This window comes from Trichomycterus rosablanca, chromosome 2 (genome assembly GCF_030014385.1).
Source record: "Trichomycterus rosablanca isolate fTriRos1 chromosome 2, fTriRos1.hap1, whole genome shotgun sequence".
In the NCBI taxonomy this organism is placed as follows: Eukaryota; Metazoa; Chordata; class Actinopteri; order Siluriformes; family Trichomycteridae; genus Trichomycterus; species Trichomycterus rosablanca.
The window spans coordinates 63795966-63868054 of NC_085989.1; the positions used below are offsets into that span (position 1 = coordinate 63795966).

A 72089-nucleotide genomic window follows, 5' to 3' on the forward strand; every position below is an offset into this window, starting at 1 on the left:
ATTCTTACTGGGTGAAAATACTTCAGGTCAGTCACTAAACCAATGTTATAAGTGACCTGGAGTCTGAGAGATTTAAAGTCGTCCCCTTATCAAACTTGGTTTTATTAGTTAAAGGGAGAGCTGAGGGTAATTATACAATACTTAATTATTAAATAAACAATTGACATCGTATATATTGAACCTGTTTTACTGATTGTCATTTTGTGGGGCCGAGCAGCTTATAGTATCAAAACTGTTGTGTTCATTTGTTGATGCATGCTCAATAATCAGGTTTGACTCCCATCATCTATTGGAGCACAAACTAGGAGTCATCAGGACGCTGCATCACCGGGCGAACAGCATCCCCACAGACACTACGGCCAAGGATAGAGAGAAATCTCATGTCAGGAAGGCCCTGGCTGAATGTGGTTATCCCAACTAGGCATTCGTAAAAATGGGAAAAATGCCCAAACACGGCTCCAGTGGATCGAAGGGAGGAGAAGAACAACCGCGGGCTAAGCGCAAACCAGTGGTGATTCCGTATGTGGCGGGAGTATCGGAACAATTAAGACGAATATTCTCCAAACACCGTGTTTCAGTTGCTTTTAAACCCCAGAACACGCTACGCCAGAAATGAGTTCACCCTAAGGACCGGGTTCCTCGACACAAACAGAGTAACGTAGTGTATGCTGTTAGGTGCTGTTAGGTGCCGGGAGGATTGTCGGGAACTGTACATCGGGGAAACTAAACAGCCTCTGGCGAAACGGATGGCCCAACATAGAAGATAAACCTCTTCTGGCCAGGACTCTGCGGTTTATACTCACATGCAAGCCAGCGGCCACTCATTTAATGATGAAGATGTGCAGATCCTTGACAAGGAGGAACGCTGGTTTGAACGTGGAGTCAAAGAGACCATTTACGTGAAGAGGGAACGACCATCTCTGAACCGGGGAGGGGGCCTGAGAGTACATCTCTCACCATCATACAACACCGTAATAGGAGCTTTACCCCAATCATGTGTGAAAGACACACATGGCCATTGTAATTAATGCTCATTGTGAATTTCATATGGACCTGATCACCAGTTCCATTGTTATGCAGTGGGTGGTGATCGGTCGTTATGCAAATCAACTGCATATAAGGTTGTGGGTATTCAACACCAGCTCAGACTGAAGAAGTCATTCGGATTGAGTGACGAAACATATCTCTACTACAAACTTGTGTCCAGATGAACTGATTCAACTTTGTGGTGTTGTGTTCATTATTCATGTCATTGCTTCATTGTACCGATAGATGGCACTGTTGTAGTGGAGTAACTGTGATGTGTAGGAAAAAGAGAAAGCGAATGAGAGATGATGGCTGCTGCATAGTGTGTGGTGTGATGTTGTAGATGAGACTGTGTTTATTGATATATGTTTGCCTTCTCACTAAACTGTTCTTTGAGACTTTGATGTACTCTTTTTTTATTCATAAGTCAACACCACATTTTGGCGACGAGTGGACTTACGTATTTTTTTACTGAGTCAGCATGTCGGCAAACGTGCCTCTGCCTCTCCTGTTTTTGCCTTGCCCGGGAGACCCACAGATGCCTTTCGATACATGGATGCGAATTTTCAACAACTATTTGGTGGCGATTAATGCAACCGGAAATGCGTGGCCTGATGCTCGCAAGAAAGCAACACTACTTCATTGCCTCGGGGCCGAAGGACAATGAATTTTCTACACATTGCCAGATACAGGTGATACCTTTTCCTCTGCTGTTGCTGCATTAATTTTGGGTGTAAACTGTTTATTTAATGTTGTTGTGGAAAGGCCCACCTTCAGAAAACGAAGTCAAGCATCTCATGAGACTATTGCACAGTATATGGCTGCACTGCGTAACCTTGCTTCAAACTGTGGATTTGACGATAAAACAGATGAAATGATTCGTGACCAGCTAGTTGAGCACTTGGCTAACCCAAGCATTAGAGAGAGACTTTTGCTTGAACCAGATCTGACACTGGACAAAGCAGTTACAATTGCAATACAAGTAGAATCTGCTGTTCAACAAGCCAAAGCAATTTCAACAGATGGTAGAATCTCAGTACAGGATGTTCAGCCCCGTCCACCGGACTCTAAAAAGAAGTACAAATGGTACACCCGTGGGGATAAATCCTCCAAAGCTTCTGCTTCCTCCTCTCGTACCTGTTTCAGGTGTGGCTCTGACAAACATCTGGCCAACTTCCCTCTGTGTCCTGCTGCCAAGGTAACCTGTAAGACTTGTCATAAAGTTGGACATTTTGCTCGTGTTTGTCGCTCATCTAAGACCACTGATGTGGGTGAGATACAGCTACCTGAACTGACTGTGCTATACCTTAAAAGACCCTTACCATGCACCAGAGACATTTAAGTGTAAAATACATATTATTGCACCTGCTTCCCTTCCCACTGAACATGACTTAGTAGTGGATACTGGCTCTGCAGTGTCTATTTTGCCACATCACATACAGTGTATCACAAAAGTGAGTACACCCCTCACATTTCTGCAGATATGTAAGTTTATCTTTTCATGGGACAACACTGACAAAATGACACTTTGACACAATGAAAAGTCGTCTGTGTGCAGCTTATATAACAGTGTAAATTTATTCTTCCCTCAAAATAACTCAATATACAGCCATTAATGTCTAAACCACCGGCAACAAAAGTGAGTACACCCCTTAGTGAAAGTTCCTGAAGTGTCAATATTTTGTGTGGCCACCATTATTTCCCAGAACTGCCTTAACTCTCCTGGGCATGGAGTTTACCAGAGCTTCACAGGTTGCCACTGGAATGCTTTTCCACTCCTCCATGACGACATCACGGAGCTGGCGGATATTCGAGACTTTGCGCTCCTCCACCTTCCGCTTGAGGATGCCCCAAAGATGTTCTATTGGGTTTAGGTCTGGAGACATGCTTGGCCAGTCCATCACCTTTACCCTCAGCCTCTTCAATAAAGCAGTGGTTGTCTTAGAGGTGTGTTTGGGGTCATTATCATGCTGGAACACTGCCCTGCGACCCAGTTTCCGGAGGGAGGGGATCATGCTCTGCTTCAGTATTTCACAGTACATATTGGAGTTCATGTGTCCCTCAATGAAATCTAACTCCCCAACACCTGCTGCACTCATGCAGCCCCAGACCATGGCATTCCCACCACCATGCTTGACTGTAGGCATGACACACTTATCTTTGTACTTCTCACCTGATTGCCGCCATGCTTGAGACCATCTGAACCAAACAAATTAATCTTGGTCTCATCAGACCATAGGACATGGTTCCAGTAATCCATGTCCTTTGTTGACATGTCTTCAGCAAACTGTTTGTGAGCTTTCTTGTGTAGAGACTTCAGGAGATGCTTCCTTCTGGGGTGACGGCCATGCAGACCAATTTGATGTAGTGTGCGGCGTATGGTCTGAGCACTGACAGGCTGACCCCTCACCTTTTCAATCTCTGCAGCAATGCTGACAGCACTCCTGCGCCTGTCTTTCAAAGACAGCAGTTGGATGTGACGCTGAGCACGTGCACTCAGCTTCTTTGGACGACCAACGCTAGGTCTGTTCTGAGTGGACCCTGCTCTTTTAAAACGCTGGATGATCTTGGCCACTGTGCTGCAGCTAAGTTTCAGGGTGTTGACAATCTTCTTGTAGCCTTGGCCATCTTCATGTAGCGCAACAATTCGTCTTTTAAGATCCTCATAGAGTTCTTTGCCATGAGGTGCCATGTTGGAACTTTCAGTGACCAGTATGAGAGAGTGTGAGAGCTGTACTACTAAATTGAACACGCCTGCTCCCTATGCACACCTGAGACCTAGTAACACTAACGAGTCACATGACATTTTGGAGGGAAAATGACAAGCAGTGCTCAATTTGGACATTTAGGGGTGTAGTCTCTTAGGGGTGTACTCACTTTTGTTGCCGGTGGTTTAGACATTAATGGCTGTATAGTGAGTTATTTTGAGGGAAGAATACATTTACACTGTTATATAAGCTGCACACAGACGACTTTTCATTGTGTCAAAGTGTCATTTTGTCAGTGTTGTCCCATGAAAAGATATACTTAAATATCTGCAGAAATGTGAGGGCTGTACTCACTTTTGTGATACACTGTATATGCTAGTAGAGGTGTTTCAACTGCCACAGTTACATTTTTCGTAGTAAAGAAGGGCACCCCTCTCCTAGGAAGAGACCTACTGGAATCATTAAATATTTGCATCAAAGGCAATACAGTCCTTCCTCCACCTGCTTCTCCTTCCACTGCTCCACCTGCTCCTGTGTTGATTACCGACGCTACTCCTGCTTCCTGCATTCCCGCTGCTCCTGACATTGGTTGTGCACGCAACTTTGTACATAAGGTAAAAGTTGACCCTGTTGTGAAACCAGTACGTCAGAAACTACGATGCTTACCATTTGCCGTGAGGGCTTCCATCTCAGCAGAATTGGACCGCTTGCCGAAAGCTGGTGTCATTGAAAAGATTGATGCTTCACCCTGGGTTTCGCCTATCGTAGTCACAGGACGGAAAACTGGAGGAATACGTATGTGTGCAGAACTTCATGAAACAAACAAATCTGTAGTCGCAGATTCCTACCACTTGCCTCATATTGATGAATTATTCGCAAGTCTACAGGGTGCTAAGATGTTTTCTACAGTCGACCTGGCTAATGCATACTACCAGCTGCCCCTCCATGAAGACAGCAAAGACCTTACAGCATTTATTACACATGATGGTCTTTTTAGATTCTGTAGAGTTCCCTATGGCCTTGCTTCTGCCCCCTCAGCCTTTCAAAAAATGATGGCTGACATTCTAACAGGACTCCCTGGTGTCCAAAATTATTTGGATGACCTAATTATATATGGTAGCACTCCTGTTGAACATGACAAGAATCTCAGAAGTGTCCTCCAAAAGCTGAAAGAAGCGGGACTGGTGCTCAATGACAATAAATGTCACTTCAGAAAACCCTCCTTACGCTTTTTAGGTCATACCATCACTACAGATGGCATCCTGCCTGAACAAGAGCATATTGATGCTGTCCTAAAAGCTCCTTCTCCTTCTGACATTGTTGCTCTACGATCCTTCCTGGGCCTTGTCTCTTGGTACTCAAAGTTTCTGCCTAACTTTGCAACAGTTGTGGCTCCTATGCATGCATGTGCCAGTGACAAGAATACCTTCACATGGACTCCCGCAGCACAGACCAGCTTGGAGGAAATTAAACAACACCCTGTGGCCAGCCCTGCACTTGCCTTATTCAATCTTTCTCTACGCTCCGTCATATCTACAGATGCTAGTGATTATGGATTTGGTGCTGTCTTTGCACAAGTACAGTCTGATTACACTAGCACATGAGAGTCACCAAGGAATTGTCCGCACAAAACAACGCCTACGAGATCTCTACTGGTGGCCAAACATTGACACACAAGTACAGTCCTGTATAGCTTCATGTATGATCTGCCAGTCTAATGATAAAACAGCATGCACTCGCCCTGCTCCTTTGCAAGCTGTCCCATTGCCTGATGGGCCACGGAAGAAACTCGGTCTCGACATTGTTGGACCATTCGAAACAGCTGTTCCTGTCTGCAGATATGCAATCACATTGACAGATTATTACTCCAAGTGGCCTGAACTTGCCTTTTCACGTACTGCCACCACTGGGGGATGTTATAGACTTCGTCATGGCAACCCAGAGAACGTTGTTACAGATAATGGACCACAATTCACATCGGCAGTTTTTTCTTCATTCCTGCATGACCAAGGCATATGGCATAGCAAAACGTCCGTCTACTACCCAGCTGCTAATGGTGCTGTTGAGAGGTTCCATCGTGCCCACGTGGTGTTCGCATTCCTTCTTTTAGGGTAAGGATAAAGAAGCCTCACCACATCCCTAAAGCACACCCGAGATTCACTTCCCCAGCAACTGTAAGAAAGACAGTTGGCCCAAACTCTTTAGCTGCGTCCGGAATCGCATACTTAGATTGTACGTACTAGATTGGAGGAAGTATGCACTACTCTGCCGGTAAAAAAGTACATACTTCCAGTACAGAAGTATGCAGTATGCACACAACACCGCTACACACTACATCCGCCATCTTTACAACGACAAGTGATGACGTGCGACGTGATGACGTATATCACCATGGTTACAGACTCGTTACAAACCCCACTCGCCGAACTTTTGGATATTTATCGTGTTTTTGTTATTTATTCGTCTTTAAAATGTTTTATTTTATTTATCTTACTTACACTTATGAACAGAGGACTCCGTTTCCTGCTATCTTTCTTGTTTCTTATTACGCTTCGAAAGCCTACGCAGCTCCAGTTGCATTATGGGATACATTAACGGACCGCAAGTGTGCATCGCTTGCATACTCAAACATGGCTGCCCAGTAAGTAGGTCATCCGGGTACTTCTCGCGTACCTCTTTGTGTATACTGTGTATTCGGACATACTAACCGCTCTCGCGTACACATTTCGCGTACTATTGAGTATGGAAGTATGCGATTCCGGACGCAGCTATAGTGTGTGGTGTGATGTTGTAGATGAGACTGTGTTTATTGATATTTGTTTGCCTTCTCAGTAAACTGTTCTTTGAGACTTTTATGTAGTAAATTATAACTGTTTATATTCTATGTACTTACAACAGTGGAATCAGCCACAGACAAACAGTCCGAGTCGCATAGAAATAAACAAACCGTGATACAATTATTAGATCATACCACCCAGCCCTAATACTGTATAGAGTCATCGAAAATACAACGACCCAGACACCTTCAGCAAGTCCAGGCTTTTTATATGTATAATAACATATTTGGACACCTGACCATGAGCTTGTTGGGCATCCCATTTCAAAAATAGGGTACTAAAAAGGGTACTAAAATCGAGTGACCTCTATGTGATCTGTTTAGCTATAACAACAGACTTTGAATTGTGTCTAGGGCTGCCACTAATGACTATTTTATCGATTAGTCAATTAATTTTCGATTAATTTTCATCCAAACAATGTCATTCAGAATCTCATTAGATCTTCTTTTACTTTAACACTAAACTGTAGGTGATAATAATCTAACCCAGAACTAAATGTAAACAGGGTTTATGTTCATATGATCACATCCTCAGGTGCAGCTCGTGTTTATGCTGTTCTGTACACACAGCAACGTGCTTCACCTTATAGCAGAGATAAAATAGTTAGATGTAGCCGCGTCTCATTAAGTCCAGCGTACAGTAACGACAGGATGATCCCAGATTCTAACCTCCACATTCACTCAACACTTACTGCACATTCTAAACCATGTAAACACAGTGGTGAGAGTTACGCTGTTACCGGCGCATTCACATGAGAAGCTTTTTGTGCTTCGAGCCCAACGCAGTAAAGTGCGTGGGGGTCTAACTGAACTCGCTAAGAAATACGCTATTCCAAGATCTCCAGGATTAAGAAGCTTAATGAAACAATATAGACGTGCAGCACGGCACCGGTGCTGCTGTGGTACCATCAAAGCTTTACACAGTGACCAAACCAGCTTTTAGTTCTGTACCAGGTTTAAGTATCACCAAACTTTGGATGATTTGGGTCGTGGAGAACTTTGATCTTTTATTTGAAAGCTCTACAATCGTCCTCTTACGGCTGCAGACGGTGTTTTTTAAGACGGAGCTTAACCCTCTATTGCATGATTTTTTTTTTGTTGCAAAAAAAAAATATTTCTCACAGTAAACACAATGTTTTTGCAGTCTGGAAGTAGGGTTTGCTATGATTTTTTTCCTGTCTGATGTGGAACAGGTGAAAAAAAAGTGTTGCATATATGCAACATCATGCAGTTTATGGAGAAGGATACTATGTTGCATATATGCAACATTATGCAGTTACGGTCAAGATACCATGTTGCACATATGTAACAATTCACAGTAATTCGTCCTTTAAATTCTTCAAATGTAGTTTTATTTTACCACAGAAGTAAAACACAAGTAACAGCTTCAGAAACACAAGTAACAACTTCAAAAATGCACCATCCTCTTTTCTTTCTCTATTCTGGCTAGTGGCTTACACCATCAGTAATTACAGTGGGGTCAAAAAGTATTTAGTCAGCCACTGATTGTGCAGGTTCTCCTACTTAGAAAGATGAGAGAGGTCTGTAATTTTCATCATAGCTACACTTCAACTATGAGAGACAAAATGAGAAAAAAAAAATCCAGGAAATCACATTGTAGGATTTTTAAAGAATTTATTAGTAAATTATGGTGGAAAATAAGTATTTGGTCACCCACAAACAAGCAAGATTTCTGGCTCTCACAGACCTGTAACTTCTTCTTTAAGAAGCTCTTCTGTCCTCCACTCGTTACCTGTATTAATGGCACCTGTTTGACCTCGTTATCTGTATAAAAGACACCTGTCCACAGCCTCAGTCAGTCAGACTCCAAACTCAACCATGGCCAAGACCAAAGAGCTGTCGAAGGACACCAGGAAGAAAATTGTAGACCTGCACCAGGCTGGGAAGAGTGAATCTACAATAGGCAAGCAGGTTGGTGTGAATAAATCAACTGTGGGAGCAATTGTAAGTAAATGGAAGACATACAAGACCATTGATAATCTCCCTTGGGGTCAAGATCTCATCCCGTGGGGTCAAAATGATCATGAGAACGGTGAGCAAAAATCCCAGAACTACACGGAGGGACCTGATGAATGACCTGCAGAGAGCTGGGACCAAAGTAACAAAGGCTACCATCAGTAACACACTACGCCGAGAGGGACTCAAATCCTGCAGTGCCAGGCGTGTCCCCCTGCTTAAGCCAGTACATGTCCAGGCCCGTCTGAAGTTTGCCAGAGAGCATATGGATGATCCAGAAGAGGATTGGGAGAATATCATGTGGTCAGATGAAACCAAAATGGAACTTTTTCGTAAAAACTCAACACGTCGTGTTTTGAGGAAGAAGAAGAACCCAAGAACACCATACCTACTGTGAAGCATGGGGGTGGAAACATCATGCTTTGGGGCTGTTTTTCTGCAGAGGGGACAGGACGACTGATCCGTGTTAAGGGAAGAATGAACGGGGCCATGTATCGTGAGATTTTATGCCAAAACCTCCTTCCATCAGTGAGAGCATTGAAGATGGAACGTGGCTGGGTCTTCCAGCATGACGATGATCCCAAACACACCGCTCGGGCAACGAAGGAGTGGCTCCGTAAAAAGCATTTCAAGGTCCTGGAGTGGCCTAGCCAGTCTCCAGACCTCAACCCCATAGAAAATTAGTGGAGTCCGTGTTGCCCAGCGACAGCCCCAAAACATCACTGCTCTAGAGGAGATCTGCATGGAGGAATGGGCCAAAATACCAGCTACAGTGTGTGCAGACCTGGTGAAGACTTACAGGAAACGTTTCACCTCTGTCATTGCCAATAAAGGTTATGTTACAAAGTATTGAGTTGAACTTTTGTTACTGACCAAATACTTATTTTCCACCATCATTTACAAATAAATTCTTTAAAAATCCTACAATGTGATTTCCTGGATTTTTTTTTCTCATTTTGTCTCTCATAGTTGAAGTGTAGCTATGATGAAAATTACAGACCTCTCTCATCTTACTAAGTAGGAGAACCTGCACAATCAGTGGCTGACTAAATACTTTTTGACCCCACTGTATATCATCAGGTAAAGCTGGGGCAGCTGTGCTTCTTAACTTTTTTGAAGGAGGTAATTGCTGGTCGTCATTTAAAGGCCTTCCTCTTTTGGCAATTTGTTTCTGTTGTTTGTTTATTAGGATTTTAACGTCATGTTTTACACTTTGGTTACATTCATGACAGGAACGGTAGTTACTCATTACACAAGATTCATCAGTTCACAAGGTTATATCCAACACAGTCATGGACAATTTAGTATCTCCAATTCACCTCACTTGCACGTCTTTGGACTGTGGGAGGAAACCGGAGCACCCGGAGGAAACCCACGTGGACACGGGGAGAACATGCAAACTCCACACAGAAAGGACCCGGACCGCCCTACCTGGGTATCGAACCCAGGACCTTCTTGCTGTGAGGCGCCAGTGCTACCCACTGAGCCACCGTGCCGCCCGTCACTTGTTGTAGCAGAGAGACTGGGCAACTTCCAGCGTGAATCCTATACAGACCAAGAATTGAACCAAGCAGATCCAGTCCACCCATATGCTTGTTATATACAACAACAATCTTAGGGCATTTCACGTGTTCCTCTTGTTTCTTCTTCCTGCACCACCTTCTTACTCTCCCTACAGGTTCTGATCCAACCATTGTTGACAAGAGTGTGACGGCCCTATTGTCGAACCATTTCAAGCGTATGAATGGCCGATCTTGACCCTTTCTTGAACCTGAGCAGTTTCTTGAGCTTTAGAAAGAGACAGGGCTACAAGTCTGTTAGCTCTACTGTTCTTGTCCATAACTTATTAGGACATATATATTTTATAACAGGGTCATAAAATAATCTGCCTCCCACTATTGTGTCTGTAAGTTGCGGGACAGAATGCAATCAGTCAAAATATTGCCTAAATTTTGAAAATTAATGTATATGGTTGCTTTGACGAAGCATGCATAATGTAGCATATATGCAACAAACGCGTTCGACATTGAATTACTGGAACATGCATGATGTTGCAGATATGATACACAAATATTCTTGACTAACACGGACACAAAACTCATCCAATAATCGTGTAACATGAGTACAGATGTTCTCAACCATTGTCAAATATGGTGTTATTTTTTGTTTTGCGCCACATATTCACGGACACCTAAAAGAATTCACTGAAGTGGCCAGAAGCACACACTTAACTGAAACATCACGTCCGCAACTTTAGATGCCTGTGAAAAGTTTACGTATGGTCCATCAGACCCCACACACACAGATAGGGGTGGTGATCATGCTGATACACACTGTCACTTGTTTCAGGTTCTCCTGCCAATAGCAGTCGCGGGAAAAAAATCAGAAGTCACTGTTGCATATTTGCAACAATATGCAATAAAGAGTTAATGCTGCCAACCAGTGACCGGAGCAGATACGACTGAGGGTCCAGCACACGGCGAGTAGTGCTGAGGGAATCATATGAACGCTTATATGAACGGAGACGATGTAGAAATTAAAAAGGAGCTTTTATAAACTTAGTTTTAAAAGCCATGCAGGCCTAATTATAAACTTAGTTTTAAAAGCCATGCAGGCCTAATTGTGTCTGTAGAAATGTATGCCTATTTAATAAAACGAGTGTTTGTATGGCTGAGCACCGATGTTAGTCAAGAAAGCCTCAGTTGATGTTCCATTTCATCCCAGAGCTGTTGAGTGGGGCTGAGGACACTAGAGCTACTTTAAAACGAGATTTTCTTCATGTCTTTATAGACTTTGTATTGTGCACAGGGGGACAGTGATGCCATAACAGGAATAAATCTTCCCTAAACTGTTGCTGCTCAGTTGGAATCACATCATTTCCCTTATATAATTGATGTTTTATACCTGTTAGTAATTGTTTTGGCTGGAACACGTGAATTAGAAAATAAAAGCGGTGTCCCAATACTTTTGTCCATCTAGAACCACTCGTAATGTAGTACTGCTGAAGTACTGCTGCCCCCTACTGGTTCTGGAAGAGAACTGCTTACACCCTACCCAGACAGCACAATACGTAGGTGAAGCATCGGTAAAACACCGCTGTGAAGGAAATTCATCGCGTTCTATTTTTAGACGTAGGATATTGGGAGGCAAAACGTGGAAGTGTCGCTTTTTGCTTTCCTATGCAACGTGCATCGGCTGAAGATCGGAACATCGCGTTTTCAGCTCCACTGTCGCATCAGGGTCACATGGAGCCGTGGTCAGAGAAGCCCGCTTGGGACTGAAAGATCACCGGTTCTATTCATCAGACTGTATCAACGATTTTAAAGGAGCAGAGATGTACATGCAGGAAAAGTAAAGCCAAATATTACCCATAAGAAAAAGATTTTTCACTGATACTATCGTCAACAATAAATATAAACTCAAGACACACGAAATTCACTGTTGGTTTTGGACAGAAAATGAAATGGCTATATTAGATTTATATGCACTGCCCCCTGCATGGTTCCATGAACTATAGCTACTGTATAGAAATCTGAATCTGTAACTGGTCATATTGTGTACACTGCCAACCCTGGTTACTATAACAACCACTGTATCAGAGAATGTAATGTGGCCTTTCATTAAAAAAATAAATCAATGTCAGGTGTAAAATGATAACCAGACAGTAGCAACATTTACAGTCACAAACAAATCAGGTTGCTTTACTGCAATGGTAGTTTGAATGCAGTGGCATTAATAAAAATATTGTTTCAACAAGAACACAAAAAGCTCAATAAGAGCATTTTCCACACCTTTAACTGTATACACAGGTGTAAAATATGTAATTTTTAAGATATAAAATATTCTTTGCCAGCCCATTACAGCTTCACATAGTGCCCAGCTTACTCTCTTTAAAGGAAATGGTATCCTACACCTAACACCAAAGATTGCTGTGGCCATTTATGATCTGATAAGCAAAACATAATTTATCATGTAATGTTGAGCATTTAGCAGTTTGCAATAAAATAAATCCTTCAGCTAATAATTAAGGTTGCTGTGGCTGTTTATGATCCCATCAGCAACACTTGCTTCATTTGTACATTAGGCTTATTAATGCTGGCAAATTTTCTCTTCTGATTTACAAAAAATGAATTTGTAGAAATGCTTCAGCTGATGCCAAGTAGCCTTTATTACATGGAAACTTGCAGAAAATATAAAAATATTATAAGGTCAACATCATACAACAGATAAAAATTGAGTTTAATGTGCATATAACAATATAGAACGTGATGTAACCTTAAAAATAGTGAGCCTGCATGAGATTACAGCCACCTGTAATATAGTTTCAGTTCAGAGTTGACTGAATAAAATATTTATCGATTTAAACACATTTACGAATGATGGTAGAACCAATCATGTTAAAATACAACATAAATTGAACTTGAGTTGCATTAGATACAGCTGGGAAGATGTGATACATTACATAAATTAAAATGAAAATGACAGCACTTTTCACAATCAGACTCGAAGTAGTTTACAAAAAACCCTGGTCCAAACCTTAATGAACAAGCTAAGCAAAACATTGGCAAGGAAAACTACTCCCTCAGAGCAAGAGGAAGAAACCTTAAGAGACTCATCCTACACTGGTCAAAACTAGAAAAATTAATAAGAATAACGAATAATTAGCCTTGGCCTAATAATTAGAGGACTGGGCTTGGTACCAGAAGGTTGCCGGTTCAATTCCCAGGATCCATGGCTGAAGTGCCATGGGCACCGGGGATGGCTGCCCGACACACTGGGTGTGTGTTGACTGGTGCACTGGTGTGTGCGTGTTCACTGCCACAGATGGGTTAAATGCGGAAGACATTATTTTATAGTCAATGCGAAATCTGACCGGGAGCCAGTGCAGTGTGCATAAGACAGGGGTGATGTGTTCATATTTTCTGGTTCTAGTAAGGATTCTGGCTGCTGCATTCTGGACTAACTGCAGTTTGTTTATACACCTACTGGAACAACCAGACAAAAGGGATTACAATAATCCAACCTAGAGGTAACAAAAGCATGGACAAGTATTTCTGCGTCATGTAGTGACATCATAGCTTAGCAAGGTTTCTAAGATGATAGAAGGCTATCCTGGTGGTGATAGCTACATGAGCTTCAAAAGAAAAACTGGAATTAATAATCACACCAAGGTCTATAACAGCTGTACATGGTGTAACTGAAATACCATCCAGAGTTACTATGTAATCAGAAAGTTTACTTCTAGCTGCCTGTGGTCCTAATATTTTTTATTATATAATTTAGTAAAAGAAAATTGTTCAACATCCAGAGTCTAAACTGGTGTCTCTCATCTGGATGTGCTGAGACATAGAACTGTGTATCATCAGCATAACAGTGAAAGCTGATACCATGTTTAAGAATAATATTAACCAGAGGTAGCATATCTATACATACATAAAACAGAACCTTGTGGAACACCAAACTTAACCTTACTGTGCATAGAATATTCACCATTTACATCTACAAACTGATAACGGTCACTCAAATAGGCTGTTCCCTAAACTCCAACAATATTTTCTAGCCTATAAAGGAGATCAATGGTGTCAAAAGCTGCACTTAAGTCAAGCAGTACAAGCAGGGAGACACAACCCTGATCAGAGGCCAGTTACAGGTCATTCACAACTTTAACCAGCGCTGTCTCTGTGCTATGATGAGGCCTAAATCCTGACTGACAAATGTTATTTCTATGCAGGTATGAACATAGCTGCTGTGCTACAACCTTTTCTAGGATTTTGGAGATGAAGGGGAGGGTTGATATCGGTCTGTAATTAGACAACTGGCAGGGGTCTAGGTTAGGTTTTTTGCCAGAGGTTTGATAACTGCTTTAAATGATTTAGGGACATAGCCAGTACTAAGAGATAAATGTATCTTTTTTAAAAGAGTTGTATCTGTTTTAGGAAAGTTGTGGGTACGGGATCTAGTATACATGTTGTCGATTTTGATCAAGAAATTAGTGAAATTAACTTGGTCTCACGGAGAGGGTTAAAAGACTCTAAACGCTGATCTGATGTAACTATACTGACATCTAGTTGGTTTGTCATCAGATTGCTCAGGTTTAGATTAATAGTATTAATTTTGTGCCATATGTTTTCAACTTCATCACTGAAAAAATTCATAAAGTTGTCGCTGCTAAATACTGATGGTGTGGATGCTTCTGTAGTGGTGGTCTTCCTAGTTAGTTTTGCTACAGTATTAAATGTAGGATTAGTTTTGTTTTCTTCTAGCGAGGAGAAATATTTTGCTCTAGCAGCACTAAGAGCTTTTCTATAATTTAGGAGACTCTCCTTCCATGCAGTTTGGAACACAACCTGGTTAGTTTGACTCTGTTCTAAGACAGTCATTCTGCTGTTCACTCAAGGGGAGGCTGCTACAGGAAGCCAGGGAAGGGTACACAGGAGGGAAGTGATGTGTTTGAACTTTTGAAGGTTGAAGACAACTTAAGCTGCTGCTCCATAAGATGATGTCCGTTGTACATGCTGAGATTCGAGCCAAAACCTGTGTCAAAAGGAAGAAAAGAAAGAATAAGTTGAGTGTTGTTAAGCAAAACAATGGTAGACAAAGCCAAGTGAAGAAAACATCACCAAATTAGGTTATGACGAACACTGCCATATTGTTATTGCTGTACTGTCCTGCTGCAGTGGCATCAGATCTGGTTTTTTGTTTTACACAATATATACACAACAAATGAGTGTTTCAGCTAAAATAGCTCAATAGATCAAGTTACAGAAGACAGTATATTTGCTGTACACATTACATAATAACCAAACATTAAGTGGTTTAGTTCCTTAAACATCACATGTACTGCATGCAGCACCTCAGATTGATCTTTCAGGCAGTCCTTTACGCCAAACTTGTTTTTAGTAGGGTTGAACTAATAGAAAAACTAAAATTAGGGCAATAATCTTTGAAAAGCAATACAGCAGTGTATTCTGATAGTCAGTCAGACATTTTCTCATCTGCTTAGTCCGTCAGAGTGGTGGTTTGTCCGGAGCCCACCCGGAATCACTCAGCACAAAGCAGGAATACATATACCACATACCACACACACACACACACCGAGGGGCAATTACGTGTATCCAATAAGCCTACCCTTTGTGTTTTTCAGGAGCAGGGAGGGAACCAGAGCACCTGGCGAAAACCCACACAGACACAGGGAGAAGCTCCAAACTCCTCACAGACAGATGCTGAAGCGAGACTCGCCTGTATAGTTTTTCAATTCTAGCAATATCTTTAAGTCATATATTTGACACATAAAACATTAAGTCTGGTAATACCTATAAACTGTGATTGCCTGTCATTATTTTCACATTTGTTTAATTCTGTTTTGTGAAAATAATAAATATTAAAATATAAAATATCACTCCAACGGGTCACATTTTTTACCCCAGTGTGTAAAAAATAGGGCTCTCCAGTGGTGGAGCATGGAGTGATGCACATTCAAAGGGTAAAATATTTAAAGCATAAGACTGAATATCTGTGCATTAACACATCTTAGTGAATTATCCCATACTAAATTAGTCAATTTAGGGAACATTAACAAATAAGGCTAGTATACTGAATAAAGTATGCAACACATTAACCACAAACAGCCTATTTATTATGCTGTAGGCATTGTGATTCTCTTGACTATCACCTTATGTTGCAACTCATCTGATTTTAAATTAATAACAAAGGAAAAAGAAAAAGTTAGTGAGACTGAAAATACAAGGCGAGTTAAACGTCTTAAACAATTTATCATAACAGGCTTTATGGGAAGCTCATGCTCAGTACAAAAATATTACTATATTAAATGTAAGTTATACTTAAGCAATCTTGATGGTGTATATTAATAACCTACTGTAGGAGCACTGGGTGCTGCATGGTGAAGGAGCAGTGATGCCACAGTGATGCTACAGACTGCCAAGTGGACCATGGCTAGATTAAAATTCAACATTTGCTGTGGCTGCAATTCCATTTCAAGTTATGTCAATCCATTTACCTTCAGTTTTAGAAAACCAAAAACCTCTGTGAACACACCAGGCCCAGTTCTAACACCCTGCAGCCATCTTTGCAGGGCTCTTATTCTTGGTAGAGGAACCCTGCACTACCTGCAGGGTCTTGTAACCTGTTGGACCAGCAGCAAAGTGATTGATCTATTTCGTCCCTTTTGTGTTTAGTCTGACTAATGCCTCAATTTGGTCCTTTTGAAAAAGTGGTCTTTAAATGATTTGTCCCCAATTCACTTTGTTTGAGAGCAGCATTATTGTTCTTTATTATTTTAGTGCTGCTTTTGCTTTTTTTCTTGTCTATATTTTTTTTAACAGATCCCAATGACCTTTCCCTATTCCTTACTTTAAATAAATCAAACTTTAAGCTTCCCAGTGCTGTGGTTTTTGTTTGTAAAAAGTGCAAATGCAGTGTTTGAATAGGATTACCTCATTTTTGTTGGTGTAATCTCTGGTAATGTTAAGATGTGTGTCAGTCACTCTGAGCGACAGGAGCATCTCCAGGCAGCACAACAAACCATGGTGGAGACTATATGCAGGACAACGCAGAGGAAAGAGCACAGACAAACTGTTTAAGTTCATGAGACATTCATTTAATGAATTTATGATGAATGGTAAATAAGTGCATAGTAAAAACAAGGACAAGGCACATGTGTGTGTGTGCACAGATATATAAATGTGTTTTAATGTGTCATGTCCTGTCTAGACATGAGGCGTTTGAATGTTTCCCTTTTAATAGCAGATTTCTGCACCTGCAAGTCAATTTTGGCACCTGCAAGTCAATTCTGTTGTATTTAAAAGTCAAAGTTTACACTAGTCAGTAAGTTAAGATTACACAGACCCTCAGTTATATATATCAATAAAAATTAGGATATGACTTCTTTTGACAACCATACCAAGTTTAAGAACATAAAGGTGCACTCACACTAGGCGCTGTTGCCTTGTACAATACCAGAGAATGATTGTACTCCCTTTTCCCCTGTGCACACTGCTATGTTCTGGGCCCGAGCACACTTGTGTCTTCACTATGCAACTGTTTTGTTGGAGAAAGGTATGTTTGCTACGACAGCATATTAGGGCCACTGCTAAATACAAAATACTAAATACTGCTGATTAAACAGCAAAGTGCCTTCAGTGGAAGGTTCCGCCAACTTCGCTGCAACAAAGAGCGCTATAGGAAGTCATTTCTGCCCACAGCGGTGGCAACCTATAATAACTCTCACTGGTGCAAGAGAAGGACTCAGAACCTATAACACCCACAAAAGACAATTAAACTACAATTTGCACAGGGTACTGTTTTTAGTTTTTAGTTTTTATTTAAAAATTTCAAATTGCACAACGTCTGTAACTGCACCTTCAGCCCCCCCCCCCCCTTTTTAGTTTCTTTTGTTCTTGTCCTGTTAGATGTTTTTATATTATATTATTATTTTTTATGTTATTATATTTTATTTTATTTTATTATTTTTATTTTTTATTTTATTTTATTTTATTTTCTTCATATATGTATATTTTTAGATTTTATATCTATATTTTTAGATTTTATATCTTACTTGTATTTACATTTGTACTAATTTTTTGATTCTTTATTTACCTCATTGTAATGTCACTGTGTGATGTTTTTTGTCATAATTGTTATTGCTGCTGCGACACCACAATTTCCCTTCGGGGATTAATAAAGTACTCAATCAATCAATCAATCAATCAATCAAATACATGAATAAATACATACATTCATACATGGATAAATGCTCTTTAACCAAGGTAACTCTTTTCTTTAAAAAAATGCATACTGATGTAACTATGTAAACATGTTGATGTGCTATATAAATATTGTTAATCAATGTATTTATTAACTATTGATTACCAAAACTCACTGTTTTGTCTGTGTATAGAGTCCACATGAATCTATTGACCACCAAGCGTACTGAACTGCCTTTAATGCGTCTCACTCAACACATCTATGCTTGCAGGCTTGTCACGTGTCACTTTGTGTGTCACTTTGTTCCCTAATTTTGGTTCAACTGCAAATACATATGACCAGTATAAAAGCAAACCAGGACCCAATGTATTTGTTTCGTGTTAAATATAGCCTCATCCCCTGTAGCAAGTAAAAGTTTCTCCTCCTGATCAAATGCAATGAAGCATACCTTGGTCTAGCTGCTCTAAATCCTACATATACACCAAATAGGGACAAAAGTATTTGGACACCTACATATTACACCTACAGGAGAATTCATGACATCCCACTGTGAAGGCTTTCTACAAGATTTGAGTGTGTCTGTGGGAATTATTGTCCATTCATCCATAAGAGCATTTGTGAGGTCAGGAAGTGATTGACAAGAAGACATGGCTCACAATCTCCATTCTCCATTTCCCCCCAAAGGTGTTCGATGGGGTTGTGGTCAGAGCTCTGTGTGGACCAATCACGTTCTTCCAGACCAAACTCACCCAACCATGCCTTTATGAACCTTTCTTTGTACACTGGGACACAGTCATGTACAAACAGAAAAGAGCCTTCTCCAAACAGTTCCCACAAAGTTGAAACCAAATAACTGTCCAAAATGACTTGGTGTAATGAAGCATTAAGAATTCTCATTCCCAGGCCTAGACCAAGCCCTGAAAAACCCCATAACATTATCCCTCCTCCACCAAACTGGGTTGACACTGTGCACTCATTCTCCTGGCATTCACTAGGTGTTTGATTTTATATACCTGTGGCAATGGGACTGAACAAACCCCCTAAATTTAGTGATTAAGAAGTGTGTCCCAATACTTTTGTCCATATAGTGTATAAAATCAAGCACTTAGTGAATGCCCATACAGAGCTCTGACCTCAACCCCCTCAAACACTGCTGGGATAAACTAGAATTAAGATTGTGAGCCAGGTCCTCTCATCCAACATCACTGTCTGATCTCACAGATGCTATATGATCTGATACATTTCCCACAGACACACTCTTGTAGAAAGCCTTCCCAGAAGAATGGGAGCTGTTATAGCTGCAGAGGGGAACAGACTATATATAAATGTCTATGGATTTAGAATGGGGTGTTATAAAAGAATACTTTTGTCCATACAGTGTAGCTGATTATATTTACTAGACTGAACACCCTGAGGAGGGCGGCGGGAAAGTGTGAAAGTGACTGCACGCGCTAGCAGTCTCGCGCAGTTTGAGGGTTTAAAAAGCCGTTTTTAACCGTCAGTTCGTTATTTCTGGCTTTAAGGAGTTTACCAGAGCAGAGTTTAGAGGTAAGAAATAAATAAAATAAAACACAAGATATGAAAAATTAATATGTTATAATGGGTGACAAAACAATATAATATACCGGTATATTAATCAGAATAAAATAAATCTTTTTAGATTAACCAGGTTAACTTGAGTTAGCTTTGAGGCTAACACAGATGGATTGTTGTGGTAAATAAAATACCAAACAATATTTTTCATTTTCAGTTTGAGAGGAACAACATTATTAAACGTTTAATATTTTATTAATTCTCGAAATATATAATTCAGAGGAGTCGATTCCTCTACACCGATCGCCAGAGGAGTCGATTCCTCTACGCCGATTACTGTTGCTATTGTAAAGTGTAACGGAATCGTGGATCCCGCTTTGGTCCGCGATGCGTGGTGCCGTGGTTAACACTGAGTCGACTCAGAGTCGTGATTTATTAGTTGACCATGGAGCACCAACAAAACGGAACACTGTAAATGCTCTTAAGCTCTAAGATGTTCAGTAGTAAAACATTAGGCACAGTTTAAACACACGCTTTAAACTAAATGTCCAACGTGTCTGACTCCAACAGGCTAAACAGCTGGGCTGCTCACGTTCAGCACAATATCACTGACATACACTGGACAATTACCATTTAAACAAGAACTTAACACATTACCGACATTTCTTAAAGCTTAATTACGTGCCACTACTTTATAAAGTTCAACAACATGAAAGACTCACCTCATCTGATAACAGAGGAGGAAAAATCCACGACCATCCCCCGTTCTGCTCCCACACGTGGACGAACTGTTTACAGCTCACTGCAGACAAGAAGCGCCTACTTTCAGAGAAAGATCTGACTGACATCCAGAACCACCAATCACCAAACTACGCCCATCGGACCAGCGAGCTGAGGGCGGGACTAAATTGATGTCCCATATGCAAATTAAATATGTAAATAATATAAAATGTTCGAATATTTTTTACATTTTAATAGATAGAATTTTGTGATTTAATTAAAAGGGTAAAAAAAAATTGAGATGCAATATTGTTATGTGCAGTGCGCTCTGGCCAGGGATTCGCTTACAACTCTGGGTCAGAAGAAGTGATTGACACTTCTGCAAACCAATAGCAGGGACTTGGAGGAAGACAAAGAGAGGCGATTAGCCAAGATCACTCACACTTAGTGAGCTTTGGTGAGGGAGAGCGGGTCAATCAGTAACAGATGCGCTGGAGCTTAGAAAATATGCGCGCCTATATCTGAAGAAGCGCTGTGGAATCCCATCTGGGCAAAACCTCTTACAATAAATCTACGTTTACTTGTTCATCACAGATAAAACAAATAAAATCTTTATGTTTTGTTAGAGACTATTTAAAATGTTTTGGGAACACATTGCCTACATTCAGAAAATGCTCCAGAATAATTTAATGGATTGGCCCAAGTGAATAAAATAATTATGACTAGTATGTTATCCACAACAGTTAAATACACATTGTCCACCCTAAATATAACAGACAAGTCTTTCTTTTTCTCACTTTTTTAGGGGGGCTACAGGTCTAACCACACCCACGTCTGCCATCAATCCCATTACAACAAACAAAACTTACAAACTGAAGAAGTTTATTGAAATAGTGTTTTAGGGTCAGTTAGGGTCAAAATAAAAGATATCAAGAAAGAAAATAATATTTTGTGATTAAGCTCTACTTCAAGATTATCAAAATATTTAATACTAAAGTCCAAAAAATTTAAAGTTTAAAATCGTAATGAGATCAAAGTCATAATTATTTTGAGATTAAAGCTGTAATAGTTTGAGAATAAATGTGTAATATTTAGAGCATCATTGGACTACCAGAATCCAAATTCTAACCGTAAAAACACATGACCATCTTTAGGGCTGCATTGGGGTTTTCTGATAATATTACTAACACTTTCCTCGGTCAGGTTTGTGATTAAACATCAGTAAATGATGTGTAATTTATTTTAGAATCCAGTTCTTTTGCGGATTCAATACCTGAGCCTTTTAGTAGAATGTTTCCGTGTGCCTCACACACTACCATAAAATGCTGTTGGGTAGTCCACAGTGATTTCACATTCTCGAAATTTTAAGTTTAATCTTAAAATAATTATTTTAATCTTGAAATATTATGACTCTGTTCTTGAAATACTTGAGTTATAACTTAAATAGTGAAGTTCTACAATTATGTTCTACAGTAACGGAGCATGACATAAGTAATACTATAGTTTTTGTTATAATTAATATATTTCTCTTAAAACAGATTTCCAATTCTGTGATTATCCTGTGAAGTTTTTCATCTGCATCCAGTAAGTAACCATTGTCAAGATGGAACAGAAGACTGTTTAAAACATTTATTTTATGTTTCATGTTTGGTCTTTTTAAATTCTCAGTATGGCTTTCACAACACCCTTATATTGGACAATAAGAAGAAAATCCAAAGCCAGAGTTAATGAACAATTAATTTCTGTCTATGTAAATGAACTGGGCTGTGGGAGTCCATATCAAAGGCAGGAACAAAATACTGAGGAAATTGAAGACTGTTTGTCCAATGAGGACAACAAGGAATTTTTTGATGCCTTTGAACTCACAGAAACAGAATCAGACACAGACTCAGATTCAGAAGTCCAAGCCTCTCTGCATAGTAGACTGGCATTATGGGCTGTTGAGCAAAATGTTACACATTCTGCTTTAAACAGTCTCCTAAAGATCCTGGCAGATTACCACCCAAAACTCCCTCATGATGCAAGAACATTGCTTGGAACTGTTCGTTCTACAAAAATGACCTGCAAAGATATTGCTGGGGGACAGTATTACCATTTTGGTGTGCTTGAAGCTATTACACATCTCTTAGAAGAACACAAGCATGTCATAAAGAAACACACCTTCTGAACCTCCAGGTCAATATTGATGGTTTACCTTTATTCAAGAGTTCCACCACACAGTTTTGGCCAATTCTAGGAATTATTGAAAATCTTCCAAAACATGACCCAGTCATAATAGGTTTGTTTTGTGGCAACCAAAAACCAGGATCCCTGGATGCCTTCCTAGAAGATTTTGTGTCAGACATTTCTAATCTGGAAAAAGGATTTAATTACAGTAGTTTGTGATGCTCCGGCATGCGCCTTTGTGAAAAACATAAAAGGTCACTCTGGCTATAGTGGCTGTGGGAAATGTACCCAAGAGGGGAAGTATATTGAGAATCGAGTTGTTTTTCCTGAAATTGATGCTTTACTGAGAACAGATGAGTCATTCAGGGCTCAAATAGATGAAGAACATCATCATGGTCCCACACCACTGCAAAGAACATCACTGAAAATGGTAACAGGCTTTCCATTAGACTATATGCACCTTGTGTGCCTTGGTGTTATGCGCAGGCTCCTTTTGTTGTGGCTACGGGGTCCTTTGTCCTGCAGACTGCCTGCCTCTACTGTTGACAACCTTTCAAGCAGACTTCAGCAAATCCGTAAAAATGTTCCCTTGGAATTCTCGCGACAACCAAGGTCTGTAAGAGAGTTAGACAGGTGGAAAGCTACTGAGTTCCGGCAGTTTTTGTTGTACAGTGGGCCTGTTCTTTTAAATAGCACACTCATTACAACAGCATACCAAAACTTTCTTCTACTTTTTGTGGGAGTGTTCATTTTATCCAGCAAACAGCTACTCCGAGACCATCTTGAGTATGCTAATGACATTTTGGTTTTATTTGTGAAACACTTTCAAGAGCTCTATGGGGAAAAGTTCATGTCTTACAATGTACACAACCTTGTTCACTTGGCACAAGATGTAAAAATACATGGTGCACTCGATAATTTTAGTGCATTTAAATTTGAATCTTTCCTTCACCAGATTAAAAAGCTAATTAGAAAACCTGGCTTCCCACTCAGTCAGGTCATTAGAAGACTGTCAGAGAGGCCCAAAAAACTGAATCGAAATAGGAAAAGAATGGGATTATACAAAGTTCATGCATGTGGTCCACTTCCCAGGTCCATCCAAACAGCCAGTCAGTATCGCGAACTGAGGACACAGAGTTTCTCAGTGAGATTAGATGAAGCCAACAGCTTTATTTACATCAACAACAAAGTTGCCAGAGTGAAAAATATTTTCTCCCATGGAAATGAGGTCTACATTGCATACTGCTGTTTTCTCGAACAGGAATCATTCTTCGAATACCCTCTTTCCTCAGCCACACTTGGCATCTACTTAATAGACAAGGTCTCAGGGGCCACTGAATATTGCACATTTTCAGAAGTTCAACAGAAGGCATTTGTTTTGCCATATAAGATGAAATTTGTATCTTGTCCCCTTCTGCATACCAGTTCATGAGAAATTTGCTACCAGAACCTCCCTTTTCATCCCCACTGAGTTTTTTTAAATTTTCTTATAATCAAGTTTTTTTTTTTTTTTATAGTTTTCATGACATATGAGTAGCATGATAGATCCCTGTATGATAGGAATGTACCTACTGGTTGAATTTGTGGATGAGGGAACAACAAGCCCGGTGGCAGCAGAGTGGTACCATGAGGGCATATCATGGTGGCCTCCATACACAGACAAAGCCAAACTTCTAAAAAGTATCCGAGGCAGTGAGGTCCCAAATGTGAGCAGAGGATGGACACAGCACCAAGCTTGTATCCTTTGCAGCTCAGGTAATCTAAAATGTATAAGAATATTGATTAGATAAACATTATCTGTATTATGTACATTATACAGTACAGACCAAAAGTTTGGACACACCCTTCTCATTCAAAGAGTTCATGACTTATTTTCATGACTATGAAAATTGTAGATTCACACTGAAGGCATCAAAACTATGAATTAACACATGTGGAATTATATACTTAACAAAAAAGTGTGAAACAACTGAAAATATGTTTTATATTCTCGGTTCTTCAAAGTAGCCACCTGTTGCTTTGATTACTGCTTCGCACACTCTTGGCATTCTCTTGATGAGCTTTAAGAGGTAGTCACCTGAAATGGTTTTCACTTCTCAGGTGTCCCCTGTCAGGTTTAATAAGCGGGATTTCTTGCCTTATAAATGGGGTTGGGACCATCAGTTGTGTTGTGCAGAAGTCAGGTGGATACACAGCTGATAGTCCTACTGAATAGACTGTTAGAATTTGTATTATGGCAAGAAAAAAAGCAGCTAAGTAAAGAAAAATGAGTGGCCATCATTACTTTAAGAACTGAAGATCAGTCAGTCCGAAAAATTGGGAACATTTTGAAAGTGTCCCCAAGTGCAGTCGCAAAAACCATCAAGCGCTACAAAGAAACTGGCTTACATGAGGACCGCCCCAGGAAAGGAAGACCAAGAGTCACCTCTGCTGCGGAGGATAAGCTCATACGAGTCACCAGCCTCAGAAATCGCAGGTTAACAGCAGCTCAGATTAGAGACCAGGTAAATGCCACACAGAGTTGTAGCAGCAGACACATCTCTAGAACAACGGTTAAGAGGAGACTGTGTGCATCAGGCCTTCATGGTAAAATAGCTGTTAGGAAACCTCTGCTAAGGAGAGGCAACAAGCAGAAGAGACTTGTTTGGGCTAAAGAACACAAGGAATGGACATTAGACCAGTGAAAATCTGTGCTTTGGTCTGATCAGTCCAAATTTGAGATCTTTGGTTCCAACCACCGTGTCTTTGTGCGGCGCAGAAAAGGTGAACGGATGTACTCTACTGCAAAGCAGTAATCAAAGCAAAAGGTGGCTACTATAATATAAAACATGTTTTCAGTTGTTTCACACTTTTTTGTTAAGTATATAATTCCACATGTGTTCATTCATAGTTTTGATGCCTTCAGTGTGAATCTACCATTTTCATAGTCATGAAAAAAAAGAACAATCTTTGAATGAGAAGGTGTGTCCAAACTTTTGGTCTGTACTGTATGTGAATTCTATGGTTTTGTGTATTCAGACATAATAAAAACCATCTATTTCTTATCAGGTCTTAAAATATAAATACAGTCTCAGATAAACAATAATGCATAATAAATTACACTCATTCATTCATTTGTATAAAAACACTAGACCAAAATAGAAAAAGCAGTATGTGAAAAAATAAGTACACCCCATGAATGAATGGCATGTAGAATCTCATTTATTAGTAATAAGTTGTAGTAATGGTTTTCTGTATGACTTTATCAGTCTCTAACATCGTTCTGGAGGAATTTTACTCCACTCTTCTTTACAACATTACTTCAGTTCACTGAGGTTTGTGTCCATTCATTTGTAAATGATCTCAAATTTAACTCTAGAATACTTTGGTTTCAAGAGGAGTTCATGGTCGACTCAACGGCTGTAATCTGTCCAGATCCTGTGACTGTAACACAAACCCCTAATCGTCACCCCTTCACCACCATGATTGACAGTTTGTATGGGGTGTTTGTGCTGATATGCTGTGTTTGTTTTTTGTCAGATGTGCCGTTGTGAATTTTGGCCAAATATCTCAATTTTGGTTTCGTCTGTCCACAGGACATTGTTCCAGAAATCTTGTGGTTTATTTCAGATGCAACTTTGCAAACTTAATCTGTTTTGTCATGTTCATTTTAAAGAGAGAACATTTTCTTTCAGAAACCCTTCCAGCAGGCCAAACTTGTTCAGTCTTTTTGTTTTAGTTGAACAGTCATTAAATTGAACATTTAACATGCTAACCGAAGCCTGCAGAGTCTTAGATGAAGCTCTTGGATGTTTTGCAATTTCTCAGAGCATTGCACAGTCTGATCTCGTGGTCAACTTGCAGGGACGTCTACTACTGGGAAGCTGCCTTGAATGTTTTCCACTTGTAAATGATCTTTCTTACTGTAGAACGATGAACTTCAGATTTGGAAATGGCTTTATAACCCTTCCCAGAATAATCAGCAGGAACAATTCTTTGTCTAAGATCATTGTTGATGTCTTTCCTACTTGGTATTGTGTTTATACACACCTGAATGGTCCAGACCACAATAAGTGCCAAAACTTCTGATTTTATAGACGTGATCACACTTACTAATCATCAGTTAATCAAGATCATTTGATTAGCAGAACCTGACTGATAAATACCCTCTTAATTCCTTTAGAAACAGTAAGGGTGTACTTATTTTTTCACACACTGCTTTTTTGTATTTTGATCTAGTTTTTTATATAAATAATGAGATGGTGTAATTTGTTATGTGTTATTGTCTATCTGAGGTTGTATTTATATAATGGTAAGACCTGATGAAGAACAGATGATTTATATTATGTCCTGATACATAAAAACATAAAATTCAAAGAGGGTGTACTTACTTTTTCCCATGACTGTATATTATGCATTTAATTGTCTGCATGCAAAATATATTACAGATTGTTTGGACAAGGTCGTCCAGAAATGGAGAATATCCTGCGAGACCTCGGATTTAAATTCAGACAATGATTCCCCACGAAAACGAAAGTAATTTTATAACATGTCACACAACATTGTGTAGTACTTCATAAAGATTTCTATTTGATTTTTCTTTTACTTTTTAGACCTAAAAAGCCATTTGAATTTATTGAAAAAAAAACAGCCAAGATGTAACACTCTTTGCAACTTGAGCTGGACTAGATGGGTCTAAATGGCTGAAGGCTGAACAGATACATACATGCGCCTGGCATTTTTGTGACATCACCAAAAAACAACAAAAAAAAAAAAACAGCAACAAAAAAAAAAAAAGACCCTCAGCCTTATTTTGATAAAATAATAATAAAAATAAATTTTGAATCTTGTTTATATACTTATACCACCTTATAGGGCCCCTTAAATTTTAGGAAACACAATAGCTCAGAAGACTTAAATCTTTTCATTCCATTGCCTGAATAAAATATAGTTTGAAAGACTGGGAAAAGCCTGGCAAATCTTTAAAACACAACACTGGCTTTAAAGCTTATGATATTTCACATTTCCACAAGTATTACTGGGCGTTTATTAGAAATCTCATGCTGAAGATTGTTAATATTCACTATAATTAGTTAGATACTGTTAAGAATGTGTTTGTTAAACTGTTTGAGGACTAAGCAGTGCAAAGCTAGTCTATAATAATATAACCAATGCCCAGAGAAAAATAAAATCATTTTTTTTCAGTTCCATCATATTTATAGAAGCTTAGTATTTCAAACATCACGCATAAACGCATATTGAAAAAAGCAGGTTTTTAAAATGGACAGTGTACTTACCAAATTATGATTTTTTAGTGATGTCACAGGATGGGCGGCACGGTGGCTTAGTGGGTAGCACTGTCGCCTCACAACACGAAGGTCCTGGGTTCGATCCCCAGGTGGGGCGGTCCGGGTCCTTTCTGTGCGGAGTTTGCATGTTCTCCCCGTGTCCGCGTGGGTTTCCCCCGGGTACTCCGGTTTCCTCCCACAGTCCAAAAACATGCCACCAGGTTAATTGGAAACACTGAATTGTCCTATAGATACCTAGCCGCTAGATGCACTAGTGCATTGTAGTGCCGGTCCCAAGCCCGGATAAATTAGGGAGGGTTGTGTCAGGAAGGGCATCCGGCGTAAAAACTGTGCCAAATCAATGAGCGATCATGAGGATGACTCGCTGTGGCGACCCCTGAAAAAGGGAAAAAAGCCGAAAGAAGAAGAAGAAGAAGAGTGATGTCACAGGATGAGTGCTTCCAGACAAATGTTCAGGGATACTCGGATGAAACCTCCTTCCCAGAATCTAGACAAGGTAAAGTTCATTGAAAATGAAGAAATTAAATATATAAAAACTAGGGCTGTCAAACGATTAAAATTTTTAATCGCGATTAATCTCAGAATTTCATGTAGTTAATCGCGATTAATCGCATTTTAAAAAATCTGTGTAAATGTTATAGAAAAGAAGGATTTTTAAGTGAAATGTTAAAATTAAAATGGTGAACACATTTTATGCTAAATGTGCTTATGTTAAAAACTGCTGGGACAAGAGAAAACTGTAAGGGAGTTTTTGTAACAGACTTTTCTGTGGTTGTATCGTGACAATGGTTAGATAGATAGATGGATAGATGGATGGATGGATGGATGGATGGATGGATAGATAGATACTTTATTGATCCTGAAGGAAATTAAAGCCCCAGTAGCATAATACAACAAATAATTAACAGTACAAAAACAAAACAAAAGCAAACAGAAAAAAAATAGAACCGAGTCTTTCTTATTATTTACATAAAATGAATAACTGTAATGATGCATGAGGTATATTGCTAGTGTGAAAATTGAATAGTAATTAAACTATCAGATTATTAAATAGTAAAGTGACGTGACAATATTGCACAATTAGGCCAATATAGCCACATATATACAGTACATGCACATATATACCCATATACATACATATTCACACATGTAAATACCCATATACATACATATTCACATATGCAAATACATACACACATACTCAAGTACACATATGCAAATACATACATATAGATACTGTAGTATGGACGTTTCTACACGAAGTGAGTGTGTTTTGACCCTTTGGGGCTTCCATAGTTCATGGACGAGCGTGCTTGACTCAGCTGTGCGCTAACCGGTACAATAACAGAAGTAATAAAGTGTTTTCCTCCCGACAACTTGTGAATATAGCGTGTATTTATTTCTTTATTATGCAAGTGCATCACTACAACGCTTGGTTATATTATTTTAACAAACCGCAAATAAACAACGGTGGCAAGTCCGACATTAAAACGTTGGTTCTACCAGTCAAGTCTCAACATGAACTAGAATTTGCGTTAACGGCACTAATTTTTGTAATCGCGTTAAATTGAGATCGCGTTAATGCGTTATTATCGCGTTAACTTCGACAGCCCTAATAAAAACATTACAACACTTTCCAAAAAAGTTGGGATGCTGGGCAACATATAAATAATAACAGAATACAATGATGTGCAAATTATTTACATTGTATTTTTAATTGAAAATAGTACCAAGAAAACATATCAAATGTTGAAACTGAGATATTCTCCTACTAATTAATAAAACAAGTTTAACATATTTAAATAAATTCAATTAAGCAATGGAACAAAAATGTTTCATGCTGTGGAAATGACTAGATTTAAGAGAGCTTACAGTATTTTTTTCCTTTTATCCTGTCCAACTAATAAAAGTTCTGAAGTGCAGTTTTAATTTCAGTCCACAATAAAACAAACTTAGAATAACAAATTTAAATTATGAATATAGTACATACCTATTTCTTTTTTTCAGTGATGTCAAAGGCCCAGTCCTATCAGGGAAGAATTCAGGATGCTTGGTTCACTGAACCAACACAGCAGAGTAAAATCACATTTGTCATATATGCTATTCATAGAAACCCCCTGCTTGATAAGTATTTATCAAAACAAATAGAGAAATATACATAACCTTACAAATTCATAAAAAGTTTAATCACCCATGCATAATTATTTGCTTTCAGTGATGTCACAAATCCAATTGCTCAGTCAAGATGGACAGTCCACCATCACAGAACAAAGTAAGGTTAATCTACAGTCATTAACATTACAATTAACTAAAATGTTTCTTAATAATTTAATAGAAAATTTCACTATAGATCTTCAGCATGTTTAAGAAGACAAACTTAAATCTTACCAAGTGCTTACCTTTCTCCTTAAGTGACAGAAGACAATCAAAGTGTTGGTTTGGAAAGCCACTGTGACATTCTGTCAGCAGGACCAGGTAAGATAACAGCACTGCACAAATTACAGTGACTTTATATTTGTGGTTAACCTCACTTATTATTGCTATACTTAAATACTTATGAGTAGACCAATATACTGTCCTTGGTGTTTAATATCTAACGCACCTAGAGTCCGTCTGCCTACAGGCCGACTAGTGCCGGGTCAATGCACACGTAAGTTTAAGTAAATTCTATTTTATAAAATTCTTAATTGTCTTATTTATTGATCTAATAAAGATGTGTGAATAACCATGATATTATTATGTGACTTCCCAGCAGCAGAGAGGGCCATCTTAGAGATGCTGGGGGAACTGCAGCTCCAGGTCCAGCATCTCACTTCTGTTATTACCCAAAGAGGCCCCTTTTTGGGTAACAGCAGCCTGAAGATGCCACCTGCACCAGCAGATAAAGAGGAAGAAGATGGACTTCCACTGGAAAGCATTCAGGCCTTGAATGACTTCAAAGTCTATCTTCAAAACAAGATCTTCAAGCAAAAATTGGTAATTTACTGTACCTTACACACACACACACACACACTATATATATATATATATATATATATATATATACAGGGGTTGGACAAAATAACTGAAACACCTGGTTTTAGACCACAATAATTTATTAGTATGGTGTAGGGCCTCCTTTTGCGGCCAATACAGCGTCAATTCGTCTTGGAAATGACATATACAAGTCCTGCACAGTGGTCAGAGGGATTTTAAGCCATTCTTCTTGCAGGATAGTGGCCAGGTCACTACGTGATGCTGGTAGAGGAAAACGTTTCCTGACTCGCTTCTCCAAAACACCCCAAAGTGGCTCAATAATATTTAGATCTGGTGACTGTGCAGGCCATGGGAGATGTTCAACTTCACTTTCATGTTCATCAAACCAATCTTTCACCAGTCTTGCTGTGTGTATTGGTGCATTGTCATCCTGATACACGGCACCGCCATTGGATGCACATGGTCCTCCAGAATGGTTCGGTAGTCCTTGGCAGTGACTGGCCCAACTAGCACAAGTATTGGGCCAAGGGAATGCCATGATATGGCAGCCCAAACCATCACTGATCCACCCCCATGCTTCACTCTGGGCATGCAACAGTCTGGGTGGTACGCTTCTTTGGGGCTTCTCCACACCGTAACTCTCCCGGATGTGGGGAAAACAGTAAAGGTGGACTCATCAGAGAACAATACATGTTTCACATTGTCCACAGCCCAAGATTTGCGCTCCTTGCACCATTGAAACCGACGTTTGGCATCGGCACGAGTGACCAAAGGTTTGGCTATAGCAGCCCGGCCGTGTATATTGACCCTGTGGAGCTCCCGACGGACAGTTCTGGTGGAAACAGGAGAGTTGAGGTGCACATTTAATTCTGCCGTGATTTGGGCAGCCGTGGTTTTATGTTTTTTGGATACAATCCGGGTTAGCACCCGAACATCCCTTTCAGACAGCTTCCTCTTGCGTCCACAGTTAATCCTGTTGGATGTGGTTTGTCCTTCTTGGTGGTATGCTGACATTACCCTGGATACCGTGGCTCTTGATACATCACAAAGACTTGCTGTCTTGGTCACAGATGCACCAGCAAGACGTGCACCAACAATTTGTCCTCTTTTGAACTCTGGTATGTCACCCATAATGTTGTGTGCATTGCAATATTTTGAGCAAAACTGTGCTCTTACCCTGCTAATTGAACCTTCACACTCTGCTCTTACTGGTGCAATGTGCAATTAATGAAGATTGGCCACCAGACTGGTCTAGTATATACACTATGAGGTCATCTAGGTACACGAGGACTTCTAGAAAATTCATATCTCCTACCGTACACTCAATAACCCTCTGGAATTTTCTTTGTCCGCCTCACTCATGGGTATTTGGTAGTACCCACTTCTCAAGTCCAATACCGAAAACCACTGGCTTCCGGATAGGCTGTGAAGTGCGTCCTCAATCCGCGGGACCGTATATTGATCGGGTACAGTTCTCTGATTTAGGGTTCTATAGTCCACACACATCCTCACTTTACCTGTCTTCTTACGTACGACCACTATCAGGGAGGCATAAGGGCTCTTGGAATCTGAAATGATTCCATTTTCCTTAAGCTCATACAAATGGTTACGCACATCCTCTATGTCAGCTGGAGCGAGGCGACGGGAGCGCTCCCTGAAGGGTCTCGAATCAGATAATCGTATCTCATGCTGAGTGCTTTGGGAACAACCTACATCCCACTCATGACATGAGAACACCTTGGGTCTTTGCAACATAGCCTTAATGAGACGGTCCTTAGCCTCCCTGGGCATGGGGGACTCCCCAAAATCAAAGGAAGCCTCGGACAGCATACCAGTCGGTCGCGGGGTGGTTGTAAGCAGTGGCGGTTAATGGGTTGCCTTTATTCAACACCACAGGCCTACTAGTCACATTACGCACCACCACTGACATACGTTTCTTAGATAATGTGGACATAGGGTGTACCTCTGGCCTAACGTGTACTTTTGCAACCCTATCCATCTCATCACGCTGCTCTACCAGCAACCAGGGTTGAGTCACTTTAACTATTAACTTGGGCATGCCGACAACCCGTACAGCTTCACCCAGCGGTACAGTGATAGGGTTCTTCTGAACGAACCACAGAGTCCCCCTTTGTTCAGGAACCTCCCCATCAGTGTCCGTCATAGTCAAAGTCTCATACACCTCTCGTAGCTTAGGATGTATGTGCATAGTACTCAGGAACCGTTCCCCACTCTGGGTTCGGCATGCCTCAAAAAGTTTCCTGACTATCTGTGTATTTGTCCCCACTAAAAGGGCTACTGAAGACCCCAAACCAGGGTCTGGACACACTAGCGCGAGGGTGTCAAGACCTTCCTGCACCCCTGCAATCTCCCCAGAAAAATCCAGTCTGATGGATAGGTAACCATCGTATGGGTATTTCTGAGAGCTGAGTCCCCAAATTTCCAGGTCATTCAAAGGCGCTAATGGTAAATGTTGCAAATGAGCATCGTAGAAGCTCTTATACAAAATGGTCACTTGGGATCCACTATCCAACAGTGCTCAGCAGGGAATCCCTTCAACCTTAACAGGTATTTCAGATGTGGGTCCCACCAAACCAGTAGGGATTTTCGGTGTGGCTATCTTAGTGGTCGCGCAGGTGTTGGAACGTGCTTCCAAAGGGGCTCTGAGACGTTCCTTCACAGGGCCCTGGGGGAGTTTCCCTGCTGCCGGGCAATCAGTTTCTTGGTTACCTAGCGCAGATCTTCCTCCCCTCGACAATCTCGCCTCAGGTGCCCATCCTCACCACACCTATAGCAAAAAATGTCCATTGGTGTAGTTGAGGATCTAGCCCTGTCTACCGGCACGTCATTTGACCCGGGCTGCCGCCGAGTCTCTGTCCGTCCAAGGGACTCACCAGACGTTGACTTAATGGCCGCCACCTTCAACAGCCCCGACACCTGACCCGACAACACTTTTACCTCATTTCTCAACTGGTCTAACTCCACATCTTTCTCCAACGCATGGGCAGACGCGGTGAAGACACGAGCTTTCACCTTCTCCCGGGCCTGGCCCCATACCTCCTCTTCCCGAATCTCTCTCAGCAATTCAGAAAAGGAGGGCGGCTCCCTTAGACTTCGAGTAACTCGGAGTCTGAGGGCAACCATGTCATCAATCAGAGCCCCCTTACACACTATTATACACATAATTATACACATAATTATACACATAATTATACACATGTCAAGTCAAGTCAAGTCAACTTTATTTATATAGCGCTTTTTACAACAGACATTGTCTCAAAGCAACTTCACAAAATCCAGGACCAATAGATACAAAAACCCCTGTTGAGCAAGCCGAGGGCGACTGTGGCAAGGAAAAACTCCCTGAAAATTACAGGAAGAAACCTTGAGAGGAACCAGACTCAGCAGGGCCCATCCTTCTTGGGTGGTCTGGAGGATACTTTAAATAAATACACGATTTACACAGAGCATACAAACACAGAATTAAATGATCTAAAAGTTATAACTGGTAATAAATAGATAAAAAGATAAATAATAATAGAGTTGTTCTTCGCTCTAGTTTTCAATAAAGTCTGTAGTGATTTCTTGTCATTCTTGGTGAAGTTACTCCAGACCCGTCACATCCGGCAGGAGCAGCATAGTTGTCACGGCAGTCTCGACTTTAATCCTTAACCTCGGCAGGTAAACAGGTTTCCATCAGAATGCCTTTGGAGTAAAACAACAAAGAATGTAGTTAATAATGTACAATGCTAGTTGAGTAAAACAGTTTTACAGAGAGTTTTAGACTCCGGCAGCCCTAATTATTACAGCATAACTAAAAGGGAGAGCGAGCAGGTAACAGGGTCATGAAGGCTTTCATAGGACATCAGCGCCCATCTCCCCACCGTCATCAAACCTGAGTGATCGGATAAGAGAGGCAGAACGACAGCAACCCAACATCCCTGATCACCACAAGTTTCTATGACCAAGAACCCCCAAGCTCTGCGCCTTTGTCTATACTAATCAAAAGCCTGAGAAAATAAATATGTTTTCAGTCTAGACTTAAACATTGAGACTGTGTCCGAATCCCGAACAGAGGCAGGAAGATTATTCCAGAGTTGTGGAGCTTTGTAAGAAAATGCTCTTCCACCAGCTGTGGTCTTTTTAATTTTAGGAACTATAAGTAACCCTGCATCTTGTGAACGAAGTGGACGTGCTGGGTTGTAGTGATTAATAAGTTCACTCAGATACTGTGGAGCCAGACCATGTAGCGCTTTATAGGTTAGTAAAAGTATTTTGTAATCAATGCAGAATTTAACTGGCAGCCAGTGTAGAGATGATAGAACAGGAGTAATATGATCAAATTTTTTAGTTCTAGTTAGCACTCGAGCTGCTGCATTTTGAACTAACTGGAGTTTGTTTATGGATCTACCAGAGCATCCAGTTAGAAGAGCATTACAATAATCTAACCGAGAAGTTATAAATGCATGGATCAGTTTTTCGGCGTCATTAACAGATAGTATATTTCTTATTTTAGAGATATTACGCAAATGATAGAAAGCAACTCTAGTAATATTATTAATGTGTGTATCAAAGGAAAGATCTGAATCTATTGTGACACCCAAGTTTTTTACATCTGGGCTGGGAGTAACAGAGAAAGTGTTTAGGTTTAGCACCAGGTTAGAGAACTTGTCTCTTGCAGCTTTAGAGCCAACAAGTAAAACCTCAGTTTTATCTGAATTAAGTAAAAGAAAATTACACGACATCCAGTTTTTTATGTCGTAATAATACACATAATAATACACATAATAATACACATAATTATACACATAATGATTTACATAATTATACACATAATAATACACATAATGATTCACATAATTATACGCATAATAATACACATAATTATACATATAATTATACACACAATACACATAATTATACACATAATTATACACATAATAATACACATAATTATACACATAATAATACACATAATAAAACACATAATTATACATATAATTATACACACAATACACATAATTATACACATAATTATACACATAATAATACACATAATTATACACATAATAATACACATAATTATACACATAATAATACACATAATAATACACATAATTATACACATAATTATACACATAATAATACACATAATAATACACATAATTATACATATAATTATACACACAATACACATAATTATAAACATAATGATTTACATAATTATACACATAATAATACACATAATGATTCACATAATTATACACATAATAATACACATAATAATACACATAATAATACACATAATAATACACATAATAATACACATAATTATACATATAATTATACACACAATACACATAATTATACACATAATGATTTACATAATTATACACATAATAATACACATAATGATTCACATAATTATACGCATAATAATACACATAATTATACACATAATTATACACATAATTATACACATAATTATACACATAATTATACACATAATTATACATATAATTATACACACAATACACATAATTATACACATAATGATTCACATAATTATACGCATAATAATACACATAATTATACACATAATTATACACATAATTATACACATAATTATACACATAATTATACATATAATTATACACACAATACACATAATTATACACATAATGATTTACATAATTATACACATAATAATACACATAATGATTCACATAATTATACGCATAATAATACACATAATTATACATATAATTATACACATAATAATACACATAATAATACACATAATTATACATATAATTATACACACAATACACATAATTATACACATAATGATTTACATAATTATACACATAATAATACACATAATGATTCACATAATTATACGCATAATAATACACATAATTATACACATAATTATACACATAATTATACACATAATTATACACATAATTATACATATAATTATACACACAATACACATAATTATACACATAATGATTTACATAATTATACACATAATAATACACATAATGATTCACATAATTATACGCATAATAATACACATAATTATACACATAATTATACACATAATTATACACATAATTATACACATAATTATACATATAATTATACACACAATACACATAATTATACACATAATGATTTACATAATTATACACATAATAATACACATAATGATACACATAATGATACACATAATAATACACACAATACACATAATTATACACATAATTATATACATGTGTACAGTCCTAATGAATCAATCGATTCAGTTTTTTCGATTCGTTTAAACGAATGATTTAAAAGAACCGATTCAGTAAAACGAACTGAGCTAAACTAAGCTCAAAATGTTAAAATGATTAAAATTTGCTTCTCATAATGAGATTTAACTCGAATTATGTTACTCAATCGCTGTAATCACACAGTCCCAATAGGTCAGTTAAGTTACCTTGAGAACACTGAAAACACAGAGGGTTGCTATGGTAACCTTATCCACAGTCATTCTGTTGTGGCGCCATTTTGAGCAAACTAAAAGTCCAATTAACGGTTAGCCAGTTGGCTAACGATAAATAATACCAATAAAAAGAAAGACTAGTCAGGTTTAACAGAACATTTATTGCTCAATAGGAACAGAAAAGCAAACTTAGGTTTATATTAATGTAATTCAGTGCCTCCTTTTTTACTTAACTAAGTCAATTGTCAATTAAAGTCGATTGTTAAAACAGGTCACAGGGTTAAAACTTACTTTTTCTAGCTTTGCTTAACTTCATAAAACACACAACAAAACACAGATAAACATGAACTAAATGAACATTAATAAAACATACTCAATACGAGTTCCTTTTGCAACTTACCAATAAGGGTATAAGGACGGATCCTGCTCCTTTCCTTGCATGGTCCAGAAAGAGGAAATCAACCATGAAACACTGAGATATACTTGATAGAAGAAATGTGATTGGTTAACGCATATCTTTATTTATTAATTTATTTTAAATCTTACATGTGAAATAATCTATGTTTTTAGTCATAAATGTCATTATTTTATCCAACAGATTTAAGTAAAATTGAATAAATATATATTTTTAAACAATAAATTTTCTCACAGTTCTACACATAAATGTGTAGACTAACTATTGGAGTTACTTTACACGTGTCTGTGTAAAAAGGGGCCAGAAATGACACAAAGCGTGTTACAGACTGCAGGACACTGTAGCTGTGTAGAAAAAATGACACATTACTTCTTAGAGTGTAGTACCATTAAGCAGGTTACACAGATTCCCAAAATCCCTTGCTGTGCACTGACTGTATGTTTTGGGTTATGTATGCAGTTTGTAAAGATTACTTTGAAACCCAGCGAGGAACCCATTCAAAATTATTTAGAGATTGCTGGGAAGTCTGTTCCGTTCTTAGTAGACTCGGGTGCAACTGTTTCTATACTCAGAGAAGGTTCAGTACCTTTATCTCTCAGTACAACTGTACTGATATATGACTGTAGATGTTTCAGGTTTACCCCTCACAGAGTTTTTCTGAAACCCTGTGAAGGTGAAATTGGGAAATAGATTTATAATGTCCTCACATTGCCCCGTAAACTTACTAGGACAAGATTTACTAGGAGCTTTCAATTTGAACATATAATGCACAGACTCAGGATTCTATGCTACTAGTCCTAGTATAGGGTTATTTCCACTCAAAATAGGTTCAGTAGAATATTCTTGGGATTTGACAGAGCAGAGAACCTTTGATGCATTGTATAAAGCTCTTCCAAAAACCGAATGGGAAGTTCCTCCATTTTTACACTGTGCTTCATTTTTCTCCCCACATGGTGTTGATAATATGTATGAACAATCATGGTTAGAAAATCCACCATCTGAAACAATATCAATTTCTGATATTTACTATAACAGTCAGTTTGCAGCTGCACATGTGATTTTGAATGAAGAACAAAGGAAGTTGTTTAAAGAGCCAGGAGAGCCACATGTTTGTTTAGGCAAGCAAGGGGGTCAGTGGAAGGACATAGGCATGTGGTTAAAAACGTTGATTAATGTGAAAGATTGGAAAAGTAGGGATAACAGGTGTTTTTCACCCAGCACGAGTCTTTATTGTCACTATACACAAGTACAATGAAATTTCGAGTGGCATCTCTCCAACAGAGTAGCAGCAGTAGAAGAAAGAAAGACAGTAGTAGTCATCACAAGTAATTAGGGCTGTCAAACGATTAAAATTTTTAATCGCGATTAATCTCAGAATTGCATGTAGTTAATCGCGATTAATCACATTTAAAAAAATCTGTGTAAATGTTATAGAAAAGAAGGATTTTTAAGAGAAATGTTACAATTAAAATGGTGAACACATTTTATGCTAAATGTACTTATGTTAAAAACTGCTGGGACAAGAGCAGCTTTTTTCTTGTTTTGGGACAAGAAAACTGTAAGGGAGTTTTTGTAACAGACTTATCTGTGGTTGTATTGTGACAATGGTTAGATAGATGGATGGATGGATGGATGGATGGATGGATGGATGGATGGATGGATGGATGGATGGATGGATGGATGGATGGATGGATGGATGGATGGATGGATGGATACTTTATTGATCCTGAAGGAAATTAAAGCCCCAGTAGCATAATACAACAAATAATTAACAGTAAAAAAACAAAACAAAAGCAAACAGAAAAAAAAAATAGAACCGAGTCTTTCTTGTTATTTACATAAAATGAATAACTGTAATGATGCATAAGGTATATTGCTAGTGTAAAAATTGAATAGTAATTAAACTATCAGATTATTAAATAGTAAAGTGACGTGACAATATTGCACAATTAGGCCAATATAGCCACATATATACAGTACATGCACATATATACCCATATACATACATATTCACACATGTAAATACCCATATACATACATATTCACATATGCAAATACATACACACATAATCAAATGTACACATATGCAAATACATACATATAGATACTGTAGTATGGACGTTTCTACACAAAGTGAGTGTGTTTTGACCCTTTAGGGCTTCCATAGTTCATGGACTAGCGTGCTTGACTCAGCTGTCCGGTATTCGGTACCATAACAGAAGTAATAAAGTGTTTTGCTCCCGACAACTTGTGAATATAGCGTGTATTTATTTCTTTATTATGCAAGTGCATCACTACAACGCTTGGTTATATTATTTTAACAAACCGCAAATAAACAATGGTGCCAAGTCCGACATTAAAACGTTGGTTCTACCAGTCAAGTCTCAACATGAACTAGAATTTGCGTTAACGGCACTAATTTTTTAAATCGCGTTAAATTGAGATCGCGTTAATGCGTTATTATCGCGTTAACTTCGACAGCCCTACAAGTAATTAACATTATTTACACAGAAAAATTATTTACACTCTAAAAGATAAAAATAAAATCTTTGCACTCTTGTAAGTTGAATTTACATTTTTGCTTTAAATATTAAATATTAACTGTGTGTGTGCAGATGCTGCATAGTCCGTGTGTGACCCGTAGTCCTGTGTTTGTGTGTGTTCAGTCTTTTCCAGCTCTGTGGTGTGTGATGGAGGCCACAGCTCTAGGAAAAAAGCTGTTCCTTAGTCTATTTGTGCGTGCTTTTATTGTCCTGAATCGTTTGCCTGATGGTAGTAGCTGGAACAGTGTGTGTCCGGGGTGTGTGGTGTCTTTGATGATGCTGCTAGCCTTCTTCCTGAGTCAGCAAGTATACAACACGTCCAGGTGTGAAAGTTCTGTGCCAATAATCCACTGAGCTGTTTTCACTACGCGGTGCAGATCCTTACGCTCAGCGGCAGTGCAGCTTGAATACCACACTGTGAAATTGTTGGTCAGAATACTTTCAATTGTGCTCTTGTAAAAGTTTACAAGTAGTTTCTTCCGTAGTTTGGCCTTTTTCAGCTTCCTGAGAAAGAAGAGTTTTTGTTGAGCTTTCTTAATCAGGTGTGAGGTGTTAACAGTCCATGTCAGCTGGTCAGACATGTAGACTCCGAGGAATTTCAGGCTTTTCACCATCTCCACCTTGTCTCCATTGATGTGCAGGGGGAGGTGGTCTATCTCCTTTGTCCTTCGAAAGTCAATGACGATCTCCTTTGTCTTTGAGGTGTTAAGAGCCAGGTGGTTTAATCTGCACCAATCAGACAAGTGAGCTACCTCCTGCCTGTAGGCCATCTCCTGATTGTTGGAGATCAGTCCGACTATTGTTGTGTCGTCTGCAAATTTAATTATTCTGTTGGAATTGTGAATGGGGGTACAGTCCTGTGTAAAAAGTGTGAAAAGCATAGGGCTTAACACACAACCCTGCTGAGTTCCTGTGTTTACGATGAGGGTGGAGGAGGTGTGGTTGTCAATTTTCACCTTTTGTGGACGTCCAGTGAGAAAGTCCATAATCCAGGTACACATTGAGGAAGTCAGGCCCAGGTTCACCAGTTTGCTGACCAGTTTCTTGGGGATGATCGTGTTAAATGCGGAGCTAAAGTCCACAAATAAAATCCTTACATAGCTGTCAGGTTCCTCCAAATGTGTCAGCGCGGTGTGGAGTGCTGTTGTGATGGCGTCCTCTGTGGAGCATGTCCAGGCCAGGTGGGATGACTGTTCTGATGTGTGAAAGCACCAGTTTCTCAAAGCATTTCATGACTATGGGTGTTAAAGCCACTGGACGATAGTCATTCAGGCATGATGAAGCTGATTTCTTGGGTACAGGAACGATGGTGGAGGATTTGAGACATGTTGGGACAGCAGCTTGTTGGAGTGAGAGGTTAAATATGTTGGTAAACACCTCTGTAAGCTGGTCGGCACATGCTTTCAGCACCCGGCCGGGAACTCCATCTGGACCTGCTGCTTTGCTTGCATTGACTTTCCTCAGTGTGGTTCTCACCTGATGGTGGTTTAGAACCAGTGTTGGTCCTCCAGCAGTTGGGTTGCTGAGTGGCGGGATGGGCAGAGCCACATTCTGAGTGTCAAAGCGGGCAAAGAATTGGTTCAGAGCATCGGGCAGTGTCGGATCATCATTAGGCAGGACATTGGTGGTGTTGTAGTCGGACAGTGCCTTTATACCATTCCACATGCTGTGTGCATTGTTGTTGCTGAAATGGTCCTCAATGCGCTGTTTGTATTTCCGTTTTGCCTCCCTGATGCCTCTTTTAAGTTTCCCTCGTGCTTCACTGTAGGTTTGTTTGTCACCTGACCTGAATGCTGCATCATGCTCCTTAAGTAGTGTCTTCACCTTGCCATTTATCCATGGTTTTTGATTGGGAAATACCTTTATTGTTCTTTGTGTTAGCACATTTTCTGTACAAAAGTTTATGTATCCTAGAACTGAAGCAGTGTATTCCTCCAAGTCTGTCCCCTCTGCAAACAAGTCCCAATTTGTGCTATCAAAGCAGTCCTGTAGCATTGAGGTGGCTTCCTCAGACCACACTTGTACTGTCCTGATAGTTGGTTTTGTTCTGCAGATCTTTGGTCTGTAAGCTGGGATCAGAGTAAGAGAAATATGATCCGATTGTCCTAAATGTGCAGATGGAGAGGCTTTAAACATCCCTGAGACGTTCGTGTACACTTGGTCCAGGGTTTTGTTCTCTCTTGTCGGGAAACATACATTCCTGTGGAATTTGGGCATGACCGATTTTAGATCCGCATGATTGAAATCCCCTGCTACAATAATAACACCGTCCGGGTGCGCAGTCAGCTGGTTATTAATGCTGTCATGTAGCTTTTCCAGTGCTAACCTGGCATTAGCGTCTGGGGGGATGTATACTGCCGTGATTGTTATTGTGGTAAATTCCCTCGGTAAAGAGAACGGTCGGCACCTTACCGTTAAAAGTTCCAGGTTTTGGCAGCAGTGCATGTCGCTGATGACTGTGGCTGTACACCAGATGTTGTTGACATAAACACACAGTCCACCTCCTCTGCTTTTTCCAGAGTCTCGTGTCCGATCCGCTCTGTGTAGCCGGCGAGTTCGATAGCGGCGTCCGGGATGTTGGAGTTCAGCCAGGTCTCTGAGATGATCTTCGCACAGTGAGGAGTTGTTTTCGCTCTAATCTCGTCCATTTTATTGACGAGAGACCTGGAGTTGGCAAGGAACAAGCTTGGAAGTGCCGGTCTGTAGGGTTTTATTTTCAGCCTTGCGCAGAGTCCAGCTCGTTTCCCCCGTTTCTGTTTCCTTTCCCTCCGCCGCCTGCGTCGCTTCACTGGTGGAATAGCGATACCGAAAGTCTCTGATGTGTTCCGTATCTCCGGTGGGATGAAAGTTGTATTAAATGGAAAAGCGGTGGGATTATCCCTTATAAAAAATAACTCCGATCTAGTGTAACTGTTAAGAGCTACTGCTCTACTGATAAAAGAAAAGGTAAAAAAGAAAAGTAAAAGACTAGAATAAAGAGAAGATAGAGAGAGCCGAGCCGCTGCGTCCGTGCACGCCGCCATCCTGAGAAATCATCCTGAGAAAGAAAAGATAACTGAAAAGACTTCTGTTATTCGGTCAAGACATGAGCAGCCAAGTGATATTGACGTGATGGAAAATAATGACATACCAGCCTTTATTGATCAAATACCAAATCATTTCTGGGCTCAGAATGAGGTATGATATTGGGTCAATAAAGGGTCCATCTCCAGTTAAAGTGGTACCAAAATCAGCTAACAGAACTTATCGAGCTCAATATCCCATGTCAAAAGAAGCAGAAGAAGGGTTATCTAAAAATACAAATTCGCTTTTGGAAAAAGGAGCCATTGTTCCATGTGAATATTCACCGGTGAATAGCCCTTTGTTAGCTGTTTTAAAAAATAATGGAAAATATAAATTGGTACAAGATTTGAGAGCGGTAAATGAAGCGGTATATCCTGCAGTTCCTATTGTACCTAATCCTGCTACTATTCTGTCCGAAATACCACCTGATGCTATGTATTTTTCAGTAATTGACCTGGCTAATGCATTTTTAGTATACCTGTGGAAGCTCAAAGTCAATACTGGTTTGCATTTACCTTCAAAGGTAAAAGATATACATGGACAGTTATGTCACAAGGGTACACTGATTCTCCAAATATATTTTCACGGGAATTACACCGTAGTTTGGAGGGGTTTATGGCACCCAGTGGGAGCACATTATTGCAATATGTTGATGACCTTCTGCTCGCAAGTCCATACCAAGAAGCATGCATGGTAGATACAGAGGCATTGCTCGGATATCTAGTAGAGAATGGGCACAAGAGTTCTAAAAGTAAACTACAGTTAGTAAAAACCTCGGTTTCATATTTGGGGCATAAAATTGCTGCCAAAGGTCGTTCTGTACATCCAGACAGGATAGAAGCCATAATGAAACTGCCCAAGCCTAGCACTAAAAAGCAACCTATGTCAGTACTGGGTGTTATGAATTATTTGAAACATTGGATACCAGACTTTGCAGAGATCGCCCAACCCATTTCAAATTTAGCTCGTAATGCACAAACTGGTATTAATGAGTTAATAGAATGGACCTCTGAGACAGATTTGGCATTTGAAAGGTTGAAACTACAAATTTCTACTGCTCCATGTTTGGGTAATCCAGATTACACCAAGATTTTTAGATTATATGTACATGAAAATAATGGGTACATGTCAGCAGTGATAACTCAAACCTTTGGTGAACAGCAGCGTCCTATAGCCTACTATTCTAAAAGATTGGATGCTGTCATGAGGGGACACCCGCCTTGCATACGTGCATTAGCTGCAACCACGGAGGCTGTCCTATGTTCATCTGATCTGGTAGCATTGCATACATTGGAGGTGTATGTAGCGCATGATGTCCACAAAATTCTCACTTCAAAGAGAACAATGCATCTTTCAAATGCCAGACTGCTTACTTTTCAAAATGTGCTGTTCTCTTTACATAATGTAACGATTCACAGGTGTAACACTATTAACCCTGCCACATTATTTATTACCTTGCAGTGAGGACGGAATGCCGCATGACTGTTTAACAGTACTTGAGATTAATGAGAAACCCAGATCTGATCTCACAGATGTACCCAATGAGAATTCTGATGTTATGTGTTTGTAGATGGATCCCAACTGAAGTTGGAAAATGAGCATTAACAAGAGCTTGCATAATAGCAAAAAATAAGTCTTTAACTGTTCACACAGACAGTAATTATGCATTTTGAACTGTACATAGCACAGGCATTACCTGGAAGCATCGGGGGTTTGTAACTTCATCTGGGAAGCCTGTAGCACACAAACTTCTGATAGAAAATTTGTTAAAAGCTGTTAAGCTTCCAATCTCAATTTCTGTCTGTAAATGCAAAGCTCACTCAAAAACAGGGGATGCAACATCTGCCGGAAATTTATTTGCAGATCATGTAGCTAAAAGAACAGCCATGTCAGAAGATTTACATTCACATTTTCAGCATTTAGCAGACGCTTTTATCCAAAGCGACTTACACAATGAGTGGAACATGATGAGCAAATGAGGGTTAAGGGCTCAGGGACCCAACAGTGGCAACTTGGTGGTGGTGGGGCTTCAACCAGCAACCTTCTGCTTACTAGTACAGTACCTTAACCACTGAGCTACCACTGGCCCTAGATGCAGTAGTGATGCAGTAGTGCTTCAGATGGTTTCCACACGAGCACAACAAAACACTGGGACCTGGTTGGATGACCAAAACAAACCTGCAATTCCAAAATTCCTTGCAAAAGTAAACCATTCAGTAGATCATAAATCAAAATCAGCTATGACAGGCTTGGTTAACAAATATTGGTATGCACCTGGATTTTCACAATTTGCCAAAACATATTGTGAAAGGTGTGTAGTATGCATACAAATGAATATTGGCAAGGGTATTCTGCCCAATGTAAGTGCACACCAACCTCACAGTGGTCCGTTTGAACATCTATTGATGGATTTCATTGAACTAACACCATGTCAACAATTTAAATATTGTCTTGTCATTGTTGATTTATTCTCAAAATACCCAGAAGTTTTTCCTTGCAGGCGACAGGATGCAGTTACAGTGGCTAAGTGTCTTTTAGGAGAAATCATTCCACGGTGGGGCATTCCACACAAGTTATCTTCGGATAACGGCACACATTTTGTGAACAAAATCATTACACATTTATCAGAAACACTGACATTTGATGTAAAGACACATTGTGCTTATCACCCACAGTCCTCCGGAGCAGTGGAGAGATTAAATCAAACAGTAAAACAGAAATTGGCTAAAGTATGAATGGACACAGGCCTGAATTGGGTACAGGCTTTACCATTAGTGTTAATGAACATTTGTGGTCGAGCTAATAGACAAACTGGACTTTCACCATTTGAAGTCCTTACCGGATTACCTATGAGAATTACACAAACTTTACCATACAGACTAAGAGACACTGAAAAAACATTGCAACAAGTGGATGATAGCATGATTAAATACATGATGGGTTTACACAAATCTCTTGTATCTGTTGGCCAGTGCCAACAGATTCCTTACACTCCATACAAATTGGGGATTGGATTGTGGTAAAGGACTTCCGGAGGAAATCATGGAAATTGCCTAGATGTTTGGGGCTCTGGCAAGTCCTTCACATCACACCGACTGCTGTTCAAGAGGCTGAGAGGAAAATTCACACACCTGATCTAAGCAGTTAAAGATGACTACGACGATTTACATCTGTACATTTTCGTTCTTTTTCCTAAACAAACTCAGTAACATTTAGTTACCAAAAAAAAAAAAAAATGGAGGAATTGTGGTGGATTTTTATGTATATAATAATTTGTGTGTGTATATATATATATATATATATATATATATGTGTGTGTGTGTGTGTGTGTGTGTGTGTGTGTGTGTGTGTGTGTGTGTGTATTAACTTGTGTGATTTTAGATTTGTTGTAATTTTTGTGATGTGTATGGGGTAATTTAGGAACTAACAAATGGTTTACAACTGAAGTTTACGACTGGAAGATAACACCAAGAACAGGATTCACTCATGGGGGGTCTGGAATTTCACAACTGGGCTCGTCTTTAAAGTTTTACATCTGTTTCACCCTTGGGGGTCTTTGATTCTTTTAAACAATGCATGGGGAATTAGCTAATGGGATACGAACTGTATGCATTTCATGTTGAAAGTATAAAAGACACAAGTGTTAACATCTCGTGGAAGGTTTGGTCAGATCTGTTCTGAAGCCTTCCCGCTGGCGTTACGTTCTTAAGAATAAAGGGTATTCTTAATTCCTAATGCCTAGTTCACACTACACGATTTTTGGCCAGATTTCGCTCGGCGACTGGTCGGCGCTTGATTTTCCGGGTCGGGAGCAACTCAGCGTTCGCTCGGCGATCAAAACTCGGCTCGCAGTCGCTAAGTGTGAACTATCCAACAACTCGACCCGACCGGCTCGCCGACCGCTCGGCGACTGGATCGAGTTTTCTAGCACGCCAGATATCTGATCTCAGACGGGCAACTGGGAATGAGTGACATGCCGAACAGCCAATGAGAACGCAGGATACGGTGTGAGGGGAAATTCAGGAGAGGATATAGTTTATACAAGGACACACCGGCACACACACGTTTTACAGTATTTCTGATTTGATCCTCTACAAAACATAACACCCACGCTGCATTACAAAATTATTAATTAACCTCCAACTTACTGCAGAACAAGCCATATAATGTTTGTGTTGCCAAATCCACTCAGATTCATTTATTTTCCTCTTTGATTTTACACTGCACATCAGCTCACAAACTTTGATCACTCGCTACATGTTGACGTGCATTTTTGGACGTGGTATCATTAAACCATTAGTCACTTCTCGCGTTTGTTCTCGTGACTAAACGTAGTTTGGGAGAGCAGAGAAGCTCACCTGCGATTCCAGTTGGTGATGGATCGTGTAGTGTGAAACCCCCGATCGCCGATCAGTCGTGTAGTGTGAAATATACACCGACTGAAAGACTCCCGAGTGCAAGAGATTAAGTCGTATAGTGTGAACTGTACAGCGACCTGACGACTGGGAAAGTCGTGTAGTGTGAACTTGGCATAAGGCAAACTGGTCTGGTCTGGTTATTATAGCGGAAAAGAATTTTTGCCACTACAGTCCTTACAGCGGCTTTATGGTTGTGGTTTGTTAGCATCCCAGCGGCGGTTCAATGGCAGGCTCTGTACGAGCGGCGCTGTGCTAAAGGCGAGCAGATTTCGGATTTGTTTTGATTGTGTGACTCCTGCTTTTGTTTATTATTAAAGATTATTGATCTTTTCCCGTGAGTGTCTGACCAGTTTATACTGAGCCTGACAATAAGTACTAATAAGATAACTGGAATAGAAGAGAGAAAACCTAAAACAACAACAATAAATGAGGAATTTCAGACCAAAGTAATCAGAGAGGTGTTTGGACCTCCAATCAATACTTTATTCTGAACACTTCCTACTTCCTCTCTGTCCGACTGCTTATCTGAAACCAAGACCTGGTTTTCAAACGACTTCCTAAAATTAAATACGGATAAAACTGAAATCCTCGAGGGTACAAAGCGCAATCTAACTAAAACTGATGCGTTTACTTTAAAAAATGGATAATTCTGTTGTGTTTCCTTCCCCTCAAGTTAAAAGTCTGGGTGTTACTCTAGATAACAATCTTTCCTTTAAAGCACATATCAATAATATCACACGGTCTGCTTACTTTCATCTACGAACATCAATCGTCTCCGCCCATTCCTCTCCTCTAGAAGTGCTGCTGTTCTCGTTCACCCCCTGGTCAGATCCCGTATTGATTATTGTAATTCTCTTCCCTTCGGTGTACCCCAAAAACTCTCCTAAAATTACATCTGGTCCAGAACTCTGCTGCTCGGACTATCACCAGAACACCTTCCATCAAACACATCACTCCGGTTCTCAAGTGGCTTTATCAGCTTCCTGTCTAGTACCATGTACATTTGAAGATATTGTTATTTACATTTAAGGCTCTCCATGGCCTAGCACCACCATATCTCACTGACCTTATCCAAATTTACACGCCCTCCCGTATGCTCAGATCGTCTTCTGTTTTCAGCTTTCTATTCCCTCCATAAGTCTGTCCACTATAGAAACTTCAAACTAGCCTACAATGAATTCACTTGATTGTTCAGTGTTGATTGTATGTGTCTTGTATTGTCTGTGTATTGTTGTTTAACCGCTCTGTAAGATGTAAGGTGTCCTTGAGGGCTTTGAAAGGCGCCTAGAAATTAAATGCATCATTATTATTGAACAATACTCTAAAGAACGGCAATCCACCAAATAAGTAAAAATCCAAAAAAAAAAAAAAAAAAAAATAATCACTTACCTGACCTGATTTGCCCGCTCCACCATTGGTTAGAACATCAGGTCTTCTACTCCCTGAGTCACTGGCTGAGTTTGAGAGAAAGATTCCTGCAAAACCGAGTGTGGACTTGGAGGAACTCATCACACACAGACAGTAAGAAGTATTTGTTGTTGATTTTTGTTTTTGTCTTTTTAAACATAGAATGTTAGTATTGTTTAAACATCAAGTCAAGTCAAATTCATCAAATTTGTTTATTTTTTATAATGAACATTGTCGCAGGGCAACTTTACAAGAATCCAGGAACAGAACAATAACCCCTGTTGGGCAGCAGAGGGCGACAGTGGCAGGAAAAACTCCCCTAAAAATACAGAACGAAACCTTGAGAGGAACCAGACTCAGCAGCTCCATCCTTTTTGGGTGGCCTGAGGGATAATACTCATATCTACGAGAGAAGCTGCACATTTAATAAATACTTAAGCTTAGCTAATAAAATTACAACTTAATGTAATAATTAATGGTTTAAATGTGTATTCAAATATTTTATTTATACATATCTAGATTATACATATCTTTATTTATACACATCTAGATTATACATATCTTTATTTATACACATCTAGATTATACATATCTTTATTTATACAAATCTAGATTAAACATATCTTTATTTATACATATCCAGATTATACATATCTTTATTTATGCAAATCTAGATTATACATATTTTTATTTATACATATCTAGATTATACATATTCTTATTTATACATATCTAGATTATACATATCTTTATTTATACACATCTAGATTATACATATCTTTATTTATACACATCTAGATTATACATATCTTTATTTATACAAATCTAGATTAAACATATCTTTATTTATACATATCCAGATTATACATATCTTTATTTATGCAAATCTAGATTATACATATTTTTATTTATACATATCTAGATTATGCATATTCTTATTTATACATATCTAGATTATACATATCTTTATTTATACATATCTAGATTATACATATCTTTATTTATACAAATCTAGATTATACATATCTTTATTTATACATATCTAGATTATACATATCTTTATTCATACAAATCTAAATTATACATATCTTTATTTATACACATCTAGATTATACATATCTTTATTTATACATATCCAGATTATACATATCTTTATTTATACAAATCTAGATTATACATATCTTTATTTATACATATCTAGATTATACATATTCTTATTTATACATATCTAGATTGTACATATTTTTATTTATACATATCTACATTATACAAATCTTTATTTATACATATCCAGATTATACATATCTTTATTTATACATATCTAGATTATACATATTCTTATTTATACATTTCTAGATTATACATATCTTTATTTATACATATCTAGATTATACATCTTTATTTATACATATCTAGATTATACATATTCTTATTTATACATATCTAGATTATACATATCTTTATTTATACACATCTAGATTATACATATCTTTATTTATACAAATCTAGATTATACATCTTTATTTATACATATCTAGATTATACATATTCTTATTTATACATATCTAGATTATACATATCTTTATTTATACATATCTAGATTATACATATCTTTATTTATACAAATCTAGATTATACATATCTTTATTTATACATATCTAGATTATACATATTCTTATTTATACATATCTAGATTATACATATCTTTATTTATACACATCTAGATTATACATATCTTTATTTATACACATCTAGATTATACATATCTTTATTTATACAAATCTAGATTATACATATCTTTATTTATACATATCCAGATTATACATATGCTTATTTATACAAATCTAGATTAGACATATCTTTATTTATACAAATCTAGATTAGACATATCTTTATTTATACAAATCTAGATTATACATATCTTTATTTATACATATCTAGATTATGCATATCTTTATTTATACATATCTAGATTATACATATCTTTATTTATACAAATCTAGATTATACATATATTTATTTATACACATCTAGATTATACATATCTTTATTTATACATATCCAGATTATACATATCTTTATTTATACAAATCTAGATTATACATATCTTTATTTATACAAATCTAGATTATACATATTCTTATTTATACATATCTAGATTATACATATCTTTATTTATACATATCTAGATTATACATCTTTATTTATACATATCTAGATTTTACATATTCTTATTTATACATATCTAGATTATACATATCTTTATTTATACATATCTAGATTATACATATCTTTATTTATACAAATCTAGATTATACATATCTTTATTTATACATATCTAGATTATACATATTCTTATTTATTCATATCTAGATTATACATATCTTTATTTATACACATCTAGATTATACATATCTTTATTTATACATATCTAGATTATACATATCTTTATTTATACGAATCTAGATTATACATATCTTTATTTATACACATCTAGATCATACATATCTTTATTTATACATATCCAGATTATACATATCTTTATTTATACATATCTAGATTATACATATATTTAATTATACAAATCTAGATTATACATATTCTTATTTATACATATCTTTATTTATACATATCTTTATTTATACAAATCTAGATTATACATATTCTTATTTATACATATCTTTATTTATACATATCTTTATTTATACATATCTAGATTATACATATTCTTATTTATACATATCTTTATTTATACATATCTTTATTTATACATATCTAGATTATACATATCTTTATACATATCTAAATTATACATATCTTTATTTATACATATCTAGAAGCAGGACGAAGGTTCGCATTGAGTCCGGTTTCTATTAAGAGTTTTCCCTCAACACTGTTGGCCTGTACTTGCTCATTAGGGTCGGTAGAGTTGCTTTGAGATAATGTCAACTGTAAAATGTGTTATACAAATAAATTTGACTTGATCATTAACCACATTTTACTTCGTCTATCCATGGAAAGTCTGGAAAAAACGAAGGTGAGGCAACTATGTGTTTATGCCCAATAAAATAAGATGTAAAACAAGCTCATGATCAGGAGTCCACAAACTATTGTAGCAGATGGCACCTGAAATCTAATAAATCAGTGGATCATTAATAATCTAAAACTGAATGAGCTCTTCTTCCTCTTCCTTTAGTCTAAACATTCAGCAAACCCTACTCGTCCTGATTTCCATGCAAATCCTTTAAAAACAAAACAACCTGGATTTACACACCAAATTAAGGCCTGAACAACAAGACTGACCAACAGTTTCTACCCACAGGCAATCAGGCTTGTGAACAAACATGGACTATCACACACACAACTTTAACATGAACATTAAACTTCATAATACAATGCACAACTGCATATCCAATGACTGCTGCTATGCATATTTGCACCTTAAAACAACTTAAAATAACTTAAAATGCTGCAATATTCTTTAACATTGCACAATTTTTCTGCACCTTAAACAACTGCTGCTATGTGCCTTTTTTTACTACCCTAGTTTACTTTTATTTCTATTTTTACTCATTGTATATAAAAGTTTTTATAGTTTAAGTTTATATTTAAAAAGTTTTTATACTAAGTTTTTTATTGTGTTAGTTTAATTTTTGTTTTTATGTATAATATTTATATTGAAGTCTGGAGGACGAACAAAGTAAGAATTTCATTGTACAGTGTAACTGCTGGTTTTTCTGTGCACATGACAATAAAACTCTTGAATCTCTTGAAATGCTGATGACTTCAGGTCACAGACTAAAGGAACATGTGAGGAGGAGGTAGAATATAAAAGAATATATAAACTGTGTATGAGTTAATGATCTGATCTCCATTTCTTACCTGATGAACTATTTTCCCACAATGCATCATTGTAAAGGACCTCTTTTACCCCCTCTCTTAGTTTATGCAAAGCAAGATGACCTTCGGTAACCTGCCCAGTGCTTTCTTAGGGATGAACTGAAGCAACAATTTCAAGCCAGAATCAGTGACTGACCTCATGAAAGCTCTTCAGACTGAGTGGACGATAAACTCCAGCATTGTGAAATGTTCTCCCAGAAAAAACCAGGGTGAGGCGACTATGTATTAATGCTGATGGTTTAGAACAGGATGTTCATGTTTATGGTCAGGAGTCCACAAAGTATTGTAGGAGAAAATAAACGGCAGATAAAGTGTGATAAATCAGATCATTAGTAATCTGAAACTGAATGAGTTCTTCTGTTGCTTTAGGCTGAACGTTCAACAACACCTGCTCATCCTGATTTGCATCTTCTCATTCCGATCCTGGTTGTTTTTTTTTTTTTTTTTTTTTTTTTTTTGGGCTTTGTATGAAAATCACCCACGTCAAAAACTAAAGAGACATACGAGGGGGTAGAGGAACCTTCATCACGTGTAATGAAAGAAAGAAGATAAACTGTGTATGAGTTAATAATTTGATCTCCTCACCTGGTGGACTATTTTCCCACAATGCATCACTGTAAAGAAGTGCTGATAACTTTAGTGCTGATAACAAAGCCAGCTACGCCCTCCATAAAACCATCAAAGCAGCAAAACGAGAGTACAGAGCAAAAGTGGAATCGCAGTTCAACAGCACCAACGTGAGAAGAATGTGGCAGGGATTAAACACCATCACAGACTATAAAGTAAAAACTTGGCACCCAGTTGCTCTGACCTATATCATAAGCAAGTGCTTCGAGAGGCTGGTCAGAGACTTCATCTGCACATCACTGCCTGAAACCCTGGACCCTCTGCAGGTCGCTTACAGACAGAACAGGTCCACTGATGATACGATAGCCCTGACACTACACACTGCTCTATCTCACCTGGACAAGAAGGACACATATGTGAGAATGCTGTTCGTAGACTACAGCTCCGCTTTCAACACCATTGTACCTTCAAGACTGGACATTGGACACTGGATGGAAGCATCACCTCCTCCTCACAGACCCTCAACACCGGAGCCCCCCAGGGCTGCGTTCTGAGTCCCTTGCTCTACTGCCTGTACACACATGACTGCACTGCTAGTCACAGCTCCAACGTCATCATCAAATTTGCAGATGACACGACGATCATAGGTCTGATTTCCAACAGCGACGAGACAACCTACAGAGAGGAGGTCAGCTTCCTGACACACTGGTGCCAGGAAAATAACCTCTATCTGAACGTCAACAAGACCATTGTGGACTTCAGGAAGTAGGAGACAGCGCACATCACCATCACCATCAATGGAGCCACGGTGGAGAGGGTAAGCAGCTTCAGGTTCCTCGGGGTCCACATCACTGAGGATCTCACATGGACAGAACACACCACACGGGTGGTGAAGAAGGCAAGAAGGCCCAACAACGCCTCTTTTTCCTCAGACGGCTCAAGAGGTTTGGCATGAGTACCCGTATCCTCAGGACTTTTTACATGTGCACTGTGGGACGTGTACTGACAGGCTGCATCACTGCCTGGTACCGGAGCTGCACTGCTCTGGAACGGAAAGCCCTGCAGAGGGTCGTGCACTTTACCTTGTGTAACTCATATCTTGCACAATAACTGTACATCTCGGACTTATTATTCCAATTCCATTTTATATATTTATATATATATAAGTTTTTATATAAGTTAATGTGTATATTTTTTTGTAATTAATGTGTATTGGAACTGTGAGGGACTGAGCACCTAAGATTTTCATTCACCTTTCACACCTGTGTTAATGTGATGTGACAATAAAGTGATTTTATTTTATTTAATAGCTTAATCCAGGGTGTAGATACACTTTGCAGGTAGTTTTAGGTTGTATGTGTAACTATTGTGCATTATAATAAAGCGTTTATAATCACCAACCAAGCGTGCCCGCTGTCTGACTCCTGAAAGTGAAAGTGAAAGTGTGAATCATCCATACTAAAACACCCTCTCTTAGTTTATGCAAAGCAGAATCAATAAAGATATGACCTTCGGTAACCTGTCCAGTGCAAGATTTGTATAACACCTTGCATTATGGATGAACTGAAGCAACAATTTCAAGCCAGAATCAGTGACTGACCTCACGAAAGCTCTTTAGATGAGTGGACAATAATCTCCAGCATTGTGAAATGTCCTCCTAGAAAAACCAGGGTGAGGAGGCGACTATGTATTTATGCTGATGGTTTAGAACAGGATGTTCACGTTTATGGTCAAGAGTCCACAAAGTATTGTAGGAGAAAATAAACGGCACCTGAAATCTAATAAATCAGACAATCATTAATAACCTAAAACTAACGAGCTCTTCTTCTCTTGCTTTAGGCTAAACGTTCAACAACACCTGCTTGTCCTGATTTGCATCTTCTCATGTTGATCCAGGTTGTTTTGTGTTTTTTGGGCTTTGTATGAAAATCACCCACATCAAAAACTAAAGAAATATGAGGAGGTAGAGGAACCTTCATCACGTGTATAAAAAGAAGGAAAATATAAGTTATATATATAAATATAAATGTTTATGAATTAATAATCTGATTACCACTCCTCACCTGGTGGACTATTTTCCCACAATGCATTACTGTAAAGAAGTGCTGATAACTTTAGCAAAGTGCGTTTAATTGTTATTCAAACATTAAACTTGAGATGTAAGCAGTGTTTCAGAGCTCTATATTACCCTCCTGTATCTCTGTAATCATTACATTATCCTCTTCTACCCCCTCTATCAGTATATTACCCTCCTGTATCTCTGTAATCGTTACATTATCCTCTTCTATCCCCTCTATCAGTATATTACCCTCCTGTATCTCTGTAATCATTACATTATCCTCTTCTACCCCCTCTATCGGTATATTACCCTCCTGTATCTCTGTAATCATTACATTATCCTCTTCTACCCCCTCTATTAGTATATTACCCTCCTGTATCTCTGTAATCGTTACATTATCCTCTTCTACCCCCTCTATTAGTATATTACCCTCCTGTATCTCTGTAATCATGACATTATCCTCTTCTACCCCCTCTATTAGTATATTACCCTCCTGTATCTCTGTAATCATTACATTATCCTCTTCTACCCCCTCTATTAGTATATTACCCTCCTGTATCTCTGTAATCATTACATTATCCTCTTCTACCCCCTCTATTAGTATATTACCCTCCTGTATCTCTGTAATCATTACATTATCCTCTTCTACCCCCTCTATTAGTATATTACCCTCCTGTATCTCTGTAATCATGACATTATCTTCTTCTACCCCCTCTATCAGTACATTACCCTCCTGTATCTCTGTAATCATTACATTATCCTCTTCTACCCCCTCTATCGGTATATTACCCTCATGTATATCTGTAATCATGACATTATCCTCTTCTACCCCCACTATCAGTATATTACCCTCCTGTATCTCTGTAATCATTACATTATCCTCTTCTACCCCCTCTATCAGTATATTACCCTCCTGTATCTCTGTAATCATTACATTATCCTCTTCTACCTCCTCTATCAGTATATTACCCTCCTGTATCTCTGTAATCGTTACATTATCCTCTTCTACCCCCTCTATCAGTATATCACCCTCCTGTATCTCTGTAATCGTTACATTATCCTCTTCTACCCCCTCTATCAGTATATCACCCTCCTGTATCTCTGTAATCATGACATTATCCTCTTCTACTTCCTCTATCAGTATATTACCCTCCTGTATCTCTGTAATCATTACATTATCCTCTTCTACCCCCTCTATCAGTATATTACCCTCAACCTGCTCATTAGGGGTGTTTGGTCCAGGAATCTGTGAGGTTGCTTTAAAACTACATCCATAGTAAACACTGCACACCAGCACAGCTTCTGGTGACCAGGTGCTGAAGCTGTCCCTGGACAGTGTGAGGAGATCATTGGTCCTGACAACACTCCTGGTCGTGTGCTGAGGGACTGTGCGGGGGAACTCACGGATGTCCTCACAGACATCTTCAACATCTCGCTGAGTCAGGCTGTTGTTCCTACATGTTTTAAAGCCACCACCATAATCCCTGCCCCAAAGAAAGCATCATGTTTTAATGAATACCGCCCAGTTGCACTCACCCCCATCCACATGAAGTGTTTCGAACAGCTAGTCAGGCAACACATCAAATCTGTCCTTCCCCCTCCCTGGACCCCTTCTAGTTTGCAATATTTTTCATATATTTTAGGTTTAGTGTTTATATAATGTTTAGTGTTGCACCATGGGTCTGAGAGTAACGTAATTTTATTCCTCTGGATGTCCTGTACATATTGCAGTATTGACAATAAAGTAGACTTTGACTTTGACTCAATTGGCAACAGTTGTATAAAAAAATCATTAATCTATAAGTTGATGTTCAACAAGTTCCTGGTCAGGAGTCCACAAATTAATGGCACCTGGAACTGAATAAATCAGATGATAATTAAAAATCTAAACCTGAATGAGCTGTTTTTTTTCCCTCTTTCTTTAGACTTGAACGTTCAACAAAACCCGCTTGTCCTGATTTCCATACAAATCCCTTAAAAACACAAAACAACCTGGAATGAAACAAGAGGATGCCGGTAACCTGGGTCACAGACTAAAGAGACACATGAGGACGAGGAAGAGGAACCTTCATCACGTGTAATAAAAAAAAGAAGATAAACTGTGCATGAGTTCATGATCTGATCTGGACTATTTTCCCACAATGCATCACTGTAAGGAAGTTAAGATAACACCATATTAGTGTTTTATAGAAAGATAAAACATGAGCTGTAAGCAGTGTTTCATAACTCTGTCAGTACATGAATATATCTTCTACCCCTCTATCAGTGTATCATCCTCCTTTACTCCCTTCATTAGTAACCTTACCCCTCATCCAGTGATGTATTACAGTGTTTACCTGCCCATAAATGTAAGAAGAGCTGATGCAGTGGCAGTGTAATATTGATGGACAGGATAAAAATGGCAGATACATTAGTACAGGAGGTAGAAGAGGCTGCATTCAGCATTCAATGGTCACTGAAGAACCGTCATGACTGATGGTAGCACCATGCAACACTGACGGTGGTGCTGTTACTGAGTGTGCGGTCTCTGTAAACTGAGTGTTTGTAGCAATTAGCAGCCTGCCCCATCACTATCCCACCAATGGGAGTCCCTCTAGCGAGCCCATCATTCAAGAATCCCATATTTTTAAAGAGGCTATATGGAAGGCAGATCCCGAGAACGGCACCTTGACCTACTGTACCTGGATTGCCCCCTCTCAGGGTAACACTTTCACCCTAGTCGTTGTAGACAGATTCTTGAAAGCTTGCAAGTTTCTCACTGCTTAAACACCCTTCAGCTAAAGGAACCACAAAGATCATTCTGGAGAAAGTGTCCATGTCCATGATCTACCTAGTGACTAGTTTCTGACAGGGGACCCCAATTCACTAGCTAGTTCTGAAAGGCCTCTGCCAGCATGTCATCGGGTTATCATCACCAATCTAATGGGCAGGTGGAGAGGGTCAACCAAGACCTAGAATGTACACTCTGGTGTCTAGCTTTGACTAACCCTACTCTTTGACTAACCCTGCTCTGGACAGAGTTTGTCCACAATACATTATGGCACTCCTGTATTGGGATGTCTCCCTTTGAGTGCTTAATTGGGTAAAACCCCCATATACCCAGAGCAGGAGGCAGATGTCAGGGTCCCCTCAGTGCAGCATTTTGTCTAGTGCTACAAGAGAGTCAGGCAGAAGGCCTGGAACATCTCCAGGACCACCACAGCCTCCAGAAAAGCTGCAGCCATATGAAGGAAGGAGTTTGGTTGTCCACCTAAGACCATCTTCTCACCCAGGGGTAGAAAAGAGCTCCTGGATCACCACAGAGTTTATCCAAGAATTTTTGCATTGTAGTAGGCATTGGAACATCAGGAACCGGCCCTAGGGGGAGGAGCTCTGTAATGGTTCAATTACCTCTATCCAGCGTTCCTTGCAGCAGAAAGTGTAGATTGATCTGTATCAGCTGCAAGACAACTACAGTTCCCAGGATCCACAGTGCTGATTAACGCTAACTCACAGCATCTGTGATTTACCCATTTAAGCGAGCCAAGAGCGTTACCTACTGCTGAGTTCAACTCTGTTGGTAAGGTAGACGGCTGGTGAACATTCGGTCGCGTCTATTTAAAAGAGTTTTTTATCACAATTATCAAACGTTGCAAAATGACTTTATTTGAATCTGACTTGCAAGTCGATTCCTAGTTTAATGTTTTTTTCTTGTTTTGTCTCTCCTCTTAGTTTAGATTTTTGGGAATGAAAGGATAGTAGATGGTGAGAAAAGGTGGTGATGATCTGGTGTAGGCTTTGGGAGTTTGTCCTGTCTGTATTCTGTTTATTCTTGCTTGGTTCTGAGACACTATTATAGGAAGTGTCTGATCCAGACAGATAGCAGACCCCTAACAGGGAAGAAGCATTCGGAATTTTGACTCATGTGTCAGCTGATTGGTGAATCGAATACCTGGTTGGTTGTTGGTTAGTTATAGTTTTTTACCTCTGCTCTGCTCCTTGGGTCCTGCTTCCCTTAGCTGGTTAGTTTGATTTTTCTACAGACAGGCCTCAGTTTGTGCATGTAGGCTGCAACACATCAACCACGGTCTCACTGTCTACAGGATCTCCACAGGGATGCGTCCTGAGCACCCTACTGTTTACTCCGATGACCCATTACTGTCGTGCTAAGTCCAACACAAATCACATAATAAAGTATGCAGTTGTAAGACTCCAACCTCCAACCAATCGTGGACAACAACAAGGGAGGAGGTGAGACTCTTTGTCCTGGTCTCGAATGTTGATAAAACCAAAGAGATGGTGATTGACTTCAGGAGAAAACAGCCCATTCATACCCCGACCTACATCAATGGTATGCCAATTAAAATTGTCCAGAACACAAAGTTCTTAGGGGTTCATGTTACGGACAACCTGGCCTGGTCCTTGCACACATCCTTTCTGGTCAAAAAGTCTCACCAGCGACTGCACTTCCTACTGCGATTAAGGAGGACCCATCTCAGTCCACCCATCCTCACCACTTTCTACAGAGGCACAATAGAGAGTGTTTTAACCAGCAGCATCTCTATCTGGTGTGAGAGTTGTAACATCTCAGAAATAAAGGCCTTGAGGAAGAGTGGTTAGGGTAGCGGAAAATATAGGCTCTGGCTCAAAAACGACTCCTGTCGAAAGTCAGGAGCATCATCAGTGACTCCACTCACCCCTGTCACAGACGGTTTGCTATTTTCCCCTGGGGTAAAATGTACAGTAGTCTACGCTGTAATACGGTCTGATTCAGGAAAAGTTTTTACCCAACCGCCTGAACAGAACAAAATAACCGAACACTGATGCAGATTAAACCATTTGTGTGAAATCTAATATACAATAACTTAATGTGCAATCTCATAATGAGCAATAACCATGTCACCATGTCATAATCACTATGTGAATTTTTCTGCATATGCAACACTCATAGCTACAATAACTACTATGTCCAAATTTTGGCATGTGAATATTAATATATGTAATTTTTGAAATATGTTCTAATCTGCACCGAAATAATTTTCATGAAACAATTCAATCAGGATTTAGAGCTGATCATAGTACTGACACTGCATTAATTATGGTTGTTAATGATGTATTAATGTTGAGTCTGGTTCCCTGTTATATTTAGGGAGTTGATGATATACGTAGATGATACAGTGATGTTGGATTCTGTTTGGACTAGAAAACAAACTTTAAAAAGAGTAAAGAGCCAAAAAAATCTACCATTAGAGCACAAGGAGCTGATTTGCATTGCTAAGTAGGTCAAGAAAATGGAAATAAAAATCACTGCTGTCCAAACAGCATCACGTAATAGAGTGATGTAATGAGGGAGTGGGATGGCATGGAAAAGACGTTTATTTAGAGAAAGAGCGACTGGTCAGAGATCAGAAGAACCTAAGAAGATTCAAGACGTCCTTCTTCTCTCCTCAACATACAGGTAACACATTAACACTTTATCTATTTCTACCGTTCACTACCTTCTAATACTATATAAACTTTAACCCTTTATCTACCTCTACCATTCACTACCTACTAATATTATATACACATTAACACTTTATCTATCTCTAGTGTTCACTACCTACAAATTTTATATACTCATTAACACTTTATCTATCTCTAGTGTTCACTACCAACTAATATTACAGTGTATCACAAAAGTGAGTACACCCCTCACATTTCTGCAAATATTTCATTATATCTTCTCATGGGACGACACTATAGACATGAAACTTGGATATAACTTAGAGTAGTCAGTGTACAGCTTGTATAGCAGTGTAGATTTACTGTCTTCTGAAAATAACTCAACACACAGCCATTAATGTCTAAATAGCTGCAACATAAGTGAGTACACCCCACAGTGAACATGTCCAAATTGTGCCCAAATGTGTCGTTGTCCCTCCCTGGTGTCATGTGTCAAGGTCCCAGGTGTAAATGGGGAGCAGGGCTGTTAAATTTGGTGTTTTGGGTACAATTCTCTCATACTGGCCACTGGATATTCAACATGGCACCTCATGGCAAAGAACTCTCTGAGGAAGTGAGAAATAGAATTGTTGCTCTCCACAAAGATGGCCTGGCCTATAAGAAGATTGCTAACACCCTGAAACTGAGCTACAGCATGGTGGCCAAGGTCACACAGTGGTTTTCCAGGACAGGTTCCACTTGGAACAGGCTTCGCCAGGGTCGACCAAAGAAGTTGAGTCCACGTGTTTGGCATCATATCCAAAGGTTGGCTTTAAAAAATAGACACATGAGTGCTGCCAGCATTGCTGCAGAGGTTGAAGACGTGGGAGGTCAGCCTGTCAGTGCTCAGACCATAAGCCGCACACTGCATCAACTCGGTCTGCATGGTCGTCATCCCAGAAGGAAGCTGATGCACAAGAAAGCCAGCAAACAGTTTGCTGAAAACAAGCAGTCCAAGAACATGGATTACTGGAATGCCCTGTGGTCTGACGAGACCAAGATAAACTTGTTTGGCTCAGATGGTGTCCAGCATGTGTGGCGGCGCCCTGGTGAGAAGTACCAAGACAACTGTATCTTGCCTACACTCAAGCATGGTGGTGGTAGCATCATGGTCTTGGGCTGCATGAGTGTTGCTGGCACTGGGGAGCTGCAGTTCATTGAGGGAAACATGAATTCCAACATGTACTTATAACGAGGTCTGTGGTAGCTGGTGAACGTGCCCCGGGTTCCCAGCGAAACAGACGTTACAGAGCTCAGCAAACAAAGGTCTCTTATACCAGACCTTCCAATTAGTGCTGATCACCCACAGCTGTGGGGCTGGCTATTTAAGCCAGCTCTACACAGCAGTGGGTGTCGCACCTTTGTTTGTTTTGTGGTCTCTTGTGGCAGCTCGTCCACACTGTTGTTTAGTTATAGGTGGTAGCCCTGGTGGCGCTAGGCCATTAGGGTAAGTAAAACCGCAAGGTTTGAGGTATGAGGGTTTTCTTTCGTCCTCTTAGAAATAGTGTGGTGCGACGCCGCGCAGTCCTCGAACTGCTGTTTGTTTCAGCGCTAGCTTTAGCTTAGCGGTCTCACTCAGTGCTCTAGTAGCGCTGGTTATATCCTAGGCATCAGTGCCTTCAGTCAAACAGAACATTGGATTCTCCAACCGCTGGGTGGCGACTCCGGAACGTACTCGGTAGTCACGCCAAAATCCCCGGTTCGAATCCACACTCTCTACAGCTGCCCAGCTCTCGTGCAGTTGCTGGGCAGACTCTTTATCGCTGTCTCTTTAAAACGCTAACATTAGCATTAGCGGCTTTCACTCCACGCTGTTTTAGCGTTGGTGGTAACTTCGGCATCAGTGCCTTTAGTTAAACGGAACATTGGATTCTGTAACCGCTGGGTGGCAACTCCGGAAAGTAATCGGCAGTCACGCCAGCATCCCCGGTTCGAATCCACGCCTTACCGTTGTGTAACCTTTCTCTTTTGTTTTTCTCCTTTTCAGATCGGTGTTTGTCAGCTTCCGTCGGAGTTTCCGATTGGGTTTTGTTTTATTTTATGTTAGCTGTTTACCTTTTCTGTTGTCCTTATTAATCAATAAAATATCTTTTTATAATTTTACTTCTGCATTTGTGTCCCTTTCTTCCCACGTGACAGAAAGGTGCGACCATACCATGGACGCAGCAGAAGTTCCACCCCTTACGGACGTTCTACGTCATCAAGGGGTAGCGTTAGGCAGGCACGAGGTGGCCCTAAACGAGTTGGCACAGCGGGTAGCTGCGCTCACCCTGCAGTCGCCAATTCTTAGGTCCGGTCCTGAACCCCCTGCCCACTCTCCTACCCACTCCGGAGGGTGCGGAAACCGCGACACCCCTATTTCGCCTCCCGAAAGGTATTCGGGAGAGGCTAAGAGGTGCCGTGGCTTCCTCCTCCAGTGTGCCCTTGCGTTTGAGCTGCAACCCTCTCGCTACCCTACGGAGCGATCGAAGGTTGCATACATAATTTCCCTGCTGACTGGCCGAGCTTTAGAATGGGCTACTGCCCTCTGGGAGCAAAATGCTCCAGAATGCTTTTCGGAAAGCTCCTTTAAGGAAGCTATAAAGGAGACCTTTTTTCACCCTTCGGGTGGCCGTGAGGTAGGCCCTCGTCTACTCGAGCTTACCCAAGGTGCTCGGTCAGTAGCCGATTATGTAATCGAGTTTCGAACGCTCGCGGCTGAGTGTGGTTGGGACGAGGGGGCCCTTACTGCCATATTCCATCGTGGTTTGTCTGGTAAGGTGAAGGACGAGCTAGCCACCAGGGACCCTCCTACCACTCTTAAGGACTTCTATGTCCTGGCCAACGCCATAGACACCCGCCTTCGCCAGCGAGCCCGGGAACGGGGCACTTGTTCCCCGTTCACCCGCTCGCAGGTCTCTCCCAATTCGCCTCCGCCTGTCCTGGATCCTGAGCCCATGCAGTTGGGGTCAGCTCGCGCTGGTGCCCCAACGGCTTCGGGTCCGTCTGCCCGACCCCGGCAGCCGTTAAACTAGCAGGCCGCTCTCGAGCTAGGGACTCGGGAGTGAGCCGAACTACCATCCCTGCCCAAGGACTATTTCTGCAGGCCCGGTTGCTTTGGGGCCTGGGAAACACAGACCTTCGGGTCTGTGTGGATTCAGGCGCGGTGGAGAGTTTCATAGACATCAACCTGGTACACAGGCTGGGGATTGAGGTCCAACCGCTAACAACTCCAGTGTCGGTCCATGCTGTGGATGGCCGACCTGTAGCGGGCAGCCCGATAACCCACCAGACGCGACCTCTCACGTTGCGCCTGGAAAACCACGAGGAACGGATCACCTTTCTTGTGACTCACGTTCCTCACCTCCAGGTGGTTTTGGGGTATTCGTGGCTGCAAAGACACAACCCCCAGATCGACTGGGCCACCGGATCGATCTTTATCTGGGGAACGCAGTGTCGGGACTCGTGCCTACTGCAAGGCGGCGCGAGCCCCGAGCCGTCCGAACCCAAGATGGCGATTCCGGATTTGGCAGCTGTTCCTCCTGTGTACCATGATTTACGGGAGGTTTTTAGCAAGTCCCGGGCGCAGGACTTGCCCCCCCACAGACCGTTCGATTGCGCCATCAACCTTTTGCCCGGCACTACTCCTCCTAGGGGGCGCCTTTTTTCGCTCTCCGGCCTAGAAAAGGTTGCTATGGAGGAGTATGTGCGTGAGGCGCTTAAACAGGGGTTCATCCGTCCTTCTTCCTCCCCAGCTGGGGCAGGGTTCTTTTTTGTGAACAAGAAGGACGGCACCCTGCGCCCCTGTATCGATTATCGCGGTCTGAATGCCATTACGATCAAGGATCGGTACCCGCTGCCGCTGATGGCCACGGCTTTCGAAGCCCTTCAGCGAGCATCGGTTTTTTCAAAGCTCGATCTTCGCAGCGCGTACAATTTGATCCGGATCAGGCAGGGGGATGAGTGGAAGACTGCGTTCATTACGCCCACTGGCCACTATGAGTACTCGGTGATGCCATTTGGGTTAATGAATGCCCCCGCAGTCTTCCAGAGATTTATCAATGAGGTCTTGCGGGAGACTCTTGGTAAATTCGTCTATGTTTATTTAGACGATATTCTTATCTTTAGTCAGTCCATCGACGAGCATATAGGGCATGTCCGACGAGTTCTCCAGCTCTTGCTCGACAACCATCTGTTTGTCAAGCTGGAGAAGTCAGTCTTTCACTCCCCCACGGTCTCGTTTCTGGGGTTTGTAGTGTCCGAGGGCACCCTGCGCATGGACTCGGCTAAAGTATCTGCGGTGGAGAAGTGGCCAACTCCCAGTTCTTTACGCCAACTGCAAAGGTTTTTGGGCTTTGCAAACTTTTTTCGGCGTTTCATTAAGAACTTTAGCTCAGTCGCCGCCCCGTTAACGGACCTTACAGGCAAAGGTCCGTTCCAATGGACGGTGCAGGCCCAGCAAGCTTTCGACAAGCTAAAAACACTCTTGACAACTGCTCCCGTCTTGCAGTTGCCCGACCCAGAGGAACCCTTCGTTGTCGAAGTGGATGCTTCCGAGGTCGGGGCTGGGGCAGTTTTGTCCCAAAGAGTGGGGCCGGGGAAGAAGCTACATCCATGTGCCTTCTTCTCGCACCGCCTGACTCCAGCCGAGCGGAACTACCCGGTTGGAGACAGGGAACTCTTGGCCATTAAGTTGGCGTTAGAGGAGTGGCGACACTGGCTCGAGGGGGCCAAACATCCTTTTCTTGTCTGGACGGATCACAAAAATCTGTCATTCATCCAGCAAGTCAAGAGGATGAACTCCCGTCAGGCCCGGTGGTCCTTATTTTTTGGAAGGTTCAACTTTACACTGTCTTATAGACCGGGGTCCGAAAACGTCAAACCGGACGCTCTGTCTAGACAGTGGGAACCGACCAGGCCGGAGACCGGACCTGATCCCGTGATCCCCTCGACCCAGATAGCGGCCCCAATCACTTGGGGCATATCAAAGGTCATTCGGGATGCCCAACGGGCGGAACCCGACCCCGGTGGGGGACCTCCTGACAGACTGTACGTACCTTCATCCGTACGGCGTCAGGTCTTCGAGTGGGCTCATGCTTCCCCATTTGCGGCGCACCCAGGCGTGACCAAGTCCCTGGTCTTGCTGCGCCGAAGATTTTGGTGGCCGGGGATGGAGAATGAGGTACGTGACTTTGTCCGCGCCTGCTCTGTGTGTGCTCTTAACAAGAGTCCCAGAGAGCGCCCCAGGGGCCTTCTTCATCCGTTGCCAATACCGGCTAGACCGTGGTCCCACATTGCCCTGGACTTTGTGACAGGCTTGCCTAAGTCCAGAGGGTTCACGGCGGTATTGGTAATTGTCGACCGGTTTACCAAATCTTGCCTCTTTATCCCACTGCCCAAGCTACCATCCGCCATGGGCACTGCGCAGATCATTCTGAATCATGTGGTGAGAGCACATGGGGTCCCCTCAGACATTGTGTCAGATCGGGGCCCACAGTTTGTGAGCCAGTGCTGGCGGGCCTTTTGCCAAATTATTGGCGCGAAGGCCAGCTTATCCTCCGGTTACCACCCGGAGTCGAATGGGCAGTCGGAGAGGCTTATCCAGGATCTGAGCAAGATGCTCAGGTGCCTGACGGCAGGGAATCCGACCACGTGGTCGGATAAGCTGATGTGGGCAGAGTTTGCTCACAACACCCTGCATCATTCGGCGATCGGCATGTCACCGTTTGAGGCTCAGTTCGGGTACCCTCCTCCGCTCTTTCCTGAGCAAGAGCAGCAGGTAGCGGTCCCGTCTGTACAGCTTCAGGTCCGCCGCTGCCGCGCCGCCTGGCGCAAAGCTAGGCAGGCACTTGTGGCCACCCAGCGCTCTGTGAAGCGCAAAGCTGACCGCAGGCGGCAGCCGGCTCTTACCTTCCGGCCAGGCCAACGAGTACTTGTATCAACGAGGGATCTCCCCGTTCGAGGTGTTCCACATAAGTTGGCACCCAAGTACATTGGCCCGTTCAAGGTGGTAAGGCGGATTAACCCGGTGACGTATAGGTTGGAGCTTCCTCCCCGCATGAAAGTGCATCCAACCTTCCATGTCTCCCATCTCCGACCATTTATGTGCGGGGGAGTTTTACCCCCTCCCCAACCTCCCGCCCCTCGTATCATCCAGGGTGCCCCTGCCTTCACGGTTCGCCGGTTACTTGACAGCAGGAAGGTTCAGGGTAGTACCCAATACTTGGTGGATTGGGAAGGTTACGGCCCTGAGGAACGTTCATGGGTACCGGCTCGTCAGATCCTGGACCCTGAACTGATCCGCGAGTTCCGACGGAACCGTGCTGCGGGTCTTGGGACCTCAGGAGCTGTCCCTAGAGGAGGGGGTTCTATAACGAGGTCTGTGGTAGCTGGTGAACGTGCCCCGGGTTCCCAGCGAAACAGACGTTACAGAGCTCAGCAAACAAAGGTCTCTTATACCAGACCTTCCAATTAGTGCTGATCACCCACAGCTGTGGGGCTGGCTATTTAAGCCAGCTCTACACAGCAGTGGGTGTCGCACCTTTGTTTGTTTTGTGGTCTCTTGTGGCAGCTCGTCCACACTGTTGTTTAGTTATAGGTGGTAGCCCTGGTGGCGCTAGGCCATTAGGGTAAGTAAAACCGCAAGGTTTGAGGTATGAGGGTTTTCTTTCGTCCTCTTAGAAATAGTGTGGTGCGACGCCGCGCAGTCCTCGAACTGCTGTTTGTTTCAGCGCTAGCTTTAGCTTAGCGGTCTCACTCAGTGCTCTAGTAGCGCTGGTTATATCCTAGGCATCAGTGCCTTCAGTCAAACAGAACATTGGATTCTCCAACCGCTGGGTGGCGACTCCGGAACGTACTCGGTAGTCACGCCAACATCCCCGGTTCGAATCCACACTCTCTACAGCTGCCCAGCTCTCGTGCAGTTGCTGGGCAGACTCTTTATCGCTGTCTCTTTAAAACGCTAACATTAGCATTAGCGGCTTTCACTCCGCGCTGTTTTAGCGTTGGTGGTAACTTCGGCATCAGTGCCTTTAGTTAAACGGAACATTGGATTCTGTAACCGCTGGGTGGCAACTCCGGAAAGTAATCGGCAGTCACGCCAGCATCCCCGGTTCGAATCCACGCCTTACCGTTGTGTAACCTTTCTCTTTTGTTTTTCTCCTTTTCAGATCGGTGTTTGTCAGCTTCCGTCGGAGTTTCCGATTGGGTTTTGTTTTATTTTATGTTAGCTGTTTACCTTTTCTGTTGTCCTTATTAATCAATAAAATATCTTTTTATAATTTTACTTCTGCATTTGTGTCCCTTTCTTCCCACGTGACAGTACTGTGACATTCTGAAACAGAGCATGATCCCCTCCCTTCAGAAACTGGGCCTCATGGCAGTTTTCCAACAGGATAACGACCCCAAACACAACCTCCAAGATGAGAACCACCTTGCTGAGGAAGCTGAAGGTAAAGGTGATGGACTAAACCCAATTGAGCACCTGTGGCGCATCCTCAAGTGGAAGGTGGAGGAGTTCAAGGTGTCTAACATCCACCAGCTCCGTGATGTCATCATGGAGGAGTAGAAGAGGATTCCAGTAGCAACCTGTGCAGCTCTGGTGAATTCCATGCCCAGGAGGGTTAAGGCAGTGCTGGATAATGATGGTGGTCACACAAAATATTGACACATTTGGGCACAATTTGGACATGTTCACTGTGGGGTGTACTCACTTATGTTGCAGCTATTTAGACATTAATGGCTGTGTGTTGAGTTATTTTCAGAAGACAGTAAATCTACACTGTTATACAAGCTGTACACTGACTACTCTAAGTTATATCCAAGTTTCATGTCTATAGTGTCGTCACATGAAAAGATATAATCAAATATTTGCAGAAATGTGAGGGGTGTACTTACTTTTGTGATACATTGTATATACACATTAACACTTTATCTATCGCTACCGTTCACTACCTACTAATATTATATACACATTAACACTGTATCTACCTTTACTGTTCACTACCTACTAATATTATATACACATTATCACTACCTATCTCTACTGTTCACTAACTACTAATATTATATACACATTAACACTTTATCTATCTCTACCGTTCACTACCTACTAATATTATATACACATTAACACTTTATCTATCTCTACTGTTCACTAACTACTAATATTATATACACATTAACACTTTATCTATCTCTACCGTTCACTACCTACTAATATTATATTCACATTAACACTTTATCCATCTCTATCCTTCACTATCTACTAATATTATATACACATTAACACTTTATCTACCTCTACCGTTCACTACGTTCTAATATTAAATACACATTAACTTTTTATCTATCTCTGCCTCTTTACTACCTACTAATATTGGTCCCACTTTAAAATAAGGCTACCTTTATAAAGGGTTTATTAAGGGTTTATAAAGGGTTAATAAACTGTTTATTAAGGGTTTTTAAATAGGTTGTAAATGCCTTATAAGTTATTAATAAGCTGTTATAAAGCATGAATAGAAAGGGCAACCGGAGTTTCACTTGCCAAATAGTGATCCTACATCATTGCAAAATAGTGAACCCACATCAATCTGTAATGTTAAACCTCAGATCTTGTCAGATACTTATCTTGCTTTGTCTTCTCTATCAGTCAGCATTAAACCTGTCAGCGTCATCACATGTTAATAAGTTTAACCATTTAACCACCATGTTTAACCATTTAACCACCAACATGATGCCTTTTTTAGTCATTAAAAATAATGCGGCGAACATCAACATATGAAATGACTAAATTCACATTCTAAGGTCTTATTTATTTTTACCTTGACATTTTCAGCATACTGACATCTTCCTCATGGCTGCCACAGGTTCTGGTTTGCTGCAGGTCACTCTCAGATATCTGTGACCTATCTCAACCATCTTAAACTTATTTTAAAGTGTAACACACTTCACTATTTGTTAATGAGTTATTAACATTTATCACTGCAAAACAGGAGCCTTATATTAAAGTGTAACACACTTCATCATTTGTTAATGAGTTATTAACACTTATAACTGCAAAACAGGAGCCTTATATTAAAGTGTAACACACTTCATCATTTGTTAATGAGTTATTAACACTTATAACTGCAAAACAGGAGCCTTATATTAAAGTGTAACACACTTCATCATTTGTTAATGAGTTATTAACACTTATAACTGCAAAACAGGAGCCTTGTTGTAAAGTGCAAAACACATAATTTATTTACAAACATTATTACAAACTTTAACATTTAGCTAATATAAGAAATACATTATGAAAATGCACACTGAAAAAGCTTTTTGTCCTTGAACTAATGTCCAAGTGGCCCATCTTTTGTCTTCGACTCCCAGCATTCCAAAGACCCGTTTCTTCCTTCTCCACATTTTTCCAAACCATCCTCATGCATCCTAAAAAAAGGTGAATGATCAATTTAGTGTACACAAATTACAGAAAATATAGGAAATCTTGCTTCAACCTGTCATAATAGTAATAAGGTATATAGTGTAATTTAATTTATGAATAAATAAACACAAAAGAACCCTAATGATGTCTCCAGCATTTTTTGTTATGGAATTCCCTCATATGAAAAAATAGTATAATAATAGATTTAAAAAACATAATTCCCATAAATATTTTTAATTAATGAAGTGAACATCTACATGATATTGTTATTAGTATATTTCTAGTACATGTATCCACTTCAAAATTTTACACAATGTGTTTTGTCTTTTTATTTATAAATATGAACAAAAATGTATGTATTTATAAGCATGATTATTTATAAAGATTTTAACGTCTTATTTTTCACACTTTTGGTTACAGTCATGACAGGAACGGTAGTTACTCTTTACACAAGATTACATACACACTCATGGACAATTTTATATCTTCAGTTCACCTAACTGGCATGTTTTTAGACTGTGGGAGAAAACCAGAGCTTATTGCATCTATCCTGCAGTTTAAATAAATCATACATGTTTACAGATGAGACAATTATATTATTTTAAAGAGTGCTTACCTGTTTGTGGGTGAATCTTAGCAGAGATTGTATGGTACCATCTGCTTGTAGCCGATTTAGGCGAGAAAAAAAAACAAACGAAAGATTTTGGCGCTATTACGCAAATATCCAATCACAGACGATGTTATACAAACATCCAATCACAGGCAGACTTACTGATCCGCGCGCTATCGTCTCCTCCTGGTTTGACAGCTGATTAAAGAAGAGTTATGGATGATGTAAATGGAAAAGAATCGTGTTCCTCTGCTGCCAGTTTCAAAGGCTTCAACAGATGAGCGAGAAAGTAAGTTTTACGTTATTTTTATGTCGATTTATCAGCTAATTCAGCTATTCAGATAATCTAACGTTACCTCACCTTACGTGGCTGTGTAGCATCCAGCTTGCAAATTAGTTTATTTGTAAATCAGTGCATGTACATAGTCAACCGAAACATAGTCAAAACTAATAATATGTAACAAGTGTATATACATGCAGTAATAATTACAGTTTAATTTAGGTTACCTGATAATACTCCACATTTTTTAGCATAGATCTGTTAAAAAATAAGTTATATATGTATGCATTTACGATTACAGAATGAGTTAAATTGCCAAAACGAATCATTTTTACCATATACCTGGTTCAAACTTGGTGTTCACACCTGTAAGACACTATAGAAGAGAATCAGTTCGAATGAAAGATATATTTTGAGCTCCAATCAAGATACAGGCCCAATATTGTTATATCTTATATATCACAAAGAATCACGATGAAAACTATACAATTAAATACAATGCATTTAAACAAAAT

The 72089-nt window shown here is 40.0% G+C and overlaps 1 protein-coding gene and 2 long non-coding RNA genes across 7 annotated transcripts in view; 2 read left to right on the plus strand and 1 right to left on the minus strand.

Moving 5' to 3' along the window:
• Positions 1-12691: 12691 nt before the first annotated feature.
• On the minus strand, positions 12692-24348 carry LOC134300320 (uncharacterized). Its single transcript, XR_010007341.1, has 4 exons — positions 24262-24348; positions 23150-23812; positions 17001-17100; positions 12692-15081 (listed from the first exon to the last, which is right to left on the minus strand). It is a non-coding gene; the product is annotated as an uncharacterized LOC134300320 (long non-coding RNA).
• Positions 24349-26004: 1656 nt separating this feature from the next.
• On the plus strand, positions 26005-57964 carry LOC134309287 (uncharacterized). 5 transcript variants are annotated; one of them, XM_062990950.1, is made up of 8 exons: positions 26005-26160; positions 28396-28473; positions 29985-30053; positions 30193-30249; positions 30390-30452; positions 30601-30627; positions 30730-30953; positions 57744-57964. In XM_062990950.1, exons 1-8 carry the CDS (start codon positions 26073-26075, stop codon positions 57747-57749), a joined length of 612 nt encoding a protein of 203 aa, XP_062847020.1. In that variant the 5' UTR covers positions 26005-26072; the 3' UTR covers positions 57750-57964. The 5 variants fall into 5 exon arrangements, with proteins under 5 accessions (XP_062847020.1, XP_062847019.1, XP_062847024.1 ...); XM_062990949.1 differs by lacking the exon at positions 57744-57964 and adding an exon at positions 34222-34357; XM_062990951.1 differs by lacking the exons at positions 26005-26160; positions 57744-57964 and adding exons at positions 26999-27204; positions 34222-34357.
• A 13529-nt stretch (positions 57965-71493) lies between these two features.
• LOC134309288 (uncharacterized) overlaps positions 71494-72089 on the plus strand; it is a 1384-nt gene continuing 788 nt past the window's right edge. Inside the window, exon 1 of the long non-coding RNA XR_010011031.1 lies at positions 71494-71583. This is a non-coding gene — a long non-coding RNA (uncharacterized LOC134309288). The remainder of the gene's footprint in view (positions 71584-72089) is intronic.

Bases quoted from the DNA above. Each gene is read 5' to 3' on its own strand.
- LOC134309287 (XM_062990949.1), top strand. From the start codon at position 26,073: ATGGTCGACTCAACGGCTGTAATCTGTCCAGATCCTGTGACTGTAACA. The intron at 26,161-28,395 runs GTTTGTATGGGG...GAAGAAGAAGAG, and splicing joins CTTCACCACCATGATTGACA to TGATGTCACAGGATGAGTGC. The intron at 30,054-30,192 runs GTAAAATCACAT...ATTTGCTTTCAG, and splicing joins CACTGAACCAACACAGCAGA to TGATGTCACAAATCCAATTG.